General features: G+C 33.6%; 8 protein-coding genes across 10 annotated transcripts in view; 4 read left to right on the top strand and 4 right to left on the bottom strand.

The window, feature by feature from the left end:
• The first annotated feature begins 12,793 nt into the window (after positions 1-12,793).
• Positions 12,794-24,591, top strand: LOC130828791 (uncharacterized). Of its 2 annotated transcripts, XM_057694789.1 has the most exons (7): positions 12,794-13,262; positions 17,299-17,376; positions 17,473-17,615; positions 18,926-18,996; positions 23,413-23,508; positions 23,691-23,783; positions 23,872-24,591. In XM_057694789.1, the coding sequence occupies exons 1-7, from the start codon at positions 12,807-12,809 to the stop codon at positions 23,952-23,954; spliced, it is 1,020 nt and encodes a 339-aa protein (XP_057550772.1). In that variant the 5' UTR covers positions 12,794-12,806; the 3' UTR covers positions 23,955-24,591. The 2 variants fall into 2 exon arrangements, with proteins under 2 accessions (XP_057550772.1, XP_057550773.1); XM_057694790.1 differs by lacking the exon at positions 17,299-17,376.
• On the bottom strand, positions 24,379-26,037 carry LOC130828521 (receptor-like protein 9DC3). Its single transcript, XM_057694488.1, has 4 exons — positions 25,910-26,037; positions 25,527-25,810; positions 25,256-25,440; positions 24,379-25,020 (listed from the first exon to the last, which is right to left on the bottom strand). The coding sequence occupies exons 1-4, from the start codon at positions 26,035-26,037 to the stop codon at positions 24,379-24,381; spliced, it is 1,239 nt and encodes a 412-aa protein (XP_057550471.1).
• Positions 26,038-27,378: 1,341 nt separating this feature from the next.
• Positions 27,379-27,888, bottom strand: LOC130828520 (receptor-like protein 3). The gene has a single exon (XM_057694487.1). It carries the CDS (start codon positions 27,886-27,888, stop codon positions 27,379-27,381), a length of 510 nt encoding a protein of 169 aa, XP_057550470.1.
• Positions 27,889-31,197: 3,309 nt separating this feature from the next.
• On the top strand, positions 31,198-42,081 carry LOC130828790 (F-actin-capping protein subunit alpha). The gene is made up of 10 exons (XM_057694788.1): positions 31,198-31,464; positions 31,611-31,726; positions 32,728-32,817; positions 33,609-33,673; positions 34,312-34,473; positions 36,466-36,544; positions 36,729-36,806; positions 41,002-41,076; positions 41,330-41,365; positions 41,718-42,081. Exons 1-10 carry the CDS (start codon positions 31,350-31,352, stop codon positions 41,823-41,825), a joined length of 924 nt encoding a protein of 307 aa, XP_057550771.1. The 5' UTR covers positions 31,198-31,349; the 3' UTR covers positions 41,826-42,081.
• Positions 42,082-44,690: 2,609 nt separating this feature from the next.
• Positions 44,691-51,536, top strand: LOC130828789 (uncharacterized). The gene is made up of 13 exons (XM_057694787.1): positions 44,691-45,048; positions 46,752-46,889; positions 47,010-47,091; positions 47,507-47,583; positions 47,666-47,781; positions 47,893-48,010; positions 48,630-48,746; positions 49,119-49,210; positions 49,761-49,827; positions 49,926-50,007; positions 50,327-50,418; positions 50,536-50,679; positions 50,807-51,536. Exons 1-13 carry the CDS (start codon positions 44,866-44,868, stop codon positions 50,951-50,953), a joined length of 1,455 nt encoding a protein of 484 aa, XP_057550770.1. The 5' UTR covers positions 44,691-44,865; the 3' UTR covers positions 50,954-51,536.
• A 1,565-nt stretch (positions 51,537-53,101) lies between these two features.
• Positions 53,102-60,997, top strand: LOC130828787 (26S proteasome regulatory subunit 6A homolog). The gene is made up of 10 exons (XM_057694785.1): positions 53,102-53,334; positions 53,469-53,585; positions 54,505-54,612; positions 54,789-54,980; positions 55,065-55,256; positions 59,384-59,502; positions 60,048-60,135; positions 60,296-60,415; positions 60,520-60,660; positions 60,791-60,997. The coding sequence occupies exons 1-10, from the start codon at positions 53,218-53,220 to the stop codon at positions 60,866-60,868; spliced, it is 1,272 nt and encodes a 423-aa protein (XP_057550768.1). The 5' UTR covers positions 53,102-53,217; the 3' UTR covers positions 60,869-60,997.
• A 1,798-nt stretch (positions 60,998-62,795) lies between these two features.
• LOC130828788 (translationally-controlled tumor protein homolog) lies at positions 62,796-65,408 on the bottom strand. The gene is made up of 5 exons (XM_057694786.1): positions 65,208-65,408; positions 64,465-64,538; positions 64,214-64,339; positions 63,974-64,131; positions 62,796-63,195 (listed from the first exon to the last, which is right to left on the bottom strand). The coding sequence occupies exons 1-5, from the start codon at positions 65,233-65,235 to the stop codon at positions 63,078-63,080; spliced, it is 504 nt and encodes a 167-aa protein (XP_057550769.1). The 5' UTR covers positions 65,236-65,408; the 3' UTR covers positions 62,796-63,077.
• Positions 65,409-69,760: 4,352 nt separating this feature from the next.
• The window catches only part of LOC130828786 (E3 ubiquitin-protein ligase IPI1-like), a 22,121-nt gene continuing 20,585 nt past the window's right edge, over positions 69,761-71,296 (bottom strand). For both annotated transcript variants that reach the window (XM_057694782.1, XM_057694784.1), the window contains exon 6: positions 69,761-70,916. In XM_057694782.1, coding sequence (XP_057550765.1) covers positions 70,463-70,916 — 454 coding nt within the window. In that variant the 3' untranslated portion in view covers positions 69,761-70,462. The remainder of the gene's footprint in view (positions 70,917-71,296) is intronic.

Genomic DNA, 71,296 nt, shown 5'->3' with positions numbered 1-71,296 from the left:
GAGATCTGCACTTACACTCTCCCCCTGAGATCGAGGCTGGGTGTAGTAGGTAGAGTGTTCAAAGAAGACACAATCCATGGTAGTGTAAATTTTGTTATGGACAGGATCATAACATCGATAGCCCTTCTGTGTAGTGCCATACCCAAGGAACACACATTTGACTGCCCGAAGTTTAAATTTGGTTTGAACCCGAGATGGAAGATGAACATATACAACACACCCAAATATGCGAGGAGGAAGGGAGTGAGAAGAGGGAACAGGAGTGAAAGTATTGAGGGTGGCAAGTGGAGTCTGGAATTTGAGGATTTTAGCAGGAAGTCGGTTTGTGAGATAGGTGGCAGTAGCAATAGCCTCAGGCCAATAACGCGCAGGTACATGAGTGTCAAACATGAGAGCCCGGGCTACCTCAAGAAGGGTACGGTTTTTACGTTCAGCAACCCCATTTTGTTGCGGAGTGTCAGGACAGGAGGTTTGATGAACAAGGCTATGATCAAGAAAAATTTGTTTCATTGCAATAGAGATATATTCACCACCATTATCAGAGCGAAGGATTTTTGGTTTTGCATGGAACTGAGTGACAATCATGTTATAGTATTTCACAAAGACATCAAAAACCTCATATTTGTGTTTCAAAAAATAAACCCAACACATTCGAGAACAATCATCAATAAATAACACATAATATGAAAAACCATGAAAGTCAATATGGGGAGCTGGGCCCCATACATCAGAATGCACGATATCAAAACGTTTTGGAGCACAGGTATTACTGGGAGAATAAGAATGTTTATGACTTTTAGCTAGTACACAAGTTTCACAATCTAATGATGTAGTACAACTCTTAAGAGAAGGAAAAAGATGTTTGAGATAACCTAAGGATGGATGACCTAAACGACGATGCCAAGTCCTCAATTGGTGAGCAGGAGATCCATGAGCAAGCATTGCACCACTATTTTGAATCACTTCATCGACATAGTATAGTCCACCTCGTTCAGTACCACGCCCAATGATTGTCCCCGTCTGAGCATCCTGCACAATACAATGGTTAGAGTTGAAAAGCACAATACAGTTTAAGTCCTTGGTTAACTGACTAACCGACAATAATTTATGAGACAAACTAGGAATGAACAAGCAATTTTTAAGATGAAGGGAAGGAGAGATATTGACTGGTCCAGCTTGGTCAACTGGTACAAATTCCCCATTGGCAGTTTGGATGTGGGTTCGGTTGGAAGGATGGATGGATAAAAAATCACGGGGGTCAAAGGTCATTGTATCCGTTGCCCCGCAGTCAAATATCCACTGAGAGTTACGTTTATGGCTAAGGAGACTTGTGGGGATTTCGGGCTTTAAATGTGGGTTGAGAGTGGTGTGATTATAAATATTTGTGCTTGGGCTTAAGGGTTTTGCACCATTTTGTGTAATTGTGATATGTGAGTTTCTCTGAGATTTTGACAGAGGTTGGGTTTTCTGTTTGGTTATTTGTTTTGTTAAGTTTTTGAAACATCTGTTCCAACTGTTCCATGGACATTAGGGTATTTTGTGTTTGTTCTTCTGGAAAATCGGCCATTTGTAGGTAAGATACGGTAGATGATGAGACCTTTCCGGATCTAAACCCTAAGGCTCCGATACCATGAAGATTTAAAATTACTGGAATTATTTTCTATGAAAAAATACAGTTTCTGTGTGTTTGTTTGATGGAGCAACTCCTTCTTTATGTACATAGGCATTAATCTATTTTAGAAAATAACAATATCAGTTATTTATTCATGAAGGTAACTGTCTAATATTCTCTATAACTGCATAATAGAAGTTTCATTCCAATACAAAGAGCATGAATAAAGAAAATGAAATGAATAACATGAAAAGAAAACGAAATCAAAATCAGATTAGGGTTGAAGAACAAGAAAAGAAAATAAAAAATGGGAAAGAAAAAAAAAAGAAGTAACAAAAAACTTGGAAGTAATGGAATGACGTGCGAGTGAGCGACCAGCCATAGCAAAAAGCATCAATCAGATTAGGATGGGAAACTGATTCCACATGCAGCTTCAAATTCCTCAGAACAGAGGAAGACCTGGGAGAATTTGCCATTTTTATTGTTGATTCACCCTGAATTTCCTTAACAAAACCCTAATTTTCAAAGATAACTAAGAGAGAAGGAGGAAGAAAGCTTACCCAAATCCAGAACCTTAGAGATTAAACCATGGAAAACACGCGATAAGAAATCTGCAGACTGGGGAAGATGAAACAGATTCTGCATTGTGAACTCGTGAATTCGTTAATGGGATGAAACAGGTTTGAGAATGAAATGCACAGGAGATCTCCAATGGAATTAGGGTTGTGAAGGAAACGGGCGACGCTTTTTTTTTATTTCTGAATTTCTAAATTCGTTTTTTAATTTTTAGAGGGAAATATATCGCTTAATGTTTTGGTAATTCAGACGCTTTTTCTAGCTTTTTTCGACACTTTTAACCGTCAAAAATAAACTGTCGAAAGACTCTATGTTTTATTTAGACAGTTGCTTAAGCGTCTAAATACAAGGGTCTAAAAACTCTTTATTTTGTTGTTGTAACTTTATATAGTAATTACATCATAGTGTAAACTGTTGTATCTCAATAGCGTATTATTGAAGTTAAACTCAAGCATCATTGTGGGCGAAATAACACTATAAGGAAAGCATCTAAATGTGCCTCAATTAGTTATCGAATATCTTAAGACTATAATGTCTAAATGATCTTGATATTATGTTGGTATTACAAGGTTAAGTGTAGATTGTAATTTCATAAGTTTTTTCTTTCATTTATAGACATTGTAATAGTTTATTATATTTGTAAAAATACAATATTATTTGGTGCTTTATATTCTCCCAAGTATTTAAGAAAAAAACAACTACTTCAAACGAGATACTTATATCACACAAACACAAAGATTTAGGGAGTGTTTAGGAAAATAAATTAGAAAAATTTAATATTAATAATCTCAACTTTTACATGTCTGCTTTGAATAATCTAATCTTCTTATATTTTTTTTAAATAATTCCAATTTCACGTGAATTTCCTAGCAACATACTTTGTAACCTGTTAATTTACTATAGCAAGCTACCTTTGCCCTAAAAAGGAAAAAAAAAAAAAGAGTGTTGCTATTTTTCGCCACCCCTTTTCATTTTTTCGCCACCCCCCCAAAATTACTTAATTGCCCCTGGATTTAAAAAAATTACAAAAATGCCATTGGAGTTAAAACATAATTAATAAATGTAAATCACGCTTAATAACACTATTAAGAATTTAATGCGGATGATTTGTCTATATATATCGAATTCTGAGATGCGTTTGAAGTACGAATTCAAACACGGTACTATCTCTCTAAAAAACTGGTACTATCTCTCTAAAAAGTGGTGAAGAAGTTGTAAGGCGTAATTGGTTGAATATGGATAACGAAAGCGACTATGAGTCGGATGCGGTACGTAAAACTGTCGTTCGAAAAAAAAAAAAAAAAAAACAAGTCGCACAAATCTAGGCGACTGAACCATGGTTCAGTCGCACAAATCTGGGCGACTAACCCATGGTCCAGTCGCACAAATCTGGGCGACTGATTCATGGTCCAGTCGCCCAATTTTGTGCGACTGGACCAGGGGTTAGTCGCCTAGATTTGTGCGACTGGTTTATTAATTTTTTTTTTAATTTTAATTTACGTATTAATGTTTTTTTAAATTATTATTATAATTATTGTTAGTACTATTATTATTATTATTATTGTTGTTGTCATTATTATAATTTTTATTGTTGATATTTTTATTTTTTAAATTTTTTAATATTTTAATTTACGTAATTTATTTATTTATTTAATTATTTATTTATTTATTATTGTTATAATTATTATTATTATTTTTGTATTTGTTGTCATTATTATTACTATTATTATTATTGTTATTATTTGTCTTGTCATTATTTATTTATTTTAAATGTTTTTAAATTTTTTTATTAACGTAATGTTTTTATTATTATTAAAATTGTTATTGTTATTGTCATTATTAGTTTGATTTATCGTTATCTATTTATTTATTTATTATTATTATTATTATTATTATTATTATTATTATTATTATTATTCTTATAATTATTATTATTATTATTATTATTATTATTATTATTATTGTTGTTGTTGTTGTTGTTGTTGTTATTATTAATCCAATTATTATTATTGTAGTCATTAATGTACTTAATTTATATCATTTCAAATGTGCAGGAGTTTGAAAACTTTGGAGACAACGTAGACTACTCCGGTCACTTTGTTACGGATAGGGAATTTATCTCCATAGATGAGTTACATAGTTGGGCCGATGCGATAGCAATAACAATTGGTTTTCAATTTACACGTGCTTCTTATAAAAAGAAAGAAGGACGTTCCAGAGTTAGTTGTTATTTAAGATGTCACTGCTATGGTAAACTTAGGGGTGATGTAGATAATGTAGATAATGCTACCCGACCTGGTTCTAAAAGTAGGAGTTGTGGGTGTAAATTTATGATTGTAGGAAGTAGTCGTAAACCAGGAGAAAGACCTTGGACGGTAAGGGTGTGTCCTGGTGAAAAGGGAAAACATAACCACCCGTTCTTGGTATACAGAGATGGTTATGTAAGGGCGAGGATTAATGTAGATATTCGGGAGCACATACGACAGCTTAGTGCAACCGGAATGCAACCGGCCTTTATTATGAATTCTATTAGAGATAATTTTCCTGGTTTTTATGCTAGTATGAATCAGATATATAATATTAGGCAATCAATAAGGAGAGATGAAATGGAGGGCAGGACTCCCCTTCAACACTGTCTTCATATGGCCACAGAACATAATTATGTGGTCTGGACAGAGTTGGATAATGACGGGCACTTGAGCAGACTTTTAATTGCAAATCCTACTTCAATCCAAATGATACGTACGTGGCCGTATGTTGTGCTGATAGATACAACGTACAAAACGAACAAACCAAAGTGGCCACTATGTGAAGTGATCGGAATGACGCCAACAAATCACAACTTCTTGGTTGCGTTTTGTTTGATGCGAGATGAGGCGGCTGTGTCGTACTCGTGGGTGCTGCAGGGATTGAGAGATATTTTCGGCACTGCTCAGACTCCTAGCGTCATTGTAACCGATCGTGACGAAGGTTTATATGCAGCTATTCGTGACGTCTTCCCAGGTAAAAACGCTTTGTGAGTTCATTATTGTGGTTATATCTATTGATAATGTCTTAATTACGTTCACTGTTTTGTTTAATGTAGATGTACGTCATTTGTTATGCACCTGGCATATTGGCAACGATGTTGAGAACATGGTGGACAAGTTGTGCGGCGGCAAGAAAAATCAACAAGGGCAGTTATTCAGGAAAAGTAGATGGAACCCCTTGGTTGAAAGTGCTACAATCCGGGAATATGAAAAGAGATGGGAAGGGATCGTCAGTACGTGGTCGGTTAGGAACCGAAGGGTCGTTCGGTATTTGACTGGAACATGGATTCCACTTAGAGAGAAATTTGTGCGTGCGTGGACGAATGATTGTTTACACTTGCGTAACCATACTACCAGCAGAGTGGAAAGCCAACACTCGTCTTTTAAGTATTACCTTGGTAGCGGTAATAGCTCATTCGATACCCTTTTCAAAAGGGTGCACGCACAGATTACAAATCAACAAGCTAAAATCCGACAATCGCTACAGGAATCCATGACTTCTGTACCAAGAACGTTACGACAGTATTTCTTTAGACCTCTATATCGCCACGTGTCTCTCTATGCCTTGGAGCAGATCCAGAATGAGTTTAACCGCATGTTAGAACTGGGTGATTTTGCATTGAACAAATGCGGTTGTGTACTTCAAAAAACCCATGGATTGCCGTGTGCATGTTATTTACAAATGACCATTGGATCACATGGTGCTTTGTATTTGGATGACATTCATGAATTCTGGAGCACTTTGAGGTACACAGAGGTAGGAGACGAACCCAATGAAGAAGTACGAAACGCGAACGCCAATGACAAAGAGTACTTTGAATCTCTGGTCGATGAAGTCCTTAAATCTGATCCCGCTTTTGTTCGCCGAATGGCTGAGGTACTTGATTATGAATTACACCCAGATGGTGCGGATATACCTGAGCCTTACGCTTGTCCACCGAGAAAGGGAAGACCAAGCACTAGTAAAACCATGAGAAGGAGAAAAAGTTCATTTGAATATAGCCGATCATCTTCTCGTGGTCGAGGGTCTAGATCTTCTTCCCGCGGGAGATCAAGTGGCAGATCTAGTGGCCGAGAGACGCAATCTTCAGTAGGAATTAAGTTCAGTTTCAACTTATCCGGTAATTGACTTAATTTTTAGGTTTTTTCATTAATTATTTGTTATTTACGCATATTAACTTAATTTACATTTATTGTAGATGATCCAGGAGGTCGTGATTTCTCACTGTTTCCATGGCCTGATTACATCCCATTCATGCTTCCTCCTTATTAGTTCGACTGGATTGATGTGTTAGGTGATGGTAACTGTGGATTTAGAGCAATTGCCGTCACAGAGCTGGGAGGCGAGGAAGCATGGCCTCTTTTAAGACGTGCTATGAGTATGGAAATGCAAATGAACAGAGCGCAATACCTAACTTTGTATCTATCTCAGGAGTCACTAGACGAGTCAATATTCAGAGTAGGTTCACACACCGATGGACCTGCTCCTTTCATGCACTGGTTCGATGCACCGATGTCTTTCTACTTTGCAGCAACGTTTCTTAACATTGCCATTGCTTATTATGGTGCTGCTGACGGGAATCCGCAATACAACTGTTTGATTCTTCCGTTAAGAAAAGCACAGGCCGCGAGAAGTGTAAACAAACTAATACATATACTTTGGGTTAATCGAAATCATTTTGTTCAACTTTTTATGAACGACGATTCATCCCCTCTGCCGCCGATCCACCCAGGTTGGAAACAAGCAGCTGACAATTTCGCGAAAGATCTTGACACAAATTTCACTACGAGGATTATGCTGTGGAATAATCTACGCGGGTCACACCCACCAACAAATAACACCGCTGACGATGCTGTAAATTTAGATACTCCATAGAATTTATACACGACATTCATTAAAAGTTGAATATAATCCATAATTATACTACATTGTGTGGTGTTAACAATTTATTTATTTCTTTGATTAATAAGAGGAATTTATAATGTTGGTAGACATATATACATGTATATGTGTGATGTGGGTTAGTGTGTATATTTATGTAAAATAAATGCAATCATTGACGAAAATAAATGCAATAAATAATGTAAAATAGTTTCAGTACAGACTATTCAGGGCCTTGCCCTTGATCAATTTGCCATTCATCAAATAAATCTCTACAATCATTAAGGTATATTTCTAAAGCATGTCGTTGACGGGAGTTCAAATCCGCAATCCGCGTAGGTAGTCTTGCCACTGGAGCGAATCGACTGGCCCATTCTTTTGCGAACTGAAAACACAAAAAGACAATGTGCGTTATTAATTCATTAAAAAAAAGAACCTGGAAAAAAAATTGATAATAAAACTCACGTAATCAGATCTGCTCTGACCAGGGCCAGGACCGGAAGCCAGCAATTCGTCTCGGGATATGTACGGGTGCGAGCACACTCTAAACCATTCAACGTAATTAGGTTCAGTCTCTGAAGGAACAGTAGCCCGTCGAAGTCCCTGCTCTACAAGGCGGGCACTGTAGGGGAACCTACTCCACGCCTCCACAAATGCAGCAGTAGAAGAAGGAAAGGTCACGGAGTAGGTTCCGTGTGCCGGTCGAAGAGCCTTGGCTGGTCTAATAGGAGCTGGAGGAATAGACTGCACGAACCCAATCTGTCGCAATGCCCGCTCCGGCAAATACACCTCCACAACATCAAAGCAGGTGATACCCCCGATGACTGTGGTGCGTGGGTGCTCATTCAGCAACGCAGCAGCAGAAAAATTGTAGGGAGTCCATTCAACCTGCATACAGGCCAAGTTAAAAAAAAATTTCCTACAAATAAAAAATAACATGCATGACAAAATGTAATGTAAAATACCTGAGTCTCTGTCATTGAGTCCAGAACCTTGCGGAACTCCATCAACCTGTCTAGCTCGCGACCTACTTTCTTCGGCGTCCACATCTCCGCCCTAGTCATGTTTGGCACATCATCTCGGCGAGGATGAGGGCGGAAAGCGGGGAAGTACTCATAGATCCATGTCTGGAGCAATGTGAGGCATCCAGCAATGGTCTTGCAACCAGCCCTAGATGCCATTCCGAGCTGCCTGTACAAGAACGCCAAGGTCACCGCACCCCAGGCCACGTCCTGTTCATCGTCGTTGACGACAACTATCGGGTGAGGTCGCATGCCAGTCCTGGTCTTATCCGCCAACAAGGTAGAGCCGATGACAGCCATGTAGTACGCTGTGGTCTGGGTATCCAAGGCCTGCGACCTATGACACAGTCGCATCAGTTCAGCAACGCTTATGCATCCGCTGGTGAATGAACCTTTACGTCGAAGCTCAGACAGAGGCTCGCCGACCAGATTGGTGATACCAACCTCCCACTCCGCCTCCGAAGGCTCAGCCGGCAGAGAACCATCAATAGAAATGCCCAATATGCGTTGCACGTCGTGCAACATAATCGTCATCTCTCCCCAGGGCATGTGAAAGGTGTTCGTATCCGGCTGCCACCTCTCGACGAACGCCGATATCAAAGCAGAGTCGATGTGCTGGTGCATAATGACCGGTAGTCGACCGAGGGAAGTGGAAGGTAGAAAATCGACTAGCTCATCGGACATATCCCTCAGTTCGATGATGGACTCCACCGGTCTCTTCCTAAAACGACACTCCAGAATCGGAGGCGTACGCTCGGAGCCGTCATAAATAAGTTTAGCTATGTGCCCGCCATAGCTAGGGATCAGTCGCGTATCTGTCGGCCCCCCGGGCTGGGGTGATGTCACTAACCAGTCCGTGTTAGTGGACTGTGAGGGCCTGCCCCGTGGCGGCTCATTATCGACAAAACTTCCTCCTGCACGCTCAGATGCGGCGGAAGAACTCGGGCCGCCAAGGGCAAATCTGCCGTCGGGGCCACGAACTATAGTCCAGTCCAATGGGGCAGGCTCAGGAGCTTGGAACTGAACATCATCAGCATCATTATCATCATCACTATAAACCCCCCAACTACTCTGGAGGCTATCAGCCTGGTCATCAAAATGAGTACGCACTTGGTTCAGCGTACTCGACCTTTGGGCCTCACTGTGTCTGGCCGCCTCTTCCTGCCTAGCCCTCCTAGCAGAACCCGTGACCCCCCTCTCATGCGGGTCCCCTCTGAGTAAGGTAGGCCTAGAACTATTACCTCTCAACAATTGCCTAAAAAAACCCTTTCCTTTTCCTTGATTACCAGCCATTTTCTACAATTTTTTACGGTTTCATTCAATATTATAAATAATAATATTTCTAAAAACATAATAATCATAAATAAAATATCGAAAAAAATAACATAAAAAACAAAATAATTAATTAATAATACAAACATAAACAATTATATAACAACAAAAAATTAAATTATTATTAACTATCACAATAACAGTAATAACATAAAAAAAATTATATTTATAATAATAATCACCTTTTTTTAAAAAAAATCAAAAAAATTATTAATAATAATCACCTTTTTTTTTTTCCAAAATTAAGTACAATATTAACATTTTATTAAAAAAAATATATAAAATTATTAATAATAATCATGTTTTTTTTTTTATATTTCAAAATTTAAAATTATTATTCCTAAATAAACGGAAAAAAAAAGCAAATTTAAAATAAATAAATAAATAAATTATTTACAATATTAACATTTTATTAAAAAAAATATATAAATTTATTAATAAAAATCAGGTTTTTTTTTTAAATTTCAAACTTTAAATATATTTTTCCTAAATATAAGGAAAAAATAAAATATATATATATATATATATATATATATATATATATATATATATATATATATATATATATATATATATATAATAATCAGTTTTTTTTTTTAAATTTCAATTTTTAAATTTATTACTCCAAAATATACAAAAAATTAAAAAAAAAAAAAAAAAAAAGAAAATGAGTCGCCCAGATCCGGGCGGCTGGACCCCGGTTCAGCCGCCTAAAATTAGGCGACTGAACCGGGGTTCAGCCGCCTAAAATTAGGCGACTGAACCGGGGTTCAGCCGCCCAGATCTGGGCAACTCATTTTCTTTTTTTTTTTTTTTTTTCGTAAAATATAAATAACATATATATACACTTACTAAAAAGAAAATAAATAAACATTACAACATACAAATTTAAACTAATAATTTATAAAACAAAACATAAACATATATTTAATAATAAATAAAAATAACAATAACAATAATAATAATAAAATTAATGATAACAACATTAACATATATTTAATAATACAAAATTAACAATCACAATAATAATAATAAAATTAATAATAATAACATTAACATATATTTAATATTAACAAAAATAACAATACAATAATAATAATAATTAAATTAATAATAATAAAATTAACAAAATACATACGGAAAAAATAAAAAAAAATAAAAAAAAAATTGGAGTCGCCCAGATCTGGGCGACTGGACCCCCGGTTCTATTTTTTTTTTCTGATGATTAAATTTAATTAAAAATAACTTACCTCGATTGATAAATCCCGGATTGAACTTAATTTTTGCTCCCAAATTTTGCATTTGTATGTTGGTTTTTAGTTGTAGTGAGAGAATTTTTAGTGTGAGTGTGGTTTATATAGAAAATTTTAGGTTTAATGGCATAAATGTAATTTTTTCAAAAACCAAGGGCAATATGATAATTTACTAGGGGGTAGCGAAAAAATAAAAAGGGTGACGAATTATAAGAATTGGGAAAAAAAAATGATTTTGTCCCTCTTCACTTCAACTAACAAGCCCACCACCCTTACCTCATCATGCGTGAAACACTACCCTCTCCTCTAATTTAAAAACATAAAATTTAAAAACAGTAGGCACTTAGAACATCTAAAGTTACCCATCAATTTAAAAACATAAAATATAGAAAAAATTACTTAGAATAATTCAATTTTTTTAATGATTTTTCTATAATAATTCTACTTATTGATTAATCATGAATAATCCCAACTTTAAAGGATATTTGCCTAAAGTAAATTTGGGTAACCCGATAACCTGCTATAGTAGGTAACTCACCAAAAAAAATTGAAATTAATTTAAAATTAGAGAAATATTTTGAAAATTCACATTAAAATTTCTACATAATAAAAAAATCATAAATTTTTTTGAACAATTTTTTAATATTTTTTTCGATATTTTATTTTAATTTATCTTTTTTTTTAAAAAAGTAAAACATGCTATATCAAGTCATCCGGTCACCGGGTTTACTCTAGGAAAAACCCCCCTTAAAGTTGGTATTATTCATGGTTAATCAATAGGTGAGATTATTGTAGGAAAATCATAAATACGTTGGATTATTCTAGGTAATTTTTTCTAAAATATATTGCTCCAAATTACAAAAATAAACAAACTTAAACATAATGTTTCAAAATAATACTAGGCAAAATCTATATCTTTTGCAGTGTCTTGAAAAACCGCTTAATTTTTCAAGAAATTAATCACAAAATATGAAACTTTCTGAGTGTGTCTAAATGAAAAAAATAAATCACAAAATTTTATTTCCTTTCATTTTTATTTCCTTCTTTTCTTCACTCTTTAAAATCGTTATCGAAACTTACTATTTAAGTCAATGAAGGACTAAAAACTGCCTAAAATTAAAAAAAAAACTCATGGACAAATGATAGCCTATACGATATGGGTTTGAAAAGTAGTTTTGTAGATAAAATTTGTGAACAAAGGAAAGGATTAATTTCATTTCATCTTGTTGAAGTTTGGTGAGTAATATAGCAATACAGTCTATTAGTCTATAAGTATAAGAGAAATGATTAGATGAAAACAAAAGAAAATTAATGAATAAATTAAACAAAATTTTTTTAGAACCTAGCATGGTTTACACATATCAACACACATGAGTAGCTTTTACAAAACTATGTTTTTGCCTTTTGTTTTACCTTCATGAAGGAAAAATTAGAAGATGAAGTTTGGGTGAAGGAATATGAAAATAAAAGTTATTTCAGTGCGTTTTGAAAGTTAATAAAGTAACGGTTTAATAACATCTCGGTAACAGATTGAGTTTCCTAGATTTTATACCAAACAAAGTGTAACGACTTCACTTACTCTTATCCGTTTCCAAAAGCTAAAAGTTTCATACCAAACACCCCCTTATTATTAACAGAAGTGTTTTTAGTATAAAAAATTGAATCCTTCCACCCCTTAGAAACTACAATAATTATAGCATTGTTTTAAAGGTTGGGGTAAAAAAAAAAAGAAGGTTGAGGTACAAATATGAAAGAGTAGAAGAAATATACTAATGAGATGAAAAAAAAATGTCATTTAAAAAATATGGATGATAATCAAAAATAAAACTATTACAATTTGTACAACTACAAGACCTAAAAAAGAAAATTAATGCTAAGGAATTGAGGGATTACTATATTAGTGTATTCATTTATTATGGGAGACGGTCAACTTAAATTATTAAAAAAACAGCTATATTTCATTGTTTCCTTTTTATATTTTTTACTAATTGATTTTTTATATGGATCCGTTTAACGGTGAGACGATCGGTACTGTTGTTAAATTTTATGATTATTAAAACAAATAAAAACTAAAGACGAGTGGGAGATAGAAGTACAACAATGAAGTTCATGACTCTCTCCTCCTCGCTCAAAGTTACACTACTCCTTTCTCTCTCCTTCACTGCAACATCATCTCTCTCTTCTTCCTCTTTATCCTCAAACCCGAAATCATCATCCTTCCCATTTGCTCGATCTTCATCTTCACCGTCCCCCAAAGCAACAGTTTCCGACTTGCTCTCTCTCCTCGGTCCCAAGAATGCAGTCGATCCAATTGAAGCTCGTCACCTCTGGTCCTGCCTCAAATTCCTTGTTCCTTTAAATTCCTCTTATGAAAAACAGGAAATTTCAGTCAAACGAAGGTCAATGGTTAGTGTTGTTGGTCATCGCACTGAGAGTGAAGAGAATGAATTGATTTGGTGGCCGCCGGCTTCGGTTTTGGAACTCGCTCGACTTTCTGTTGATTCTGGTGGTGATCCTTTTGTTATTCATCGTGCCCTAGATCCTACCATTATACATGTGAGTTTTCTTTTCTGAATAGAAAGTTGTAATTTTGAATTCAATTCCATTTTTGTCTTGGTAAATAATTAGTAAATGTGAATCTTGATTGTGCAGCATTTTTTGTGCAAGATTATGTAATACTCCCTCCTTTCCAATTCTAAGTTCTAGTTTGCTCTATCCATTATTAAAAATTATTAAATAATGTATTAAAGTAGAAGTTTGTATGAACAATGTATTAAGGTATTTTGTATGAACAATGTGGTTGTAAGTCTTTCTTTTGGATTTTATGATGAAGTTGGCATCATCAATGTTATTTCAGTGAACAAACGCAAATTCCATTTTTACAGAGTCATGGCTATAACTGATTGTATAACTGATTGTTCATGGTGTTGGAATGAGAAGCATAATGCTCCTTCTGTCTTAGAGAATGTATAACTTAAGGAACATTGAATGTTGGAATGAGAAGCAGTGACAAAAGAAGTTTACGCCAAAACTAGTAATAAATATATATTGTGGGTCTTTTGCTTGAAGGATAGACTGATATCTTCCTGTAGGACTAGTGCTGTGAAAATTGTGGCTAAGAAGATTTCATCAATAAGCTTTCAAGAACAACTAGCTATTTCAAGAACAGTACACAAATATCATTACATAGCTTTAACAAAGCGTTCATTAAAATTCAACTAAGCAGCTAGCTATTTCAGTACACAAATTCCATTACATCATATTCATAGCAATTCAACTAGCAAAAAAACCAATCACAATCCCATAGCCTAAATACTTCAATCTTCTTTCCAACCTTCCAAATTCCAATGCCCATACCAGTTTTTCTCTCTATTTTCAGCTTTCTTTTTGTCTTCTCAAGCTCTTCGGTGACCCTTTTAATCTCATTTTCTATTCCTTAGAATGCATATTCTTTGCCTCCATACTCAATTTATGTTTTTCATCAATAAGCTTATTTACAACTTCTCTTTGCCAATTAACCACATTTTCATCAATCGATTTGAATTTAAAATTGATTAAGAATAGAATATAAATTAAAATTGATTAATAAATTGTGCTAAAAACCAAATGATAACTTAGTAATGGAAGGGAGGGAGTATGATTTTTGAGCTTTTTTGCGCTTGTCGTGTGAATTTACAAGTGGATTTCTAGGATTCTGATTTTGATAGTAAGGAAGAGTGGTACACTAGTAGACCATGGTCTTTGAACATATGTACTTCTAATTCATAACGGATTAACCTGGTCAACATGGATTTGAGTTAATGGTCTTAAAAGATAAGGATACCACCATATAGGTACCGTTGATATTGTATAGTCCTCCCTCCCGCTCATTTAGCATCATTTGCTATTTTGATTCGTCCAGTTCGTTTTGCATCATTTCTATTTTTGTACAATGGTTCACCACTTCATACATTCCAACTCTCTTTTAATTTGTTTCACCACTTCATACATTCCAACTCTCTTTTAATTTCATTCACACTATTTAATGTTTTTTTTTTCATTTATTGCCAATTATTCACTTTTTTTCTTACACCAAATTTTCTATCTGATGCTAACTCAAAGGAACATCGTAGTATCTTTTATATTGAAATATTTCAATGATTTTGCTACAATTACATTTATGAAAATGTCCTTGTTCTGACAATCTAATTTTTTGTCCTATTCTGTCTGTCCACCTGACCAAATTCATTCTCTGTACTATAGTAGTATCTTACTATTGACAATGCGTCACCCCAAGCTTTGCACATGAGAAACCTTTAGCTGGATCAGAAAACCAAATTCTTCCATCAGGACGAGAAGAAGGTTGAACAAAGTGAAGAATTGATAATAAAAGTGTATAGAATCTACATCTCCTTCGAGGGGACATGACGAAGAAAGAAGGACCACGATGGAGTTTCAGTCATTCCATCCAAGAGTAAAAAGATACTATCGGGGTTAAATGAAGGGAGGATAGACGATATAGTCTAGGAAACAACTCAACCGAAGGTTGAGGGCCCACCCAACAATCCTCCCAAAAGAGAATCTTATTCCCCAATTCAATTTTAAATCTAGTTAACGCCAAGAATTTAGAATGTACAGTTTGGAGTTAAGGGCTGAACCGGAATCCATCTTGGCACACAGGTATGACAACGAGGGAGCACTGGAAGTATTAGTCCAATGGGCTGATCTACCTCAAGTTGAAGCTACTTGGGAGAATGCATCTCTGCTCAATCATCAATTTCCTCAATTTCACCTTGAGGACAAGGTGAAGCTTCTTGCGGGGGGTATTGCCATACCTTTCAATATAATGAGAGGCTGGATCACTTATCAGAGAAGGAAATTAGCAGCTCCAGATCAGAATAGTCTAGCACCATCTTCTGCCGCACCCAAATCTGTTATAACAGAATGATGACATGTGAAGCGAAGTACAATATACAGGCTTTAACAAACTATGGAATATTCTAGGGGGAATGAGTCAGTATTCTGTAAGGGAGGGCAAATCTAAGCTATATATATGTATGTAATTAATGATGATAGCATGAGTGATATTTTGTAAGTTTACCTTTGAGGTAAGGAGTCTCCTGTTGTCTCGAAAAACAGCTCATTGTATTCATCCTTTATCCTTTTTCCTTTAATATACTCTTCCTTGCTCTCTTCTTCTGATATTCTATTTTCTCAAATCGGCTCAGGCCATAGCAACTTCTTCCACCCTAAACTCTTGGGTAAATCTCATGAACAATTTGTTCATAGACTATAAAACCCTCCCAAAGATGCCTGAGTACATGAGATAATCACAAGCAAAAACTCTCACTAATCACACTCATGAAACCCTAGAGATTTCTAGTGTTAAATGTCACTCAAGATGTCTCTTTTGTGGCTCACAATCCTCAATATACAATTGTTCTCCAAACCTTTGAGTAAGCTCTCTTAACGTTGAAATGAAGTTAATGGGTATTGATACTCCCAAGGAATTAGGTGATTTTTTTAAGTTCAATCCGCATATACAGTGCTCGTCCAAGCACTTAAAGCATTTGTCTGCGCACTTAGACATACACAAAGATAATGGCTCTCCAATATATAATGCTTGCTCAAACTTAAGGACTCTTGTCAAAGCAGCTCGTCCAAGCATTTGAAAGGAATGCTCACAGAAGACTACTCGTGCTCCAGCTAAGCCAGCTAGTAGACCCTGCTCTTGTCTAAGTGCTTAGTGAAAGCGCGTAAGTGATATCTCGTGTTATTGCTCACCCATGCCAACAAGTTTCTCTCTCAAGCTCATGCCCTAGCACATGAGAACCTTCTTCCAAGCAACACCATCTTTCCCATGCTGACTACAACACATTCACGCCACTACCACACTTCCATTACAACATACATGGAGTTGATTGTTGATATACACTCAACAATAGCAATGTATTAGAGCTGACTTTGATTGGACCCCATGAAGTGATGGCCTAGGATCGAACTAGCCGTGACCGACATAATTGTGATCAAAGAGTACCTTAGGCATAGTGGGTGTTGAATGTAATGGATTTTAGGCCATAGCAAGGTATGAGACTTGTCACATATTTTGGTTGTATGGACAACTATAAGCTATTATTTATGAAATGGACCTTTTCACTTACTACGCTAGACTCTGTTAAGCTATCTCGGTGATCTATAACACATTCTTGCTATCATTCTCCTCTCAAATTGCTATTAATTTCTACAATACCTTCCATATTAATATACTTCATAATTTTCTTGCTAAATGTAATCTGGCTTGAGCATGCTTAATTTCTCATCTTATCTTGGAAATTTTGGTTAGGTCAATATTTTCTTGAATGAGCATTGTTGGTACTAATCCTATAAGCAGAATGAATCAATAGCACTTCTTAAGTGAAGAAATATTTAAATGTACGCTGCTGAAAATATAGTGAAATGTGTTTTTAATCTGCATATCATGTTTCACTTTTGGTTTTCATGAACTTCTTGATATATTATTTTAATGGTGTAAAAACATTTCATAATCGATGTACGTGGTTGAGACATTGGACAGCCTGCATGTGATATTATAATTCTGATGGCCATGTATTAGGTGCCTGACGTTGAAGGATCAACAGAATGTAATTGTGTGTTAACTAGATATCCCTATAGCTGGCGCTTCATAAATAAGGTTTGTACAAACTGAGATATCAGTTTTTAGCTGCTTTATCACGTCTATGTTCTGCTTTATTTTCACAGATCATCTGAGTTAGAATTCTATCTGCAGGAGTTGAATGCGTACCTTGTTTTCTTATTTGAAATGATTGCAACCCGTGGTCCAAGGGTTGGACTGAATGTTTCATTGAGTCGCTATGACTTTTTTCATGGTCACCTCTTTCTTGCCAAAGACACTGGTAGACTTGGAATATTGTAAGTTAAGAAACTTTATCCAACTTCATTTTTCAATAAATGACAAGGTTTTTAACTTTTTATGGCTGATAAGTGCATTCTTAAGCTGTTAAACTGAACTTCATACGACAACTAAATCTAATTGGATAAATACGTAAGTTTCTAACTGAAGCTTTACACATGACTTAAATATTGGGCTAAAAACTGCATCCCATATTCTCATGAATCATGATAATAGTTATCTTTTGCAAAACAGACATCTTTTGACCCTAGAATCATATCTTAGAGTTATACCTGGGCTTTTCAATATGATAAATTGGTGATCCTATTAATTGTTTTATATTATGGCAGGATGTAGTTGTATGCATTAGAAATGCGTTTATATGGACCTAAATTTGAACCTACAAATCACTCTCAAGTAAAATAGGCTTCTATTAAATTATTATTTTCATTTGCGTGGCTCTTGACATGATTCTGTTCTGTTTATTTTTGTTTTGTTTGACAATATACTCTCCTTTTTGTACTTGTTATTTGGTTGAAAAGTCTGGAAAGTGGTTTTTTTGGATTACATTAACTTGATGGTTTTTGACTTGGGTATCTATTGGGTGAGGCGTGGTTTTGGGGATGATGGACTGTGTAATGCAGCTTTGAGACTAAATTACTCAAGGTGCACGGGCTAGTGGGTGGAGGAGATCTACCTTCTGGTGTAAGACCATTCACTGAATTCTAGAGTGTTTCTAGACCTTTGCTTAACTACTTGGAGTTTAGTACTTTGCTTCACTTTGATGGGGTCCAACTCTACTTTGCTTCAAGAACGAATTGTGAAACTCTTGGAGAATGGAATGTATATGAGGTCTATGACTGAAGTGATCTTTTGGTCTATCCATTTATGAAGTATTTGAAGTAAATGTCAGATAGATGAGGATGAGTTTTTTAGTAGATTTGTTTTTTTATTTGCACATTTTTTGTGTTAACTGACAGGTAAGCTTGGATTAGAACAACTACAACTTTCGAGATCAATTATGATGATAATGCCTTTTGACAAGATTTTTGGGTAGTGGAGCTTGATAAGTTGAGAGGATTTCCTCTATTAGATGAGATGCACTGATGATTTGTAATGGACATTTAGGTGTCTTTATTTACTAGAGGTTCCTCCTGACAAAATTGAAGGTTATTGAGTTTATATTGCTGGAGGTAGGCGAGGAGGGATCCCTTGACTGATAAGAGTGTGATTTCTGTGTTTGTCATTAGGTGCTCTTTTTTTTTTTTTTTTTTTTTTTTTAATTTTTTTTTCTGATTTCTTTAATGGTCTATTCGCCAAATTCTGGCAGGTTTCATGCTAAGGAATACCCAGCCTATGACAAAGAAGTCTTCCCATTTTACATGGGGTACTGTCAAACAGGTCGGTAATTGTAGCAAATATTTCCTGGGAACTTCTTGTTTAATGATTAGAACTTTGATTCTTCAATATATCAAACCGCACCAACATTCTTCTGCTTTTGATAACATATTTCGGGTTCAATAAATTTTAAATTCAAAAGCTAGGCAAAGCTTTGCACACCTTAGAATATCGGGCTTGATAATATCCCCAACAAGCGGAAGGCTTCACCATTAGCAAAGCTTGAGTTTAATACTCAATGAGTCTTGAACAGAGTCATGATCCAAAAGAATAATATGTCTTAAACCATGCTTTCATGGGTCTATTAAGAATTGCGACTAAAATTCTGTAGTAAACTTCAGCACAGTAGTCTTGGAACCAAATTGGATATAAGGTGATGTGGTCGTGCTTTCTAGAAACCAGATGGGAGGATGCCTTATCTGTCCAGGTTTTGTGGATCACTCATATTGTTTCTCAACTCCTAGATTTTCGAAAAGTAGGACCATACCGTAAAAACAAGGCTGCATCGCATCGCTTCGACCGCATTGTAAAGGTTTTCAAAACCTACATGTTGTTATTTTCCACGTTGTAAAGGTGTAAAAAACCGCGTTTTAGGCCATATTAAGGGATATCTTATGATTCAACGATAATCGCATCAGTCCCGTTACTGCATCATATTCCAGTATCGCGATCACGAACGTTACCGCTTTTTTACACTACGAGTAGGACAAAGATTGGTGAAGACTTGAACTAGCTATGATTGTATAAGCCACACATTTAGAGATGGTCATTCGTCGGATCCTGGTTAGGTCCAACACACCCATACCTAAATTCAAACCAAAACCCAAACTGGCAGGTTCAAGGGGTTATGGTTCCTAATTGTGTCTTAATCTTAATTGTTCTTAGTCCACTTTCTTAGAATCAATGGGGCATGCCAGTTTTTTTCTTCATTTTTGGTAAATGAATGAATTTAATTGCCAAAGAACCAAAACCATTTACCGAACCCTTGAGGGAGGGGACGAACCATCTAGAATAAATGTTTATATGCTTCATACCGAGCCTGGCAAATAACACATAAAGGGCAGATATTCTTGTTATTAGCAGTTAATCTATTCCTTGTCATCAATCTTTGCTAGAAAGCCAACGAACAGATAAAACTTAGGCACTTCACATTTGTTCCATACGAAGCTAGCCCGCTCTCTCTCCTGATCACAAGTAATCATTCTGCTATAGTATGCTTGATACTATTTGGAACAGTAGTTATCTGCTCATGCAACCCCAAAAAATCCTTCATTTATCCTTCACCTTACCTAATTTTTAAACATCCAATTAGTTTGAGTAGGAACAGCAAGATCCCACCAAATTGAGTTGGCATGTCAAAGTTTGCTTACATATGTCTCATCTAAATCTGAGAATATGCCATGCATACTTAACAATACCGAGGTGAAATGTAAAATTCTTGCTCATTTGACGCTGCATTTGGATAATATTACGCCACTACTTAACAATACCCATGTTTGGAAAGTGTAGCGCGTCGCCTGGTTTTCAATAGCGCACTTAAGGGAAGCGCCTTAGGTGGGCGCCTTTTTAAGGCTAGGAGAAATGGTTTTTTAAAGCGAGCACCTATGTCAATTGTCTTAGAGTTTAAGGGTGTCTTTTTAAGGCTAGGAGAAATGGTTTTTTAAAGTGATGCGGGCATTTTTCTCTTCTCTTTATTTCTCTCTTTCTTTTTTTCTCCCTGTTTTTTAAGTTTTTGATTAACTTTTTCCCCTGAGTTTAAGGGTGTCTTTCACTCAAACTCTAGTGCCTAGAGTCTAGGTTTTGGGGTCCTTAGCGCCTTACGGAGTCTTGCGCCTTTTCAAACGAAGGCATGTCACCGAGTAGGTGACGCCTCATGTTATTTTGAATTTGTCTCATAACTTGTTTCTACTACTTAATTTATTTTTCATTTCATCTATCAATATCTTTTTCTCTAGAAGTGCGTTCAAGGAAAATCATTTTCTCGATTCCCCATCTCACTCTACTTTGAATAGTTGCTTGCCTTCTTAAAATATGTCTCCTCTCATTTGTTTTAAAGCTATAGTTCACAAATGCCTCTCCAACTGAGTGCCGCAATCTTTTCCTACAAGCACTACAACTAAAACCAACCAAAGATGCTTTGTTATCTCTATGAGGTGTTAATAATCTTTCACTAGAATCCTAGAGAGACTTGACAAAAAGTTAAAGTTCAAGGAGGCACTTATGATTTAACTAAATGAAGCTCAAGAAACATGCAGGTCAGACTATAAAATCTCCTTGCAAAAAATTGTAAGCACAAGGAGGTATTGAACAGAAGGCACCCCTGGAAACAGAAACCCCAGGCTACCAAGATGAACCTATTGCATAAATTTTCTGCTTTTTATAGAACACTTTTGTCCTTACCCACCACAAGATCGACACAAACATGTAATTGAGGATAAGTAAAGAGAGAAGATAGAAAAACTAACAAGGTATGGAAAAGGGAGCCCCTAGACATGATGTAAATAAGGCTACATCCATGCAGGACTGCAGGAGAGAGGTCACGACTTGATCAACAAAATGCAAATTTTGAGACCATAACAGGTAACAAGTAATACATGGAAACACTCTATGAAAATGAGAAAATCTGAACAGAATGAGCAGAAAAAAACTCTTATGTAGTTCGTATGATGATATAGAAAGACACTTAGAAACTCGAGGTTTGCAAAATATAGTGTTTAACAGTTACTTGAGCTATTATTTGTCTTGTTATCTTGGCCAAGAGTTTATGCAATACATGAATCGGAAATAATTCTGGACATTTTTGATTGGATAGGAAAAGGTCATGATGGAAAATGAATCTGAATAATCAATAAGGGTGGTGGAATACCCTAAAAGGGGTTGAATAGAGTATAATAACTTTTCACTGATAACAAGTCAGTTTGGGCCTTGGAACTAAATACAAAAATGTGTTTTGCGGAATATGTTTGAGACTTGTTTGAGCAAATGAAAAACAGAAAGTAAAAGTGCGAGATAAAGAACACAATGATTTATAGAGTTCAGTCCTCTCTTGAGCTTTTCCTTAACTCGCAAGATTTGGGTAAAGGCACTTTTTTCACATTCACCTAGAGTTCTAGATTACAAGTCTTAGAAGAAGGTTATACTTATCTTCTAAACAACTCTCCGTAGTCACAATGCTACCAAACTAGACACTATTCCTGAATGAAAGACACTTTTTTTTCTCTTTTTCTTACAATGAATAAGATAGAATTTTACACAACTTATAATGAAAATTACTCTTAGAAAAATACAAGCAAACCCAAAGAAAGTATTCTTGTATGTAGAGCTCGAGAGTTATTCTCTATGAAGGATTCTTCGAAGGCTTGAAAGACATGCGATTGAGAGCTTTTTGATAGAGTTGTGTTGTTGTTGTGTGTCTTTCATTGAGCTTCATCTTCAATTTAAATAGCTTTTGAAGCTAGAATTCTCAACGGCTACTTGCCTAAACTGGATCAGTCGAGGCTTTGAAATGAGCAGCCGAAACTTTGCATCCTAGGAAAGTTTCCTACAAAACTTTGTTAGCATAACACATATTATGGCAGTAGGATTAATCAGAATTATTTCCTTAGAATAAATAATCTCTTGCTTAGAATAGATAATGCAATGATTATATGCCAATGTGAATTACCTCTTATCTATGACAAGTATATGAATAAAGTCGGTTTTAAGGATATTTCCATATGTTGTGAGATCTTCTAAAAACAAACATAGAAAGCGTTCTGCTCTGACTTGGTATTTGGGGATAATGATTTACAAAGGGGTAATTAGGAAATTACCATATTAGGAGTAACTAGGAGAATAAGCTAATTTTAAGTGTTAGTTTTCTTATAAATAAGAGGGATGAGAGGCTCATTAGTATCAAGAAAGCAGTAAACACATTGTGGGTGGGTTTTTATACTCATTAGGGATCTCAAGCGTCTCGAGTAGCTTGATCTATCTTTTCTTGTTATGCTTTTAGGGTTATAATCTTTCTTTTATCATTCAATCAATAGTATAATTTCTCTTTTTGTCCTTTTAATCTTTCAATTCCAATTTTACTGTTTTGGTGAATTAATCAGTTCATAGCACGTTGGAAGATAATGAAATTAGGCAAAATACGTTTGCCATCAATGAAGCGAACGGCTATAGCCTATAATATAAGTTATAAACTTATATTTCATGCTACGTAAACATACAAATCACAAGGAATAATAGCATATGAAACTTAACCATTAATCAACAACAAACGTAGGCTTTTGTCTAACTCACTCAAGGGGTCAAGTCAACAAAATCAAAAGGATAATCTGATTTGTTTTGTCCTCCCAACTGTTTGAATGATAATCATATATTAGAGTGATGCTTTGATGTTCTAGTTGTCTAATAAAGTTTAATCAACTTTCGCAGGATCAGATGTCACATATGACAGTACAATGAACCTGCGGAATATTCTTTGGTTGGCTCCAATGCCGAGCACTTCAAGTGAAGTTTGGGATTCACCTGGTACTTCTACATTCACATTCCTGCGTATTCTCAAGCAAACAAGATCCAAACCTGAGCTTTATTTTGACCTTCACTAACATATTAACTTAAACTGTTGTTTTGTATCATTGGAAAACTCGACTACCAATAATCGTTTTCTGCTAGATTTATCACTCGGTCTTGTAATTACCTTTCAATCACAGGTATCTTGGTTGTTTTGGATGCTCGTCCGGATGGGATTATTTACCGAGATCTCATTCCTGATTATGTGAAAATTGCACGGACATTATATGAAGGTATGGCTCTTTTCGATCTTTAAACTAGTGTTCTGTGTTGTTCTTCGTAAGAGATATTTTATGATTTGAAGTTATTCACACCATACAGATGATTTTGGAGAAGTAGCTGTGGATGTCAATTACCTAAATGTTGGACGTTCATCCTCAAATTATCAGATTTTCATTTGTTAATCGTCATTAGGAATTCAAGATTCAACTACACTAGCTAATTACTTCTCTGCGTGTATATTTTATTGTTCTGTTTATCATGCGTAAATTACTTGAGAGTAACTAAATACAACAATACATCTTTCAATTGTTTTTTCTTTTTTTTTCAAAATTATGAAAGGATCTCTCCTAATAATATCAATGATAATTGCTTGTTTACACAATATTGCAACTTTGATTTATTGATCAAGACTTTATCCCTATCACCTGAACAAGAAAAATAAAACTTATTAGTTCTCAACATAATTTATATTTATATTTACTATCAATATCAACAAAAGAACAATTGAATTCATACCTCTCAATTTACTCCCTTACAATTCTTTGCTTTCTTCCACGTCAACCAAAATACTTATCACGAAAATCAGTCAAAGCACATTCTATGGTGTTAGCCAATCTGATAAACCAAAACGGTTTTCCCATCGAGAGCATATAGTAACCCCACCACCACACCACTTGTAAATCCCATTACAATGATTTTCCACATTGACAATACACTTTTACCATCTTCACTGCTTCCGATATTGTTCGGAGATGGCTCATGACTCCCTCCACACTCGGGTAATGGTGTACCGCACAATCTAAGATTACCCTGGTATGAATCGGCTGAGTATGTGTTGAAGTTGTTCCCTTCTGGTATAAGTCCTTCTAGTTTGTTGTCGGATACATTGAAAACTTCAAGGAACGTCAAAGCAACTAGTTCTTGAGGGATGTGTCCAGACAGCAAGTTGGAAGATACGTCCAAACTCTCGAGGTGGGACAACATGGAAATGGATTTAGGGATGCGTTTAGTAAGACGGTTGTGAGAGAGATTTAGGCCGTTAGTTGAAATCAATTCTCCTATACATTCAGGAATCTCCCCCTCGAACGCATTGTTTGATAGATCTAAATATGAGGATGTTGTAATTACCTTCTCAAAGTTAGTCTCATGTGCTTTAAATGCTAACACAATCTTAAGATTGATTGCACTTAACTTTGTGCATTGTGCCAAGGATCGCGGTAGTTGCCCATGTAACTGAGACATCTCTATCTATTGAGACATCTCTCAGCCACATGGGAAATTCTCCTTCAATATTATGTGTTAGATAACATTTATACTTTCAATTTATTAGGCATGGTGGTTGGTGATTCAATTATGATCACAGATAGCCCACTGCTTGATACTGAAATTCCTATGAGATTTGGAAGGCTAGAAAAAATGGTATGAAGGCAAATACATACCACCACTGAAGTTGTTAGAACTAAGGTCAATATTTTCCAATTACTTCAAGTTGAACAACCAATTTGGTATCTCTCCAACGGAATGATTGTTGGCCAAGTCTAGTTGAGTTAAAACTTGAGAGCTTGGCTGTGTTCATTGAAGATTCAGAAATGTTCCACACCCACATTGGAATTCTCCCACTTAGACTACTATTTGATACATCCAATGATCTCAAATGTTTTAATTGGCCTATTAAATGGAGGGAGTTTGAAGAGATTAGGGTGGAACTAAGATCTAATATTTCCAAGGGGCTACTACAATTATTCGGTGACTACCTTCATTCGCTCCAAGATCAAGAATCTTCTGGTGTGATAGATTAAAAATGGAAGGAGGCAACTCTCCTTGTAAATTGCATAGCATCAAATAAAGTTCTGTTAGTAAAGACAAGTTTGTGATTGATTGAAGGAATCGTGAATCAAGCTGAATTTTGTTGAGATACAAAAATCTCAACGTTGTTAGGTTGTGAAATATCGTAATGGAATTTTGAATTTGAAGACAAACATTATATGATAAATCAAGGGAGGTTAATTTAGAGAGTTGGGCTAACTCAAGAGGAACCCTGCCAGAAAAATTTGAATAGGAAAGAGTAAGGAATTTAATAAAACTGAACTGGCCAAATTTAGGTGAAATAGTGGATTCAGAGAAATCATTTCAAGACAAGTTAAGGCTCTGAAGGTGATAAAGTTGAAAAAGGGTACTATTAGATGAAATGATAGCCTTAATTCCATTGTTAAAAAGGTTAACAACAATTACCCGGTGACATCTTATTCCTTCCCATTCTTCCATGATCTTGTTGCATTGTTATAAGGGTATAATTGATCAGGTTGTTCAAAGGTGAAGGACAATGCATTATAGTCATCTTTGTGGCAAGAAGAGAGAATGGAAGATTTATTATAGGGAGAAGATAAAGAAGTGAGTAACAAATTACTTAAATTAAGGCAAATAAACACTATTAGGAAAGGAGTTAACATATTTTTAGTTATGTTTTTTGATATTCTAGTTGAGTTCATAATCTCAATTTATAGATGCAAAGGTACTAAGGTTGTGTCACATTGTCTTATTCTAGACAAAATACATTTTCCTTCGTTCAAAAGAGGGGTTTGTTGAGATGAGTTTTCCTTTTTTGATTACACTAATTTTTAATTGAGATTGTCTTGTGGTGAGATTATCTCTATTAGGCTGATTCAATATACATTTCCTGTCTTAAATTAATGACTTATAATGTTAAAGTGATCACTTATAGTTTTAAAAGTAATCATTTTTTATAGTTTTAGAGTAATTACATATAACCGATCACTTACGATCTTAAAGTAATCAATTAAAGAAATGGGCTAACATATGGGCCCGTCTCATGGTGAGACGGTCTCATACAAGACGAGCTGATTATACATATTGCAATTATTATACGAGAAAAAAATATTCTTGTGGGATCTTTTTTATTCGTCTCTTTGCATATTTATAAAATTCTTAGTTGTGTATAATTTCAGATATAATCAAACCCACGATAGCATTGGATTGCGTAAAAAAGAGTTTGCATGCAAGTAAAAAACGGAGGAAGTATATAACATATTTTAGACTTTAATTATCTGTTTAAGTTTTTAGTTTTATTAGTTTTTTTTATTATGGTATTAGAAAAATATTGGTTATTGTTATGGTAACATTTAAGTTTATTTATTTAATTAATTGTTATTATGATATTACCTTTGTACCCTTTGACTTTTCGTTGACCTTGATTCTTAGTCAAGGAGCTTTTATGACATTTCGTTTATTTTGCTTAACCATCAAGTAAATAACTTCCGTAACCTTAAAAATAAGGCATATTATCAATGGTACCCACGTTAATTCCAATGGTACCCTCAACTATATGCTAATTACAACCGTGACACTATTGTACTTTTTTCCGTTAAATGCCGTTAAATCTCGAATTTGACCTAACCATGGTTAGTTTCTTCTTCTTCCCTTTTCCCTCTCCTCTTCCTTCTCTCCTTCCATGGCTGCTTCCTCTTAGGTGGGATTTCACCATAAAACGAGTTGTTCGAGAGCTTGAGAATGGCAAGATTACTCAATTACCAATCCAAGATGGTATAACTCTACTCAATTTGTTGCTCGACAACGAAATCCAGTTCATCAAACTTGACAAGGATGATGCTGTAGAACTCGGCCGCATAGCCTTGGATTCCCCATATAGCTAGATTCTGTAAAAGTGTCAAACTGATCACCTGTTGGTATCGATCCGTCGAGATTGTTGAAGGATACATTGAACTTCGATAAGAAATTTAGGCTTTGCAACGATGCTGGAATTTCTCCAGTCAACTGATTCCTCGAGAGGTCTAGGATTTCAAGGTTCGTGAGGTTGGAAAATTCTGATGGAATGCTGCCTGTGAATTTGTTTTCGCTGAGATCCAGCACATAAAGATTCTGTAATTGACTAATTTCAACTGGAATCTCACCACTGATGCTGTTACCCTTAAGGTATATAGCGGGTGGCAGGTTCGCAAGCTGGTTATATTGATGTTGGCTCCCGTTGTTTAGGGCATCTCTAGTTTTTCCATTAGGAGGAGGAGAAGCCGAAAAAACAGGGGAAAACAGATAAGGGTAAAGAGAAAAGAGCAACAATATAGCGCAAAGTTGCTTCATTTTATGTGGGTAAAGTTTCATTAAGCTAAATTTACAGTTTTACAAGTGGGTTTCAGTGGGTTAGGGTTTCATAGTCAGCCATTAATGAGAAAGCTCAAAGCTTGATTAATGAAGGAAAAAACAGAGGAAGATAGAGAAAAAAGAAAGTGGTAAAAGATTGGAGTAAGGAAGAAGAGAAGAGTATATATTAAGAGGGGGAATTAAGAAGGAAGACTTAGGGAGGAGTGGAGGAAACAGTTGATACTTTCTGCATATTCGGGTTGATCATTGTCGGGCTTGAGATGAAGCAGCCATGGAAGGAGAGCAGGAAGAGGAAAGGGAAAAGGGAAGAAGAAGAAACTAACCATGGTTAGGTCAAATTCGAGATTTAACAGGCATTTAACGGAAAAAAGTACAATAGTGTCACGGTTGTAATTAGCATATAGTTGGGGGGTACCATTGGAATTAAAGTGGGTACCATTGATAAATTGCTATAATACAGGGGTATCATTGATAATATCTCTTGAAATTATTGTAAACCCTCGCAAAATATTTAGACAGATAATCGATGGCTACTTAGTTTAGATTTTTGAATAGTAGTGTGTTACATAATTTACTATATATCATGTGAATGGAATTTAGCAAATTTAGACAAATTTTAGCCAATTTTAGATGAATTCGTATAACTAATTAATACTACTAATGAATCATATTTATCTTTCATCAACTACAATTTATTTATAATGAGAAAAATTATAATATATATTAAGGCAATATAACTTTTACCTTCAAAAACACATATAACTTAATATTTTACTAAACATATTGATAAAAGTTAAATTTTTCCATCAAAATTAAATAGGGATATTATCAATGGTACCCCTGTACTTTAGCAAAATAACAATGGTACCCCAGTTAATTTCAACCATGGTTAAATGTCCGTTTAAAACCAACCATGGTTAGTTTGTGATTCATTTGCTTTCCCTCTTCCTTTTCCCTCCTAACCCGTACTTGATTACTCTGTCTTCATCATCATCGTCCTGCGTTGATTACACCATTGTTGAAGCTTCATCTTTCTCATTGCTGCTTTTCTTGACGTTGGTAAGTTCCCTAATCTTTCCTCATTTTTTTCTGTACATGCAAGATGTTGGGTTGTTTGAGTTATTACTCTAAATATCAAGTACAATGTCGCATTTTTTTTTTGATTTTTTCGTCCTAAATGTTCCGATCATTAGGGTTTGTTCTTGAATTTTTTGGTTTAAAGGTGTTCTGAGTCATTTTTGTAATGAATAAACCCTAAAATTAGGGCTTTTTTGAATTATCAGAAACTTAAAATGTTCAACATCTACTTCATTTCTTTCCATTCCATCTTCATTCTAAAATTTATGAATCTTTATTATCATGATATCAAAAATCAAAACTAGTATTGAACTAAAAGATTAAGTCTTTATGGGTTATTGGTATAAGTAAGGGTTTGTATTGGAGTTTTGATTTAAGATTGATGGTAATATTCATGAAATTGGGTAAAGAAAAAGTTAGGGTTTATATCAATTCAAGTGTAAAATTTGGGTTTACTGAAGAAACGAGAACTAGGATTCATCTACTAAGATCAAATTTGGAATTTTGTGACTCAAATTAAAGTTCATGATTGAAAGTTGGAGGATTCTCAATGGTGATTGAGGTAACCCACAAACTATTCTATTTAAGTTTTTATTGAATGTTTTAAAGTAGTTTAGTATTGTAGATTCAATTTGGGTCTTTGATTCAAATTTAAGTATCAACTTAAATTTAAGATGTGAATTCAATTAGTAATTGGGTTGTTTTTAGTGTTGATTAGTATTGGTTGATTGGGTTATTTGGTTTTTAGTATAAAATTTAGTATTTTGGATATTGAAATTTCTGTTTAGAAACTGAGTGTTCTGTTTTGGCCATTTTCGGGTCAGTTGTGATTGTTTTTGAGTTCTAGTGTCTTCATAAGAATTGTAGCCGAATCACGGTCGGGTGGGCACTTGAATCGCCCCAAAATCAGTTTGTATGAGGGAGTTATGTCCAAAATACTAGTAGGTTGTCATGAAAATCGACAATGAGGTTTCTGTTTTGTTCTGTTCGAATCTGTTTGGCTATTTTTGAGATAGTTAGAGTCATTTCTGGGTTTTAGTGTCTGCATAAGAATTGTAGAGCTCTGAGTCAGGGTCACGTAGCCACTTGAATCTCCCCAAAATGAGTTCTTATGAGAGAGTTATGTCCAAAATACTAATAGACTATCATAAAAATCACGAATAACCAATCATGAGATTAATTGTTGAAATTGGGATCAATTTACGGTTATTATTCTTTCTTTATTGATTGGTATTGTTGAGTTATGATCCTTAATTGATTATTATGGGTGTTGGTACAAGTATCAAATTTGGGAATATAAGTATCAATTGGGTATTTGATTAGTTGATATTATTTGGATAGGATATAAGTTGGATATTGGGATTTAAGATTGGTGTAAAATTAGTTAAACTCCATTGATAGTAACTCAAGTTCTTATATGTTGATGGTTGATGATGAATTGATTTATATTTTAAGTAATGATTGTTGATTTCAAAAGAAAATTTAGTGAATTATTGTTTTGTTTTATATTGAAATCGACATTATAAAAATGTCCGTTTTTGGGAATTGGCAACGGATATTTATATCCGGATTATTGTGAAATCCTATAGCTTGATAATAGGTAATGGTTATTCGGATCGGTCTCGAGCCCCCGATCCCGTTTCGTTCTTGCAAGAACCGTATTTTCGGTGATGACGATCACCCGTGTTCTCAAGATTTAGATCAAGCTTACTTCCTGATGGTCCATATATTCCCACGTTTTAAACTGTTGTTACATTATTGTTTTTAATGAGTTTTGAATAAATATGTTTGGTATATAAAGTTTTATTTGTTTCGCAATGAAAGCATATGTTTCATTTGCCGTATTATTTTGCTATTAACTTGTAAAGTTATAGCCGTATTTTGATTCGTTATGAACTAAAGGTTCATAGCCGTATTTATGTCGATACCAAACGGTTTTTTAAAAGAGTTTGGATTTGGATAAAATAATGTTTATAAATAGTTACCAATTGAACAAGGAATTTAATTGGAGATGTTTGTTAATGACTTGTATATAAATAAAATAGTTTGTTGGATTACTCAACAATTCGACAGTCTTTCATAAAAGGACGAAATTTTAAAATATCTTTAGAGAAAATAAAAAAAAAAATGCAAAAACGCTATAGGCCAAAGGAAGTCCCATCCAAGTTGACACAATAATTAAAAAGTTAGCCGAAGGAGTCGGGAGCGTAATGCTAATTCTACGCTGAATCATTTCGAACCACGTTCCTTCTCTCTTGAGAGTTGAGACTCACACTCTCTGCCTCCTCTTTAACTTCAAACCAACGACATCCCCTGGTCCCATTCCCATTCCTAGAGAGAGAATTTCACAAAGCGTAACTGCCATGGCAGACGAAGACTCTTCTGAAGCAGACCAACTCTCCGATAAGCAAAAGATTGAAATTGCCAAATGGTTTCTCTTGAACGCTCCTGCTGGAGAAATTCAATACGTTTCCAAAGGTCTTATTTCACAATTCCTCGCGTATTTGTCTCTAATTTTACATTGTTCTTCTTCTTTATTGTTGTTCTGTGTGGTTGATTGAGATTTGTTTTTTAACTGGTTTTTATTTTTTCCGATTTTTTTCTGCGTTTTTGTTGTTGAACAGATTTGAGGACGATTTTGAAGGATGATAATTTGCATAAATTGGGTACTTTGGAGGCGTTTCCTTTGTACAATAAATCTCACATGATTTCTCTCGAGCTTCCTGATAGAACTGGTGATGTAAGTGTTTTCTAGACGATTTGCGCTGTTTATTATTTTGGTGTATTTTTTTTTTGTTTGATTGCAGTGAAATGATACTTCTTTTTTAGATGAAGAAAGTTAGGTGTTATTTAGGGTTTTAAGATTAATAATAATGCTGTGATCATCCTTGCCATTGCGCCAAAAATTGGTATTGACAGGGGAGAGTTTCTACAAAAGAATTTTAGCAGAAATCTGGATTAAATTGACTTTTGATAGCTGAGCTATTTCTGGTGTGATGAGTGTGAAAACTTGTGCTGTGTAACTTTCAGTGAGTCTAATTTAATTTTGCTACTATAATAACACTCCATGAGAAAATGGGATGTTTTTAAAGAAAAATGTGGTTTTTTTTCATTGCTTTTAGCTCCCTCCTAGGGTGGGGTTTGAGTTAGAATGTATACAACTCACCCTTGTTATACTTAGTGATAATTAAAAGGTTGTTTTCAATTGAGTCATTTTAATTATTTAATAGGTTATTTTACTATAGTTCATTATAATCTATAGTCAAAGAATTATAATCTTTGGCTCTATCGAAATAAGGGACATTAAGGAAAATGTGGATATTTGATAATAAATGAAGAGAGACCGAATTGTATGGATGAAATTATAAAAGAGTTAAAATGTATAAATGAGATTAAATAAAAGTTGTGAGTCCATTTCCAAATAAGGAAATGATGTGATTTGAGAGGGACTGAGTTTCTTTTTGATGCCTCTTTGGATAATGCTTCAATATTACACTTCTAACCTAATTCTCTAGTCCCTTGTGAATTGCTAATTGTAAGTTGCTAATTCTGGTCTAATTTACCAAAGGGTTGGTAGCGAATTGTGAATTCATTTCAAAGAGCAAATTAGGTAACAATACTTGTCCTCTGTACTCCAAGTTAGTACTAGTAATAGAATGCACGTAGTAAACACTTGATGTTGATCATAAGACATTAGAAGGTATGATGTGTATGAATAATGACCTCCTGGTGTTAATTCAGGTGATAATATCGTCCTTCAGTGAAGTTTCTGAGAACGAGTATCTTGATCCTAAGACTGCACAAGTTGCTATAGTAGATCATGTCAAACAAGTGAGTTCTCTTCCTGTTATTCTATCCTGTACGTGTTTGAGTTTAAGCTATATGGGGCTTGATTTAGTTTGTTTTATTTAATTCTATATTTTTAATCCTATAGTGAAGGTTTAAAAAAGCAAATAAATATTCCAAGCAGAACTGTCTTGGACATCATTGGTGTTATCAAGCGTCAACCTGTTTTTGTGAATTTAGGATTTTGGACATACCAGGCAAAAACTTTTGAATTCCATTTCAAGTATTTACTCTGTATTTATTTACAGTACTCTGTTCTTTTTGTAACTCTCGTTTGTTCTGTGAGTAGTTGGGTACTTGGGTTGCTAAAAGGAACATGCAAAATCATAAATAACTTTTACTTTGTATCTCCGTTATGCATTTTTCATTCCATGTGGAACTCACATGTCACATGAAGTATTGTTCTATAAACCTATAATTGATTGAAAAAACTAAGCTTGTTCAATTTTTTTAACAAGCCATTCATTTGTTGATTTAATGAACTAATCATAAATAACTATTACTTTGTGATTGCTTATGAAGGTGCCCCCCCTCCCCCCCCCCACCCACCCCTTCTTTCTCCCTCTCCCTTTGTGTGTGTATCTGTGTGTTTAAGGAATGGAGGCTTGTGGTCAGGTTCAGGAGTATTAGGTAGTTAACTAGTTATTATTAAAGAACCGGATGAAAGCTTGTTAAAGTTTTTCCAAATTGATTTCTGCATAACATCCTTGTACTTAGTTTAAAACTTTTAAAAATTATATTTGAAATTTTTATTATTATATGACGAACCGATTCAGGTGTGTACAGACTTGAGACCTGCTAGTAATGAGGAACTTCCTTCTCCTTACATTGAGGAATTCAGGTGTGTAAAATTATTTTCAAGATTTTATCATTCTATGAATTCTGTGGTAGACAAGAATGGAGATAAGCTCTGAAGTGTAGAGTGTTACGTTAAACCAGTAGTTTGAAAGGTGTTGTTGATCAATAAGAATAAATTGTTTAATTAGTCTTATTAATATGTTAACTTTTTGATTGACAATGTTACTTACCACCTCCTAAATTTCGTTTATAGTTATTTCTGCTGAATAACTTGTTGTCTGAAAAGTGTTGCCGACCAAATCGCTTGACTGTTAATTGGTTTATATGTTCATTTTGGGATGATGATGTCACTTACCACCCCCTTAAAGGTTAAAACTTCTACTATGGTTAAGTCTGATGAATGACTGAAGTTGAATTTTTTGATAGTTTTCTCATTTGCAATGACATGTGCAGTTAAATTGATTTGGAAGGACTAGACAAAACTCAAATACACCTAGAGCCTCATTTTTTGGTTTTTCAATCTTGATTCGTGTTTGATTAGCACATTATATTTGGCACGGGGACTGTGTTTCATACTTTTTACCCACAGATGCTTTCTAATCCCCATGTGTTTGAGAATTAGGATTACGACTTTGGCATTGATGTATGGTCACACTTTGATATTAATTTCTCTTATTGCAGATGTGCTCTGGATGCAGAAATCACAAAATATGTTAATGAAGCTTATCCAAAAGGTGTCTGTGCAGTTTATTGTGTAAAGGGAAAGGACGTCGAAGAACCAGGATCTGATTTTGAGTTTGCTGTGGTGATTTCTGCTGCCAGGCTCAGTCCCCAAAATTTTTGGTGAGCTCCCCATCACTTCATCCTCACATATTTGTCTTAAGCTCTACTATCTCCGTGCTTTTTGAATTTTATTTTTAACTCTTATAGCATTATTACAAGTGTACATTGAGTAAACAAGACCGCATCATCGTATCGTGACTATATCATTAAGGTTTTTGGAGTATACCACGACCAAAATATAGGCCGCAATTGACTGTGACTACATCATGATTTATGTAGAATTGATTGGTGTGTCTTGTAGTAGCTTGTGTTTTTTTTTTGGGCTCTCTCATCTCTATTGTTGTAACTCTTTTTGTTCTTTTAATATAATTTTTCTTATCAATTTTTTTATATATTTTGCTTTTCTTAGTTTTGGAACATTACTTATTTAAATATTAAAAAATCTTTCAATTTATATCAAATTTTGTTTCCTACGTTTTTGAAACCCTAAATTACCGTTTTTCGTTTTCGTTCTGTTTCTTTTCTTGGTTTGATTTTCTCTTCATGTAACATTGCGTGAAATTTCTTTTGCGACTATCATCGCGACAATTAGAGAAATCGTATTTTTGCACTATGCTACCTTGTTGGAGATGTTGAAAATTAGAGTTTCGTTCAAGCTCAATTGGCTTGACTACTGAATTATCTATGCTTTGTTTTTTCATCAATACTTGGATATGTATCCAAGTAATTAAGTTAATAACAATATTTTGGAGGATGCATTATGTATCTTCTATCTACAATTCTTTGTGAATGATTTACTTCAATTAATTATCATAAACATAACTTCTTTCTGAAAAAGAAAAACACTGCCTTTTTTTTGGCAAAACAGTGCTTACATCTTCTTGAATGTTTGCAATAATATTGCAACTTTGCTTTTACACTTCATTTTAATGTCTTTTCTTTTCTTTCATTCTGGTGTTTGGTATCACCTGTACAAGCAACATCTCTTGGTAATTACTAAGTTGCTGAATCCGATATCATATTTATTTTCTCAAGAAGCAAATAAGCCAACTGAAAGGAGCAAATGTCTAGTATTTTTGGATTTTAATTGGCATTATGAGTTGACTAGGAAAACAAGGCTTCACATGATTTATAGTCTTTTGTTGTTTACAGGTCAAAGTTGGTTTAGATTTGTTGTAAGTATTCAATATTATCTTGGTTAAAATTGATCATTTTGTCAATAGCTCAAGTGGGAATGTTTTAGAAAATGAGCTTCCTTTGTACTACTGTTGGCTAGTGATGATGTCTATTAATGGCCATTGGTTAGGTGATCTAGTACAAAGCCTGTGGAATATGGTGAAGGATTCACTAAGCCAACACTTGCTTTTCACTTAGTCTTAACTGGTTTTTTTTTTTTTTTTTTTTTTTTTTTTTTTTTTTTTTGAAATATTGAAACATGGTAGAGGAGAAAGGAACATAACATTTTTTTTTTGCTACACAAGAAGGTTGTACTATAAGTTTGTTATTGCTCATCCAAACAACTAGTAAAGTAACTTTAATTTGTTTTTAAAAACTTAATTTTTAGGATTTATGAATTTATGAGTTTTGGATCATTATTTTCAACAAGATCCTTCACATGGATGTGAATCAAAAAGTCTATGTGGCATAAAAATTTGGTTAGCTCCCTCCATTACAGTTTTATAGTTGCATATGGTTTATCCTCCTTTATTCTTTAAAAATTTGGTGGTTAGGGTTAAGAAATATAGGGTTGGACGGTGTGAAAGCCATTATTTAGTGGTTATTTAAATTGAATGGATTGTGAGAGTGCATCTATGGAGTGAAGTGAGTTGGATCATAGGGTTGATGATTGAAAATTTGCCATATGAAGATTTTTAGCTATTAAATTGGGATGACTTTGAAAGCAACGTTTAACAATTGATATGGGATGGAGCATGAAAAGGTAGTTGTAAGCCTTGTGGGAAAGAAGATGAAACTAACCAAATTAAGAAGCTCATCTTTGAGTTATTTATCTTCATACTGATGAGCGTTTAAATATCTTTTGTGTATTGGCAGCAACGGAAGTTGGAGATCAATATGGAATATGGAGTTCAATGATGAGGATCAAATGGTGGAAATAAAAGGAAGGTTCCAGGTTTGTTGCATATCTAAAACTTAGGGAAACTTTTGGAGGAAGATTGAAGAAGGGGGGATGTGGGCGTGGAGGGTGGGGGGCTCTATTGACTAGAGCAAGTTGAGAATTTAATCTTGAAGATTATTCTCTTTCATGACTCGTTAGTTAACTGATCTCTTTTTCATTCCTTATTTAACTTGTCCAGGTAGGGGCTCATTATTTTGAGGAGGGAAATGTGCAGTTAGATGCTAATCATAAATGCAGAGATTCAACTCTACTTCAGGTGCTGTTATTTCTTTTTCGATTTAAATTATATTGGTACTTTGCAGAATGCAATAATCTTGTTAGGGCGTTGGTGGTTTTGGACTTTTAGACCAAGCTCTGAGCATCTTGGATGTATTTTCTAAAGAATATGTTTTTGACTAATTATAATGCATGGCAAGAGGAATTTGAGGAACTCGAGTCAATGTCTTTGTAAGTTAAATGTCGGCCTGTGATGATGAGAATAGAGTTTGAGGTCTATCAATTCATGTTTATGCTTGGGAGACAATGGCTTTACTAAAACAAATTGGTGAGCTCAACATACATGAAAAAGTAAAGATAGTTACTAATATTGAAAATCTAATGGTAAATAGAGATTCCAAGGTCAAAATAATAAAGAGACAAGTGCTTCTAGGACAACAAATATGCCACCTAAGAATGTGGCTATGCCCAAGCCTTCTCAATATACGTTAGTACCTGCGTCATGAACAACTTACTAAGTTTGGTTAATGTATACAAGAAAAACAATTATTACAACTGTTATTGGACATATTACCCTTATGTTAGATAATTCACAAGTTCTCATATGAGACGATCTCATAGTGAGACTATCTCTATTGGGTTGGCCGAATGTAGTTACCGTCATAAAGTGATCACTTACATTTTTAAAGTGATCACTTTTAATAGTTTTAGAATGATCACTTATAACCTTAAAGTGATCAATTAGAAAAATAAGTTAATTATATGGGCTCGTCTCATGGTAAGACGATCTTATACAAGACTTGCTCTAAATAATGTATCAGTTTAGTTAGGTAGTTTTTGTAAATTGTGATAAGTAATTTGTCGGTGTTGCTCATAAAGTCATAGTGGAATTTGGCCAAACCAAATTGGGAATAGAAACGAAAATGTGGAACACATTTTGTATTTTTGTAAAGCTTTGGTAGGAAAATAATAATACATGCTCCCGTCCTATTCAAATGCAACTTCAGGATTTTTACACACCCTAATACAATAGTTTAATTATTAATATCTCTAATTACATATATTTAAAATCTAAAGTTATGAAAATTTGATATTCAAAAACAACATTTTTGCCAAATCTGACAAGATCACACTTTACTATTGTATTGGAAAAATGTAAAGTGCAAGCATTGCATTTAAATAAACCAAAGGAAATAAGATTTTGTTTTGATAATTATGAAATATGAAATTAGAAATATTATAAAAATAAAGTATGATGAACTAAAAAATTATAAAAGTAGGTTGAATTAGGTCTAGTTAATCAAGTTACTTTAGTCAGAGAAACATAAATGCAAAATTCTAAATGGTAACCTTAATTATTAACTTTTTTACATGGTTAATAAAGGGTCACATGATAGTCTTTCACTTAATTGAATTAAAAACAATTGTCCATCGAAAGCGCAGGAGTCACTAGAATACCCCTTCATCTTCTTCCTTTCACCATCGTTTTCGATCTTCAATTTCAATCTATTGTTCTTCCTCCTTTAATTGTTCACTTTCCTCCATTTTATGGTTGCACTTTGTTAGTAATATGATGCAATAATAAATTGAATTAGTATTACGATGCAACATCATCCATTGTTCTTCCTTCAATAACTCTTACTATTTCATTTGTACTCTCCTGTGTTTGAGGGGTTGACTTAGGATTTTTTATATTGGCCACAAAGTTTTAGGTTTATTTGAAATTGTTGTGTTTTTGGTTTTCTATATTATTGAATACCTATAAGTTCTCATATATAAATTTATGAATGAAATAAAAACAAATCACACTTCCAATCTAAAGAAAACGCACAACTTAAATAGTAGGAAGAATGTTGTTTTTTTTCACATGGGGCCATGAATCAATTTAGTGTGAAATTTACCGTTTCACCCCACCATCACCCACAATCCATTTTAGAAGTCTTCATGAATATTTCCTTTCACATGAATGTCTAAACAATAATGAAGAAACACATTTTGATGGTATCGTATATTTCCTCAAATGTAGATGGTAAGTTCAATGTCATTGATTGGAAAACCAATCCATGGTCAACAGACAACAAACACAACAATTGAATAAAACCCCAACTTTTCCAATTAATACAATTAAATCTTACAGGAGTATACAAGAAGTTATGATGAGAAACAGTATTGGAGGTTTTAGATGGATCAAAGATTATCGCGTGAGGAAATAAATGAAGGGAGACCATGAGGGTATATTAGTAAATCTCTCCCTTTAAACGACAATCAACTTTTTCACTAAGAAAAAGTCTTGTCTATGAAACACAAAGTGTATCAAAAAAACTTCACCTACCATGTAGAAATGACAATAGTTGAGGGTTATAATGGTAGAATTTTCCAATACAAAAATAGCTTACAAATACCATGTAGAATTACCTAACAAAAAAATTGTTCGAAAAGAATTTATCGGGGAGGTGAAAAGAACGGAAAGTTTTTACTTGGAATGTGAAAAGAAAAAACGAGTTCATCGGGGAAGGTTAAGAGAAGATAAAAGGGCAAGAGATTCTACATTGGGGATATATATTGTCTCTCCTCTTTTATTTTATTTTCACTTTGTCAAAGCATTGTCATTCATGAGTAAAATGATCATGAAATGGAGAAAAAAATGGTATTATATTTGTGATTATAAAAAATCATTGAAAGATCATTTTTGAAAATAATGGGATGATTATATAATGTCTCAATTCATATGCTAATCAATCCATTGTGTTACTCCCACATAATTTCTTGGGAAGTATCAATTTAAACTTTTTTATCTTAAATATGCCAATATTTTAAAAAAATTTCCTCTCCAAATTAATATTAATATTGTGGTATGAGTACTCATAATATTTTTTTTTTATCATGAGTGGGATAAATATGGTTTTTAAATCATAAATGATTATACAATCATGAAAATCTAATTTAGATGAGGACCAAAACTATGGATGATATTACTATAAGTATATTTTTCTATCTCCGTTTTGTTTTCTCCTCTCCTTTATTTTGCTCCATTAAACAATAGAACAACGCTTTGGTAATTCTTTGTTGCTTTCATTTTTCCTTTCTCCTCACCGTCTCATCTATTTTTGGTTGTTCGCATCCCGGGTCGTTCCAGATCCTAAGATCGCTAACTACCGAGAATGCCCCATATAGCCGCACATCGAGTTCACCACATTAATGGGTTCTCCATGATGAAAATTTTGGTTATTGATGGAAGATATATGTTGCAATGTGATTTATACATTATCTATATATTTTGTGAATTCCATTCGTGGTACATAACTAGTGTGAATTTCTATTGCACGACTTCATGTTACCTCAAATATCCGTGTTAGATTTTCAACATTTTCAACACTAAAAAATGGGTAGGAGTAGGAGTGTAGGAAACTTCATTTTGGACCAAATCATGGAATATTTTCATAAAGTAGATTAGTTGGACACACATCTTCACATTCTGTACGAGTACTTGAGTTTGAGTAAAATGTAAAATAGACCTTGTCTAAACTTAGTTGTCAGACTTGTCTTGTTTTCCACATGGCTTTCCATTGGTGGGGTATGTCGCATAGATGTTGGGTTGTGTGCAGGAGGTAGCAAGAAGAGACTAGAAATTGCGTGTGTAACTTGCGGCAAGTTTGGAAGGCAAGTAGCATCGAGCTAGCAGACACTAGCCTTTACTTTAACAAGCACCTAGTGGGCGCTAGTGTGATGCATGAAGGATAATTTGTTTCATTCTAGGACTTTGTTGGTTACCAAATTACTTTATTAGAAATCATGGTATCATAGGACATCTACAATAGAATGTTATCAGATTGACTGATGCTTTTATCCATGTGAGAGCTGTTTTAAAGAGAGATATGTGAGATTGAGATTTTTTATACGCGACTCTTGGAGAAAAAAGAGTAATCTTGAGAAGCTCTAATTTATCACATAATAATTGTAATTCCTAGTACATTGCTGGTTATATTTTCTGTACTAGTTGTTGATGTTTTTTTTTTTTTTTTTTTTTTTTGATGTTATATCTATGCTCTTTATTGTTTCTTGAATTCTGCTCTATTGTGTATGTGTTGCCTCCTTTGCATTTTTCACCCCTAGATGAAAGAACAATTCTTTTTTGAGATAATATGCAACCTAGTAATTTTTATTCCGTCTGTCCCTTCTTTTCAACTCTTTCATTAAACTGTTTGTCTTTTGTGTTATTATCGTTTATGTTTCAGAACCCAGATGATTCAGCCTTAGCCATTACCAACATCATTCGACAACAGGAAACAGAATACTTGGCATCTCTTGAGGTACTGGTTAAGTATAAGAATTGAGCATAATTACCTAAGAGTATAAAAAGAAACAAATGTATAAGCAGATGATATTACGGATGAATGGTTCTCGTTTCTTCAGACATCTTAAATTCAAAAAAGGTTTAACTATTTTGCTCCTCAGCTGTCGAAATTGGAATCCCACTTGTCCATTTCACAGAATATTTTTCCGAATTATAGTAATAATTATCATTTTATCATTTCTGTGTTGGTATTTTTTTTTCATTTGCAGGGTTCCTATTTAAAGCTTCCAGACACCACTTTCAAGGTACACTTTCTTTACAAATCCCTTGCTGTAAATGTTTTTGTTAATTTTGGACTCTTGGCGACGTCTGAAACTTTTCACCAGCTTCAATGGTGTGATCTTTTCAACAAGAAAACCCTTTTAGCGCAGAAAATAAGCTCATGACAAAAAAGATGGAAAATGATCTGAAAACATACTGTTAAATAGCATTTCAAAAGTTAAAAAAAGTATGTATGATATAGGAACAGAACTGTAAAATTTTGAAGTACTGAAAATGCACTGCAATTAGTTTTTGGGTGGATATTAGTTTAGCCTCAAAATTTTCTCCCGTTTCCCTATGAATACTTCTAAATTGGGCATTATAATGGTGATGCAGGATCTTCGGAGAAAGCTACCAGTTACTCGTACTTTGTTTCCATGGCACAGCACTATGCAGTTTAGCCTAACAAGAGATATTGCAAAGGAACTTGCCATTCGGAAGTGAGAAATGTTGATGCTGCGTTAGTATATAATTTCTCGATGATTGTGAATGAATTGAGTTTTTAGTAGGAGTTCTAGATTTCGTTCTTCCTGTAACCCAGAATATCATTTTTAAAGGTTGTTTAATTGTTTTGATGATACTTAAATCACTCGTTTCATTTTATACTTTGATGTTATTGTGTATATTTGATGATCATGTGAAATATGGTGAAAGAATGTAAGACACTGACATTTTATTAGAACGCCGATGATGTGATGCATTCCTCGATTGGTATACATTTTTCACTTTTGTCTGTCTAAATGAATTTATCTTATTTCTCTTAGGAAAAATTGACATTAATAATTTAATTTTTTACCCATCCGCCGTAAATAATCTCACATTTTGATTATTTTCTAATAATTTAACCGTTTTCATATATTTGCTCACAACATACCAAATTACTAATAATACGTAATAATAGGGTATGTTGCCAGCGAACTAAAACAAAGGTTGGATTATTCATAGCGTACTAAGGGCAACTGTTGGATTATTACAAAATAATTTAAAGGTAGAATTATTCACAGCGGATGAGCAAAAGGTTAGATTATTAATGCCAATTTTTCCTTTCTATTATTAGATATGTAACTCTATCACTTTGACTATATATCTTTTCTCATATTTTTAAATACTCTAACACTTTATCTCATTATTTTCAATTTTTTAATCTCTATGCCAAAAGCAAACCGGACAAAAATGGATGGATAGAGGAGTACATTGTAGTTGATTTGTACTAGAAATCATCTTGTCAATTAAAATGATGAAGTATTATGTCTTTTTATGAGATTTGACTACGATTTGATGTAAGACTATATAATTGGATTTGTAATTTTTTTTTCAAAAATTCAAATCAAATTAATTTTCTCGAATTAAGTCGGAATAAGTCATTCAAATTTAGGCATTTAGATATGTTTGAAGTATAAAGCAATTAGCAAAGTTCATAGATTGAATTCCTAAATTGAACCTAAATGCATTGGGTCCCCATGGAGTTGTGACCTGAAAATTAAGTTTGCATCTTAGGTTGAACTCAAGTTTTAAGGGGCCACACTTAGACAAATTTAAGTAGGAACATAACATCCACATCCCTCTTAAGTTGCTTTGCTTTCATGGCCAACACTACAAATAGCAATAAATTTGCATCCACAAAAGAGACTTAGTGAACATATTTTATTCGAAAGAATTAAATAATAACGGAAATTAAACTAATTAAAGCGAAAATAATTCCACTTGTTCTATTCAAAGTCTATTTTTTCTTTTGGCTTATTTACATAATGTCTCAATTTCTTGTGAAATTCATTTATGCTCTTGTTAAGTCTAATTTTTTTATACAATTATCATTAAATTATCATTTTATGTTTTACTAACTTCTCTCATACTAACTTCGTTTCACAATACTCGTTACATTTTTATAGTAATATGATTTATCTCTAATCTTATTTCGGCAAATCCGACTCATCCATAAAAAATAATATAGTTATATAGGATTTTGTTTTATTCTTCTTAAAATCTAGTTTTTTTTAATGTAATTTTCATAATTTCTCATTTAGTCAAAATAAAAATATTTAATATCAAAATATACATTGAATTACATGTAAAAGTAATTTAGCAAATACTAGATAACATAGCAAATATGATTTCATGCTCCTTTTTCTGATTCTTAAAATTGGTGTAATGGGACATTTAATTTAAATAAAACCACTTTTCGTGTTAGATGCAAAAATTTTTTTTAAAAAGATAAAAAATCAAATTAAAATAAAAAATACACAAATTCTTACTTGAGACCATCTTTATAAATGACACGTCTTAAATGAGCCGACCTATTATTACTTTAAAAAAACAACTACCAAAAAAAACGCGCGCTGTGTGACCTATTTGGGGTTGGTGTTATAACCTATTAAAGTTTGTATTATAACCTATTAGAGTTGGTTTTATAACCTATTAAAGTTGGTATTTAGAGTTGGTGTTATAACCTATTAAAGTTGGTATTTCGAGTTCGTATTATACCTATTTGGAATTGGTGTTATAACCTATTGAAATTGGTATTATAACTTGTTAGACTTGATATTATAACCTATTAAAATTGGTATTTGAGTTGACATTTTGACCTATTAAATTGTTTTACCTTAAGTTGTTAACCTACTGAAGTTGGTATTATAACTAATAAAGTTGGCATTTTAACCTAATGAAGTTGGTGTTTTAACTTGTTGAAGTTGGTATGTTAACCTGTTGAAGTTGATTTAAAAAAAGGCGTTTTAACCAACTACAACAGGTTAAAACATAGTTAAAACACCAACTTCAATAGGTTAAAATACCAACTGTAATAGATTATAATACCAACTTCAATATGTTAACAACTTAAGATTAAAACAACAATTTAATAGGTTATAACGCAAACTACAAATCCCAACTTCAATTGGTTAAAATATTAACTCTAATAGGTTATAATATCAATTTTAATAGGTTATAACATCAACTCTAAATAGGTTATAACAACAACTCTAAATAGGTTATAATACCAACTCCAAATACCAACTTTAATGGGTTATAACACCAACAACAAATACCAATTTTAATAGGTTATAAAACCAACTCTAATAGGCTATAATACCAACTTTAATAGGTTATAATACTAACTCCATATAGGATTAAATGCGCGCGTAAGTTTTTTATTTTTGTTTTAATTGGATGGGTCTGAGAGAACCATCTCTTATGAAAACGATCTCTTAAAATAATTAAAAAAAAATAATATTAAATAAGTAAAACGAAAAAGATTATCTTTGGATTTTTCTACTTTAAGAGCGAAAATAATTTTACTTGACAAAAGAAAAAAGCATAATGTACAGTATCAGTATAATAGTGTATGCGTCTGCGTGCTATCATTTTGCATTTCCTGTTCGGAACAGTTTTCAAATTGCGATAACTGATTATTCCTACTAAATTAGAAGCGGAGAGATTGAGGAAATCCGAAACCAACCAAACAAAAGTTCCAGTGGATTTACCCACAAATATGACTCAATTATTGCGGCGGGCAGAAGAACGAAATCAGCAAACTTTAATCACTATTCATGATGAAGAACAGGAATCCAAAGCATCACCATTTGGAAATGATGATGATCAACCTCAAAATCCCAACCAGAATCACAGGAAACGTGTTGCTTCTCTGGACATTTTTAGGGGTTTCACCGTTGCTGTAATTTTCTCTTACCTCTTCACTCTTTTTGTCCTTTTATTTGGGTCATATTCAGCTTTTAAGTTGCTAATTTCACTTGATTCAAAGTTTAAATCTTTATGCTGATTTTGGTATGCTTATTAGTAACTTTTAGAAAATTCTATAATCAACTGATATATTTGGACTGCTTTACAATTTATCTAATGTTTTATCAGATAGGAGTTGAGTTTGGTTTAATCAATTAGACAAAAAATAAAATTCCCACTAATCTTAAGTTGTAATTGAAGTTTAATTACCTTGATTTCAGCTTCCTTAAGCTATTTATACACTTTGGCAAACATGACACATGTATATATAATACCTCTTTTGCACTGTTCATGCTAGTATATAGAGAAAAAACATAGTCTTCTAAGATGTTGTGGTATTCATCTCGTGGCATATTTTCATAATACCAAATCTTTGTAATTTTTAGTATATCACTCTAGATACAAATGATCCGACAAATATATTGGATTACGTTAAAAGGTCTTTGGGTTTAAGTAAAATACGGAGGAAGTATATTGCAAAAAAAGTTTGGGGGCATTCCCGCCCTACCTATGTTTCGCCCCTATCTTTGCTTGTATTCTTGTTTGGTAATCATTTAAGTTCTTTAAAGTTCTGAACTCGGTCATGATTCTTGTTGGATTTGAATGAATATTTTAAGCTGGTATACTCGAACAGCTATGTTGGTGCTCATCCGAGCAAATAACACAGAAGTAGGCAGAAAAAAGAGCTTTATGCTCATTTGACCACAAGGATGCTCAGATTAAGTTGCTTCGAGTACGTGCTAGCTTCAGATTTTAATTTTCCAGCTTCAGATTTTAATTTTCCTCTTGGTATTGAAAATTATGGCCTTCTTTATACCCTCCTAATTAAGCCGTAGTTATTAATTAGGAGGGTTTGCTGACCATAAACATTGTTTTGAATTAGTATTGAAGTTGTTGGTTACATGAGTGAGAATCTTTTGATGATCCGTTTTAATTACAGCATAATTAGGTGCTTAATGGTAATTTTCTAGTTCTTAGAAATGGCTTATAAAAGGGTCATTTTAGCTGCAAATTTTCACATCAAAAAAATTGAGCATACTACTTTTCTTATTTCCAACCCATGTAGAGTGTGGTGTTAAGTTCACACCTTTACAAAGCGTGTACACGCTAGTGTGAAGGTGAGTGTGTTAAACATGGAAAGTGTTGGTGCTATTTTGTACCTTTTGATACACCTGAAATCTCTTTTTGAATGCAGCAGTTTTTCCTCGTGACACGCTAATCAAAATTAGAAGCACAAAGCCATTGTGATTGAAAGATTATGCACTAACTTTTTTTATGATTGCTAAAACAGTTTTATTTGGTGGGGATGATTTTGTATCTTTCAGAAATCTGAAAGAAATTTTGCAAATTCATTTTTTTAAATTCTGAATCTGAAAGCTCAACAATATATGAAATATTGATCATATTCTATACGTAGACATTTTACTTCATCTATGCTATTTTTCTCATGTACAAGTTCAGAGGTTTTGTTTTGTATTGATTCATGCAGTTGACACCCTCGTGATGGGATTTAGGCTTTGATAATGTTGTTGGGGTAATCATGTTCTTGTGGGTGATGTAGATTACATGGGTTAGAAAGAGAGTTTCTTTAACATTTTCGTTAACACTGTGTTAAAATCGAAGTGTTATTGTTTGTAGCTGATGATTTTGGTAGATGATGCTGGAGGAGAATGGCCAATGATTACACATGCACCATGGAATGGCTGCAATTTAGCTGATTTTGTCATGCCTTTCTTCTTATTCATCGTTGGCATGGCAATTCCATTAGCTCTCAAGGTTAGCATCTTATGAAACACACTGATTTCATCCAATTCATATGTGTTTTGAGTAGGTGTTATAAAAGTAAAAACAATTACACATAATTTACTCTATTCTGTATGTTTTTGTCATTATTAGAGGATACCCGACAGTGTCATAGCAGGCAGAAAAGTAATCTTCAGGACCCTCAAACTTCTATTTTGGGGCATACTTTTGCAAGGTTTGTTTGTTCTTCATTTCATATTGAGAATAAGCAATGATTGTTAATGGTAATGGATTTGTATATTCGAAGTATATTGCAAGAAAATTGCATGTCAATGCCCATGGTTATACTTACTCGTATTTTTAGCTCTTATTGTTCATTGATATCGATTACCTAGTCTGAAACTTAGACCTGGTAATGAAAATAGACTATAGATAAGAAAAAGTAAAAAAAAAATAGGGATGTAATCATATTACCATAGATGTTGACATGGTACTTTTTGTACAAAGTTACATATATTAATTCATAACCGTTGCCGCCATCTAAGAGCAGTATGCTATAAACATGTGCATAGTCTTTTATTTTTAATTTTAATTTCTGAATCATTAAGAAAAAAAATATATCAAAATTTTAGAATTCCTATGACATGTAGGAGGGTACTTTCATGCTCCCGATAAACTTACATATGGAGTTGACATGAAAAGAATGCGATGGTGTGGAATTCTTCAGGTGATCTAAGTCACATTTCAACATGAAATTGTAGTTCTGAAAGGGATTTGTATTTGATGAACTAAACCTGGTCACTTTCCAGAGAATCGCTCTTTCGTATCTGGTTGTTGCCTTTTTGGAGATTGCCACGAAATCATCTCAAGTCATGAGTCAATTACCTGGCCGATTCTTCATTTTTAAGTTATACTGCAGACAATGGTATGCATAATGCATTGTTCATAAGATACGTTATTATTACCCGTTTTTATTTCGTCAACTCTTGGCTTGAAAATATGAATTTTCTTTTTGTAAATGTTCTCTGATTGGTAGGGTTGCTGGAGCATGTGTTCTTATTATTTACTGGTCTCTACTCTATGGATTATATGTCCCAGATTGGCAATTCACCATTCAGAATGTGGATAGCCCTGATAATGGAAGGCATTTCACGGTTAGCCATACATACTTAGAATTTTCCTAGCTTAAACTATATATTTTGTGTAAAAGATTCATATATTAGTACTTAGGGACTACTGAATGTCAAACTGATACTTTTGTTTCAACCGTTAATTATTCTTCTTTCAGCGTGTCTTGTATGAAACCGTCTCACCATGAGATGGGTCCATACAAGCATCTTAATTAATGTCTTTTTAAAAAAATTAAATAATCAAGTAAATGAAAAACTGTTTTTTTTTTCAGTTTTTTAAAAACTAAATATTTGGCAAGCCCATATTAAGCCGTCTCATGATGAGATGGTCTTAATAAAAAATATGTCTTGTTCTTTAGTCCCTCGCCCTTTCCTGAAATTCATTTGAGTTTTAAGTAAACAGCCTCTACTGTAGACCTTTCTAGATCCTGTATAAAGTACGATAAAAATTTAGTTGTGTAAATGTAGGATTCAAGTACAGGTAACACATGAGCTAATTCATTCCACTTACTGTCATTTAATGATGGATGAAAACTAAGTCAAATTATTTAGCTATAGTCCTTGTTGTTACATTTGCGTACTTTTCAGATTCCTATCGAACTACACTGGTTAGAATAGCTCGGTAACAGTTATTTTGTTTCAGGTGATGTGCGGGGTGAGAGGGAAACTAAATCCTCCTTGTAATGCTGTTGGTTATGTTGATAGGAAACTGCTAGGTATTTATCATTTGTATAATCATCCAGCGTGGAGGAGATCTAAGGTGAGTGATGACTGAACCTATGCTTGTTTTTGGGGTTGAAAAAGAAAGAATTGATAGTTAAAAACTTGAAGTGTTGTCAAATATCAGTCTGATAATCAAAGCATAAGGGTAGTTCATTACCCTACAGTCGAAACACATGCTCCAGGATCAACTCTCGTGCATTGTTGAGAACGGGGTAGGCCTTATGGGCAGCTGCTACATGGGCCGGTTTTGCCTGAGATAAGTGGGCCATGCCCAGATGGCAAGTTCCTCTTTAACTGACCAAAAAATATAGTGTCGTTTTTTTTTTGTCTGGAATAGTATCATATACTTGTAGTTTCATCAATATTGTTAAAGAGAGGTATATTTCTTCTGGGCTTATTGGAAATGTAGGCTTGCACAGCAAACTCTCCTTACGAGGGGCCTCTTTTGGAAAATGCTCCATCCTGGTGTCATGCACCATTCGAGCCTGAAGGAATTTTGAGGTTTGTTTAAATGTATCTATTAATGGTTAAGTTGGTAGGAGCTTTGCTATTTAACAGCATTGACCCGAGTATGATTTAACTGATGTAACTGTTTTTCCAACCCTATTTTTGATGTAATTTGTTTGAAAATTCATCATAATGATGACATTATACACCGCTTCAGAATTTGAAAACTCGACGTGGACAATTACATTAATTTAAAAGTTGGTCATATCTTTCAGTGGCAATACTAATTGCTAGGCGATGTATTATTTTCTTTAAATTACCCTTTTCCTTTTCGGTTGTGTATCAGATCTTCTGTCCTTCTAAACATGTTTTAGAAAATGATGCACGTTGACTCAGTTCTGCATAACTGTTAACACTCGGTGGGAGTACATTACAAACGAAGTATAATTTTATTTAGTTTTATTAGACAAATGGCTTATATTGAGATGCCGTGGCATGAGGAATATTTTTTTTTGTTTGGGTTTCTCTGTGTGGTTATTCACCATACGAAATTATACTGATTGGCTGTTGAAAATTTAAACCATACATGTTCATGAAAATGCAGCTCCATCTCTGCCATACTTTCAACGATCGTTGGAGTTCATTTTGTCCATGTACTTATTCATGTAGAGGTTGGTCTTAAATTAACATAATGCTTATTTGAGATGGATGAATGATGATGCTTTTCTACATTCAAATGAAATCTGATTTTCCCCCTTCATAACTACAGAATCATACTGGCAGGCTGAAGCATTGGGTTTCGATGGGCATTTCTCTCCTTATCTTGGGATTCTTGCTTCATTTTACCAATGGTAACACCGAAACAACTTTCTTTTCTTTTTGGTGTGTCTGTGTCTATGTTACTCGGACTCTTCATTTTGCTTCACGTACCCGTGTCCGATCCTTGATCCTCGGACATTGGTATGGCACTTAGACACTTCATTTTAGGCGTAAAATTGAATATTTGGATGTATTCGACACTTGGGCACGTACCAGTATCCAACATCAGTACTCGAGTCCAAGTAACATAGGTGTGTGTGTGGGTGGGGGTGAGGAGGGGGAGCTCAGTTTCTCTGTAGACAATTTATCTCTTGAAAGTTTTCTTATCTTTTTCGCGTCTGAAAAACGCAGCAATCCCTTTGAACAAGCAGCTATATACATTCAGCTATGTTTGCGTAACATCCGGTGCAGCAGCCTTAGTATTCTCGGCCTTCTATGTTCTGGTACATACTTTAGTAAACATTCAGCAACTGTATCAAACCCGCATGATTTCTTGTCAAGTCTGTACAAGCCCATACTTTTCAACCTCGATTCTAACATGTGAAGGAATTTCGTGGCAGGTTGACATTTTAGAGGTTAAATACTTGTTTCTTCCATTTAAGTGGATTGGCATGAATGCTATGCTTGTGTTTGTTCTGGCTGCTGAGGGCATTTTTGCTGGATTTATCAATGGGTGGTATTATGATGATCCTCATACTACACTGGTACGTTTGGTGTGCAATTCATGCTTATTTCTGCGTACTATGTCGTTCTGTTTTCGTGATTGCTGAAATCTCTGCATGTATATTGAGGCATATCGTGCAAAACCGGTTTGATGTGTATATGTTGCAGATATATTGGATTCAAGAGCATATTTTCATCGGCGTATGGCATTCGAAAAAGGTCGGAATCTTGTTGTATGTGATTTTTGCCGAAATCCTATTTTGGGCTGCTCTTGCTGGCATTTTCCACCGGCTTAAGATATATTGGAAGCTGTAGCGCTGTTTTTCTTACAGTGTGTTTGGATAGAAGTAATTTTTCTTACACTGTGTTTGGATAGAAGTAAAGAGACGGAAGGGAAGAAATTTCGAGAGAGGAAGGATTTCTTGTTTGGATATAAAAAAGGAAGAGATGGATAAGTTTTGTTAAGGTATTGTTTAATGGAGGAAAGATTTGGTGGGAACTTTTCCCTTCCCTTCTCCTGAACAAATAATGAAGGTTTACCTTTCAGTTTTATTTCCTTCCTTCCCCTTTCCTATTCTTCCTTTCTTTTTTCTTCAAAATTTTTATCCAAACATAGCGTTAAACTTTGTATAGTCTTGCATTACGTTGGTGTATACAGTCAAGAAGATTGATGACATCTGTGTGAAAGGGTTATTGATGTAGCTTGTAATGTTCAAAAACTAGATAATACGTGCGTGGTTCACGGCTTTTTTGACATATTTGTATAAATTAAAAAGAAATTAAGAAATAAATTGTATATTGTAGTTATGTTTCGTTCCACTCTACTAAGTTGTATGCAATTCTACATTATGTACATTGTAGTTATGTTTCATTTCATTATATAAAGTTATCTACATTGTATTATATTTTCCGATGAGTACCTTACACCGTTTTTCGATGGGTAAAACTAGCGTTATGAATTTCTTTTGGAAAAACGAACGTTGAGATCATTCTTGTGGGTACACCGAGTTTGAAAATTTTGATCAAAATGAGTGCTCAAATGCCGATTTATCGACACCCAAACTAAGAAGATATATTTAACCCGGTTTTTATCGGCTCTATCATTTTTTTCGATACACAAACATCGCGATCATCTTTGTGGGCCACCTTTTTTGAGAAACCGGTATAATGAGTACTCATATGCCAATTTTTCCGTCATGCAAACGAAGAAGATAATTTAGGATGATTTTACCGTCTATAACTACTTTTTAAAAATAGATAATTTAGAATATAATGTTAAAATAAAAAAAGTATAATAATTCAAAATAAATAGAAATAACATGAATATTAAGATAAAAGGTTTGGGAGGGAAAATGATATTTTTTGTATAATAAACTTTAGTGAAAAATTATTACAAAATAATTGGCAAAAAATCGGTTGGACAAAAACTTGACTCAAAGTACATCCCCAAACACAATAATTAACGATTACTCGATAATATATATATATATATATATGGGAGCGTTCCATCGAGAAGGGGTTGAAAATGAGAAAGGTAAGAAGGACTCTACACCCTTGATTTCACTAAAATAAAAAAATCTATGGTCACCATTGAGCCAAAAACTCATAATTGTAAAAATCTATAGTTACCTTGATTACACAGAAAGGTAACTATGAAAAAAAATGTTCTTAATTTATACTCCCTATCCTTTTTGTTTTTCCACTTTACTTTTTGCACGCATTTCAAAGCAAATTTTGAGCTTCGATATCTCTTAGTGCGCATTATAAAAATTGTAAAAAATTATATATTAAAATTCTTTGAATCAAGACGAATCCCACATGAATATATTTTATCTTCAATATAAACTTCAAAAATAAAATTTAAATTTCTCTCTCCTAATAAAGTGGAAAAACAAAAAGGAACGGAGGGAGTAACATAGTATCCTTTTTTGCATATATAGTAACCAAACAAAATCAAATAAAAATTCTTCTTACCCTTCTCATTTTAAAATCCTTCTTATTTAATCCTATATATATATATATATATATATATATATATATATATATATATATATATATATATATATATATATATATATATATATATATATATATATATATATATATATATATATATATATATATATATATATATATATATATATATATATATATATATATATATATATATATATATATATATATATATATATATATATATATATATATATATATATATATATATATATATATATATATAAAAGTTGACTTTGGCCTGCAATATACTCCCTTGGTTCTATTAATTGTTTATATTTATCATTTTTAATTGTTTTATTTATCGCTCCCATAAATAATATTTTAGATAAAATTAACATTATTTATCGCTCCCATAAATAATATTTTAGATAAAATTAACATTATTTATTTTCATTCTAATTTAATATTTTAAAAGATTATATTTTTGTTAATTTTCGTATAAAACTTTGTTTTCGTCTACTGTTATTACTCGCCTGAATACCAAATTACCGATCTTCGGTTCGTTTCTTGCGCAACACAGTCTCTACTCATCTCTGCTCTCCGTCTATCTTCTCTTTGTTTCAATGGCGTCGGCGATGGTGGAAGATTCTAACTTGGAGGAAGATCAGCTCGCTCATTTGACCACGGAAGATATTGTTAGGGCTTCTCGCATTCTCGACAATGAGATTCGCATTCTTAAGGTATTCTTCCGCTCTTCGTTTCTATTGGTGTTCTTTGTTCGGAAAGGCTGAATTTCGATTTAGGGTTTCAATTTTGCAAAAAATTATATACTCCATTGTTTGCCATTTGATTTTTGGGGTTTATTGTTGATTAGGAGGATGTACATAGGACAAGTTTAGAGTTGGATGCGTTTAAAGAGAAGATAAAGGAGAATCAAGAAAAAATCAAGCTTAATAAGCAACTTCCTTACCTCGTCGGTAATATTGTTGAGGTACTATTATTTTTCAATTATCTGTTTGATAAAGTTGCGCTTTTACTTGTGTGAGTAGTTTCAGTATAATTAGGTTTTGTGAAAATGAGAACAGCAATCGTGATTGATAGATTTGGATTTTGATGTGATTGTGTATGGAATCGAGTTACATGTAGTAGAGTATTTTTTGAAGCAGGATGAGTTATTGAGTTATTGATATTTGTCCTGCCAGAAACACCTTTTTGATGGTGTATAGCTGTACATTATGAAAATACTAATTGTGTGTTATAGAATCATGAATCGAAGTTAGCTTTTTATAAGGTGTGTTTTTTGGATTTTGGATATCATATGCAATGGTTAGTAGTAATTGTTGCATGATCCAATCTTAATGCAAGAAAAGAATATGTAGTCATTTTGGATGTTGTGTATGTTTCATTTCGAATAATCATAGCATCCCTAGTGTACATCTTGAACAGTACCATGATACTTGTCCATCTGTTACATTGATTCAAATGCTAAATTGCTAACATTGGACTTAGGTTCAAGTGCAGATTTTCAGTTTATGCGAGTCTCTGACTTCTGCAATGATTGTATGTTTTAGGCTCGGGAATTAAATCATAGTTCCAAATAATTATTTGTCTTGAATGATTCTGTTTGTTGAATTGAAGAGTTTAACATATTTTCCTTACATTAAGAAACAAGAAGCAATTTGAGTTTTTGTCATCGCCTGACTTTCTGTGGGATTAATTTGTGTACAAATTTTTTGTTGGTACCAATGATGATGATGATGATGGTGAATCGGCTCCTATTTTTAGATTTTCCTTTTTAGATGGCATGGAATGTGAATAATATTTATTGAGAGATTGGAGTGTGTTTTGTGCACTATAGTGGTTAACTAGGCAAATTTCTTTCTTACTTCCTGCTCTTTCATTTAAAACAGATATTGGAAATGAACCCTGAAGATGAAGCTGAAGAAGACGGTGCCAATGTTGATCTTGACTCCCAAAGAAAAGGGAAGTGTGTTGTGCTTAAAACATCGACCAGACAGGTGTACTATCTTATTTAATCCGTTTTCTTCTTGTGTGACTTAGAAAACGCGGATGTGAGTATTTGTTATTCAATGGCCCTTGTGCAGGATACACTTGTTATGTGTAATGCCAATATTTTATCATGTTCAGATTTTATTTTTACAAAATTTTGGAATGATTTTCTGTTTGTATGCAGACAATATTTCTTCCTGTTGTTGGACTGGTTGATCCTGATACGCTGAAGCCTGGTGATTTAGTAGGAGTCAACAAAGATAGTTATCTTATTCTGGATACGTTGCCGTCAGAATATGATTCTCGAGTAAAGGCAATGGAGGTTGACGAGAAACCAACTGAGGATTACAGTGATATTGGAGGCCTTGAGAAACAGGCAATTATGTTTTCACTTGTACTCTACCTTCGGCGAAAGCCTTTTATTTTCTGTACTTATGAAATAATGTTTTGATTTCTACAGATCCAGGAGCTTGTTGAAGCTATAGTTTTGCCAATGACTCACAAGGAGCGTTTTCAGACAATAGGAATCCGTCCACCCAAAGGAGTGCTTTTGTATGGTCCTCCTGGAACAGGAAAAACTCTCATGGCACGAGCATGTGCTGCTCAAACAAATGCCACTTTTCTCAAGTTAGCTGGCCCTCAACTTGTCCAGGTTTGTTTGGAGCGTCTATCTTGCTTTTGTATGTTAAAATTCTGCCGATTGGGACCTTTAAGTGTTTTAAAGTTCTATTTGTTTTGTGACACTGCAATCATCCGCATTGACAACAAAATTTGTTTTGTGACCATACCGCAACCGCGACAAAATTCATATTGTTTTGAAGATTATGATATATTGTTAGTTCAGCTAGTCTCTTGAGAGATCGTCTCTTTGAAAGATGTATCTCAAGCCCAATCCATTAAAGATTAATGCCTACTTACCGTAATCTTAATGCCTACTTATATTATCCTTAATGCTTACTTACCGTATCCTTAATGCCTACTTTCAATATTTAAAATGTCTACTTATATCATTCTTAATGCCTACTTACAATATTTTAAAAAATATATAATTGGCTGGCCCAATTAGAGATGGTCTCTCAAAGAGACCGTCTTTCACAAGAATTTGTGTTGTTAGTTTCTAATTTCTGTTTTAGAAAGGTTTCTAGTGGCCAGAATCCAGATTTTAAAGATCAGGAACTCAAACCTTTTACAATAGTTCTTTTTGATTGTTGTGTTATGTACCTATTGTACCATGCTTTAAGAGACTAAGTCAAGATAATGTGTGTACAGCAATGGGAATAACTATCGAGATTATTGTCATTTGTAGATTTGGTAGTGGACACGTTTTTTGAACTTTAAGCTTATGTTAGCTGATTTAGCTCTACATTGGCATTTTGTTGAACAAAGTATCTAAACTATGTTGTTTTGCTTGTCTATTATAAGCAGTGCTTTCTTTGTTGCTGTACTATTAAAAACAAGTACATAGATATTAGGATTTAAACAAATAATTATCTTATGGTGGCTCTGGGTTTTGGAGTCAGATGTGTATTCAATTATCTATGTTATAAACGGATGAAGGATCAAATTTTTGGAGTGTTCAAGGAATAGTATGGAGAATGCTTTCAATGGCTCACTGGTTTCAAAGAACTAATGTAGGGATTCTACCTATTCTTGGAGATTTATCCCAATTCCATTCCCCCAATTTCTAGCTAGGTGTTGTTTGTTTCTGAGAGTGAAAGGCAGAGTAACCAAGAAAGTTTAAAGTGATAGGAATCAAGAAAGGGAACTCCTTTATTTGGTACTTTGGTTATAGGGAGGAGTGCTATTGATTTTTCTTATGAAGTTGCTGGTAGGAAATTTTTATTTTAACCAGAAGCGCATGCTGTACGTGTAGCTATACGGGTCGAACTCAGGGATACCAAACAAGCAATATGAATTTAGTTTATCTAATACTACTATGACAAATAATTAAAATGATGCAAATAAAACAAATAAATAAAGTAAGAACAATAATTCGATATTCGATATGAAGATAGCAATAATAAAGCAAGTCTAGGATATCGGAAATCACCTAATTCTAGCATGGAAATCAGTTATTCTCATAATTATATGAAACTGAATCATTAACATGATTAAAAGTGATCTAAATTAATCTCAAGTTTCCGCTCGATTGATCAACATCTTTTTAAGACCTTACTAATATTAATTCTCAAACTTCCGTTTGGCTAACTAGTATGAATTTAACTTATATATACTTCAATTCTAAATTAATCGTAATCTCAAACTTTCGTTTTATTGAAAGGTTAATAAAGATATTTAAACTAAGGTTCATTAAACATAGATTCAATCATTGATACAAATTTCATACAATTAATCAAATAAAATCATACCATATATCAAAATAGGGTCAATCCCTCAATCCTAGAAAGAAAATCTACTCACAAGACATAGAAACTAACATGAAATCAACAATAACTAAAACCCTAATTATAATACTAAACATGATGTTAATAAAGTAATTAAAGACAATCAAAAAAGTAATTGAAGAGTAAAATAAAGATACTTGCGAATTGGAATGTACATAAACATGAATTGCATGAAAATAAATGGAAGTGACAATGGAAAACATAAAAACCGAGTTTCTAAAACTAAGAAGTCAAAACTAAGAAATTAGGGCATAAAAACATAAATTAAGCATTAGTCAAATCTGAAATTAAACTACCCTATTTATACTAATTGCTATTTTTAGGGACAAATTCACAAAAAGTAATTGCATATTTTATAATAACATAAAAATAAAATAAATCAAATTATCAAAGTGAGGGAGGAAATTGCTGTCACGTTCAGATCAGGGCAAAACGCCGACTCGGTGGTAGGAACCCGAGTCTGCTTCAGGCGCCGACAAAACCCACTTTTTCTAGGACTTACCGCCGACTCGGCGACGTCTTCAAGGGTCAGAAAGCCGAGTCGGCTTTGTAGTCTGCCAAAAATGCCGAACTTCCAGAATGTAACGGCGACTCGGCGTAAGCTTTGATGGATTGAAAGCCGAGTCGGCTTTGAACACTGCCAAAAACATTGATTTTCCAGAGACTAACGCCGACTTGGCGTGGCTTATACACTTGATGAAGTTGAGTCCGCTTTTCTTCATTGCACAAATACGCTAGCCAACAGCTTTTGCCGACTCAGCTTTGGGTCATTACTTCCCAAAAGCCGAGTATAGTTTGTACTTTTGTGACCTCTTCCCATTCTTCAACTCATGAACACCACTTTCTTCTTCTCATAGTGCCTTGCAATTGTATTAGCCACAAATCTTGCACAAATATACTCAATGATCACCAAAATTAACCCAATTACTCAAACATAATCAAATCAACAGAAATTAGAGTAAATGATTCAAATATAGTCTTACCGCCTCTAAACTTCATGAAAGGAGTATAAAAATAGGCACAATAAGTGCAAATTATTGCACTTATCAGTTGCTTATCCTCTCTTCGGGTAAAGTTGGTGTGTAATTCTCTTTGATCCTATCGTCTTTCAAATGCCATAGTTCAATAGCAGCCCCTGGCACATTGTCGGTGCACTTATCCTGTCCATCTCTACCACCACAAGCGCTGCTGCTCTGCCTTTTTTATCTCTAAGCTGCTTTGGGAATAGCTGAAATGGATATCAATTGTTTGTATTTGAGGTCCATTAAATACTATATTTTGTGTTTGAATGCTTGGATTAAACCATTTTTGAGGCTCTTGAACTTGGCGACTTCTATCTTGTTCGTTGTTGGTATAAAACGAGCCTCGAAGTTTCTTTTGATCTTTGCTTTCTTCCTCTTTCAATTCCCCGCCTTGAATTTTTTGAGACAAATATTTGAAAAAAGGATATACGAGAATTGGGATTGGCAAAAATTAAGGATAAGATGATAGGTTATTTATTATGTTGGTCTTGATATGTGCAACAGTGCTCATTAGAGGGGTAGAACTTGGTTTTGAAAGGAAAGATGCAGCTGACCCCATCTGGTTGAGATTTAAGGCTATTTCAAAGTTGTTTCTGGAGGCCAAAACGGTTGTGGAATTGGTCATTTTCACTTGGGCTATGGTCCTTCAGATAGACAAGAAATCATTATTGAGTTTCTCTTTTGTTATTGTATTGTCGATGCGTTTTTTTTTTCTAGGAGTTGGTGGCTGTTGTTTGTGTAGGGAAGGGTGTACAACTGGCAGGCTAGCAGCAGTATAGAGCAATGCGGCAATTGTGTGGCCATTTGTTGCCTTTTCTTTCCTGTAACTTTGAGTCCTTGACGCAACAGCTCCCTTATGTGTTAACTTCTGCTGTACCATCTGTGATGGATCCTGCTCAACCTAGTCTCAAATGCATAGAGAGAAAAACCCAATTGAGTTGCAAAAAACATGCATAAAGCATCACCTCCTAGAATCTTACAAAAATATTTATTTTGCCATTACAGGTGATTCTTGTCTAAAGCTTAGAAATTTCATTTACAATGGATTTCATTCTGTACCATTTTGTTTCTCTCTCTTATCTTTTGGCCTCAAGGCCTTGCATTGTTGGTGCTGTTGCCTGGTACTCTAGTTTATGTGGCAGCTGTGAGAATCTTAGTTGTGTTTTCGTACTCTTTTTGGTACTCAAAATTTGTTGTGTGCTAAACATATTTCGTGATTTTTGCCTTTGTTTGTTGTAGCAAAAAGTTGAAAATCTTTATTAAACCGGTTACGCATAAGCATTTTTTAGGTTAGCAGATTATTTTGCAGTAGTATAATCTAGGTGTTGTCTGTTTTCCTCTTTTATGTTTAGATGTTCATTGGTGATGGTGCAAAGCTTGTACGTGATGCATTTGAGCTTGCAAAAGAGAAGGCTCCTTGCATCATATTCATTGATGAAATTGATGCTATTGGTACCAAACGATTTGACAGGTGAGCATCTGTATAACCATTACATTATCTATTGCACTCGGTTAGTCTACTTGGTGAAATCGATTCAAGCAATCAAAAGCCGGAATAAGCTATTTGTTGAGTTTAAGACATTCTCTGTCTTCAATATCGATTCAATTAAAAGCATGCTTTGATTGAGTGTAAATATTTAAGAGGTAAAAAAAGTCAAAGTAAGAAAACAAAGTTGATAAATGAGAAATTAGTGAAATTTGATTATTGTAGAGGTGGAAGAATGGTTGCAAAGTAATGAAAAATAAAAGGAGCTCTCAATTGTTGGGGTAAATATTTACCCTAGGGGAGGGGGAGGGAAAGTATTACCTCCAAAGTAGGGGAAATCATCTTTTTTTTCTTCATTTTTTTTTATTTCATGCTCATTTTACCTTCTTTACAACTATCTCAACTACTTCAAATGCATTTCTATTTGTTTTTATTTTATAAGTTTGACTTTATTTCCCCTTTAAATATTTACCTTCAATCCAAGCATGCCTTAAGGTGTGCTAATTAACTATGTACTTTTTGTACTGCAGTGAAGTGAGTGGTGACAGAGAAGTGCAACGAACTATGTTGGAGTTATTGAATCAGCTTGACGGCTTTAGTAGTGATGAAAGGATTAAGGTAATTGGGTAGTTCATTAAATCTTCCTATGCTTTGAACAAAGTAAAAGAAAAAAGAAGACTCGGGTAGTCAGGTTGCATATATCTTCTATACCAGGAATTCCTTTTTTTCTCTTTCTTAATATGATGTTGGATTATAATTTTCAATCTATCTGTTGCAGGTCATTGCCGCCACAAACAGGGCAGATATTCTGGATCCTGCACTCATGCGTTCTGGTCGACTTGACCGTAAGATTGAATTCCCCCATCCTACAGAGGAGGCTAGGGCCCGGATTTTACAGGTATTTGTGTCCAACAATCGCTAAAAATATTAGGGCATCTTCGATAGCTTTTGGGAAAATGTCAAAAACATTCAATTATTGTTTTCTTTTAATCTCTCTTGCAGATCCATTCAAGAAAGATGAATGTCAATCCTGATGTGAACTTTGAGGAATTGGCTCGCTCAACAGATGACTTCAATGGTGCTCAGTTGAAGGCCGTCTGTGTCGAGGCAGGCATGTTAGCCCTTCGACGGGATGCCACAGAGGTTTGTTTCCTTTCATTTTATCCTCCTCTCTTTTATTGTTTATTCTAATTTTGTCTTGATTTTCTCATCGTTTTCTCTTTGAGATGTGTTGTAATGATCCTATTTATATATAAAAAAATATTGTTTTCAGGTCAACCATGAGGACTTCAATGAAGGGATCATTCAAGTACAAGCAAAGAAGAAAGCAAGCTTGAATTACTATGCTTAGGAATTGACACTTAGTTTGGAACTCTACTTCTGCAAATAGACGGACAATGTACTTACGTTGATAGCGTTGCGTATGTTGATTTCTTCTACTTGTTCTGTATTGATTGAACTATATTCTCAATGTCAGTTATATCTAATTCTTTACAAAATTAAGGGTTTTTTCGGGGCCGGGATATGAAAAAAAAAAACAATTTTAATAATAAAGTAAAATAATTAAGCATGGGGCAAAATTAATTCTCAAAATAAACGTGTTTATATCCGAGTCTAAAGTTAGTGCTTGTTCGTTGTTACTAACCGCGTCATCACTGCCATCAACTGCATCTCCCCTGCTGAAGCATTAACCTTAACATTATTATCTTCGATAACCATGCGATCGAACGCATTATCATGATCATCATTGTTCAACGTCTTGGTTCACAATCGTGTTCAACAGTATGCATCTATTTCATCAGCATCAGTAGCTGCTCACCTTCATTATCTTCTTGATTCTTGATCATCACGAATTTCTACCTTTACCGGCTACATCATAGTATTCAATTGCGAATCAGGGCATTGCAACTCATTCTTCTTGATATGGGAGCCACCTTTCTTTAGATTTTATTGATTAAGCTTAAGATATCCCAGTGGTGAGTTCATTGTTAGAATTAAAATTATCTAAATCTGTTTTGGATTATGAGATTTGGGTAAGTGGATATATATAAGTGTTGATCCTGAGGTATTGATCTATCAAGTAAAATTTGATTCATGATTCTTAATACTAATAATAATTATCGGATTTTTTCATTACAGGCGTTTCATTTTCTCTAAAATTGCTATTATAAATATTCAAAAACCTGCTTTTCAACAGAATTGAGAGCAAATAAAACCGAGTAAATTGATTTTAAACAAATTATCACTTGTCGCTGTTAGTGATATAATTTTTTCAAAAGAAGTCATAACCTTATCTTTTGTTCGCTGTATTAATAAATAACAGTCTCATATTCTTATTAGCTGTTTTTTCTTTTTGAACTCATTCACTTAATTCAATTTAATTCACTAAATCGATTCCTCTCATTTGTTATCAAATCAACCTTTTTCTTAAAAATAACTCTAGAGGAACGAACTAGGATTTACGACGATCGACAATGAATCAATTACACATACTAAGAGCATCAAATCAAAAATTTCCTAATTGCAAATGTAGTCAATGTCCTATAATTTTTAACCAATTATGAAATTTAACCCTTATCTTTTACTTGATACCAAGTAGCCTTATGACACCGCAAAAACAACTATCGCCAAAAATTCAATCTCTATGCAAGAATATCACAATGAACTCTTCCTAACACAAACATAGAAGCAAAATGAAATGTTAAAAATGACAATGTAGATTGGAAATTCGATCAGAAAATATGGATTGAAACCCTAAAAATGACTTTTATGGAATAATACATCAAAGATTAAGAACATTTCCCAGCTCCCCAATAATTTACAAAATAATTCAATCATTCCTGACCAAATCATGATAACACTTTAATTGAAAACAAAATTGAATTGAGAATAAAGTATTTTAATCGCAAATAACACCTTAAGAATAATAAAATGCAAGTATAATCTCAAAAACTATATTTGTTTGATTCACTCGGGCCATCTATGTGCTAAGCGTGGCTTTGTTGTAGTTAAGGATCTCATCTGTTACCTTCATTTTCTTCATCCATTGTTCCTCGAAGCAGAAGTCAGCTTAGTATCACTTTGCAAACACACCGCTTTACAAGTTTTCATCTCTTACTCTTTCAGTAAATTTTACTGCATTTTTATTCTTGCACAAGCATAACAATACATCTTTTGTACATAAACTGCAATCGAACTCATCCTCATTATATATCATAATAATAAAGTGGGGCTGTAAAATTCTCCATATGCATTCCAGGGAGAAAAATATACGCATATTCAAGAGTATAATAATGATAACTATAAATATGGCAATGAAACAGAGACGCCCAATAGTTGGGAGTCAATTCAAGACCAGAAGTAATATTTAATATATCCAAAACTCTCAACAAAAAACAGTAAAAAAACACGAGAAGTTTACATCCTCAGAACATAAGCATTCTCGGAATATTTCAAGTTCCAACACTGAAATTACCAAAAATACTGCAAAGGATAAAATTTTAACCAAAACAATTTAGTTAAAAGGCTAAGATTGGGAAAACACCACTTCATCTTCCACCTTAGCACTTGACTTCCTTCAATCCATGGGCAAAGTACAAGAAAGTTGGGTTAGTAGCACCGTCCTTGTAGTATGCAAAGACCATGGAAGCGTCATCAGCCATGCTCTCACCGACAAAGCTACACAAGCAAAAACTCAACGTTAGCATATTTGACAAAAGGCAGCTGCAAAACCTACAATATGCAAATCCAAATGCAACTTGATAGATAGTATAGCCCGGCAGATCCAACCACAGATACTTCTAAGAAAAAGAACCAATATGCAAATTAAAAACAACCACATCCAATGCAGAAATCCACCAAGAAACTTCACACTAGTATCTCTTAACATAAATTCAGCAGAAAGATCCAAATAAAGATTCATTATCAGATCCGGATTGATAAAATTAATGCCTATGCTATGTTGAGTTTGAGTAGGGATCAGATACGTTCAAACTTAAACCAAAAGTAAAAAAGAAAACGGCACATCTAATTTGACACTGAACAAACAAGCAGACAAATCATATTTCAACATATAACTAAGATCAACCTTAAAAAAGATCAATTCAAAGTAATAAAGAGGAAAACGGCCAATCAAATTTTGACACTTCGACACTGAACAAACAGGCAACAAGTCATGATGAGATTGAGTAGGGATTAAATCCGCTCTAAACTTAATTTAGAAGAGAAAAAGCCAATCTTATTTGACACTGAACAAACAGGCATACATGTCATATTACAACAGCATATAACTGAAACTCAACCTCAGGAAAAAAAATCTCAAAAAACACTAAATAAGATTCTACATTTAATATGCATGGTATATTATATCCTATCTCTTGCACGATGGGATACATGATCAATGGAAAAATATGTCAAATTGTCACAAATAAAATGATCAATGGACAAGAACACATACAATTGAAGGTCTTTGAGCTTTGACAAAAGGAACTTGGTTGCTGGTTCAACATTTTTCTTGAAGACCTCAGCTGCCTCTGGCTCCAGCTTGGGAGTCAAATTCTTAATATATTTCTTTACCCATCCAAGAAATAGTTTTTTGTCAAAAGGAGGTTGCTCCTGAATATTTGAAGAAAAACAATCAGCAATACAGAACATAAACTAATTGGACTTAATGACCACATAACTAACAAACTGTTACCTGAAGCCTAAAAGTGTCGACGATGTCAACGACCTTGACAGCCTGGTCATCCACTCCTTCCTCTTCACCACCTTCAGCAGATGGGTTGGCTCCAATATCGACATCAACGGGCCCTTGTTGAACCCACTACAACGTAAGATATCACATTAATCCACATCAACTTTATATCAAGTTTCAACCCAAACAAACAGCAAAATAACACAATTATTTATGTATGAACATCAACAACACTAAGTACATAAAAGTCTTACTTTTCCTTCTACTTCCCAAAGGCATCCGTCAAAGAGTTCTTCATACCGAAATGAGTCGGAAAGAAGCTCATCACCTAGATTTGTCAATAACACAATTATTGCATTGGAGATGAATCAACAAATCACAAAAACAAAGCAAAACACATACACCATCTATTACAACTCAAAGCTGGTAAGCATCGTAATCTAAAAACCGAGATTAATACAACTACGCTAAGATTTTATAGATCAAATTATTTTGTTGCAGCGAGTAGAGTAACACGAACAGCAGGTAAGGGAACAGAATAAAGCAAACCTGAAATTCTAAGAGGAGTGTGATCCAATATTAAATTGAGGTACCCAGTACCATCCCAATATGAAATTACGGTATTAAATAAACACCTCACAAAACAATTAGCAGCACTTAGTTCTCCGTTATCATCTATACAAAAATTTTAATTCGAATATTATCGAACTAAACAAGCATAAAAATTCTGACTTTAGCCATAAAAAAAAAAATCAGAAAAGAGCAATCAGCCCCTATCAGATCTGCTCAACAAAATTAATCAAGCAGATGCATAATCATATTAACTAACAAATAAAATTTTCAAAACCCTACCCTAAAACTCAACCTGTAAAACGAATCAAATCTCAAAGATCTTATCTTCAACGATAAACAATCGAAATCACAAACTTCATCACATAATCAAACAAAGACAAACTAACAGAAATTGAGATCTTAGGAGTGAGAGGAGGAAGGTTACCGCTAAGAAGATCCTGGTAAACGAGCATGGTTACAGACTTTTTCTCTCTCTTGGAAGTTGGATTGAAATTGCTGAATACTTACGCTGAAGCGCAAACCAAAGAGAGGAAAAAATGCTGTGAAGAAGGGAGGGCGTAAAAGGGGTTGCTCTTTGCTATTTATATAAATGAAGACTTCTAGGGTTTTCAGAATTAAGGAATGTATTTTCCAATGGTTTTTGGAATATCGGAATATCTCGTCTTTCCTTTAAATTAGGGCCCGTTCGGTTCGGTTCGGTTTGGTTGTTTTTAACATAAAAACAAACATAAATTGCTGTGAGAGATGGTTTCATTGACACATTATATTTCATTTTGCAACTATAAATTATATTTTAACTTTTCATTTTTCAATTCAAATTTAAACAAAAATTTTACTAAATCAAAGCAAATTAAATAAAATTAAATCTCAAATAAATTATCAAATGTCCAATACACCAAATATTTCCAAATTAAAAATATCCAAATTAAACTATTATTACCTTTAAAATAAAATATTAGAAGTTTCCATGAACTATTTATTTATATAATATAAAGCTTAAATATTTTTCTTTTCTTTTGACACATGTTTTTAACTAGAGATGTTCAATCGGGTTATCGAGTTGATTTAAAATCAGCAGTTTCAAATCGGTTTTATCGGGTTTTAGTCCGTGTAGTTTTTTATTTATATTTGTTCATTCATTTTGAAAGTTGAATCGAATTAGATTCTATTACAAAGATAGATTTATATCATGTTGTGGATTTGTTTTGAGCCATCTCTATTCTTAATCCATAAGCACTATAAAATTCATTTTAATTGAATTCAGTTTGGTTTTTTGGTTTTCTTATTGAAACCAAATACAAACTCAAAAACAATGTTAATTTTTTACCAAGAAACAAAAACACATCAAACCAAAGTTTGACCTCGTCTCATACGCAGCCACATTAATATTAGCACGCCGCATATGAGATAACTCACGATAACAACATATTGCTTGAAAGCGCTCATATGTAGCTAAATATATGTCACATGTAGCTTAAAATTGAATACATACGGCTAACAGATAAAAATTGATCACATACATCATAAAACGAGTCATATATAGCTTAAAACGGATCACATACATCATAAATTAATTACATACACCTTGAAAACAATCATAAATAGCTTAAAACCAATCACATAACGCTTAAAATTGACCGCATAGTGCAAACTATTAACCTCTTCCATACTTCTTTAATTAAATGAGAATAATAATCTATTAGTGGAAAAATAATATAGTAATAACGATCACTTATACTTTAATAATGATCACCTTAATAATATACACATAAATCATGAAATAAAATATATAGTATAAACTTACATTACTTATAAAACCAATCGCATATAACTTAAAACGAGTCAAAAATATATTAAAACTAGTTATATATAACTAGGCTCTCTTGTTGAACTCGTCCTGTCCTAAACAAGAATTTGTAAAGTTTAAAATATGTTTTGTTTTTCGGTTTTCACCCAATAACTTTACACCCTTAGTCCAAATGAATGAGTTTGACTAATAATCAATGTATGTATCCACATATAAGTATTTCATCTTATGCCCAAATGATATATTTTCATAATTAAACAAAAATAATTGTTTAGTTAAAATACATAAAGTGTAATCCAAATAATTTTAATGCATAATTTTTGAATGTAGTCCAAGTAACAATGAAAATATTATTTTAACAATAATTTTTCATTTGTTTCAATAATATTTTATGATAATATATGAATGATAAGTCAATAATTATAACTATTAAAGTAAATAATTAATGTGTTATCTATTAATTATTCAGTAATAATTAAGTATATTGCATATCTTAATTATTGTATGATTTAGAAAGTTGTGTGTATAATGTATAATTTTAAAAATCATTAAAATCAATTATATCAATGAAATCTTTAAAAGATCTTACATTATTTACAAATAATCATTTGTGTAATTAAAGAAAAAGAGCAGTGAAAATATTTATTTATGACATGCGTATGTTCTAATGGTCTCTTCTTTAGTATATTGTAGGATAGTAATAATGTATAGGATAGAATAATGTTTAATAATTTATCTTAGACTAGTATAGAAACTCGTGTTATACACGAAATTTTTAGTATATATCTGTAAAAATATGATTTCCAAAACAACACAGTTAAGGCTGAACAAAGTTTGATCTAAACCGTAAATCAATCCGTAATTTTAGTATTTGGTCTGGTCCACAGTCTAAACTGTTTGGTCTGTTTTTTTCCAAAAAAAATTACGGTTTACGGTTTGGTCTCGATTTTTTATTTTTAGACCACACCAAACCGTAAACCGTATTATGATCGAAAACCATAATTTTTTAAAAATTTAAGTTGCTACCTAGATGTTTTGAGATGTATAGTTATTTTTATATAGTAATATATACTTGAATGATGTTGATGCAATCAACTAATTACAAATTATTATATTTGGTGATTGTAGCTGTGAAATATTTACATAATAATTACATATATTAAGTTGGAAAAAAATTTTAAAAAAAAGCTGTAGATATAATAATACTCCATTATACTAATGCACAGTCCAGTCCGGTCCGATCTAAAAATTTTTAGAACCAGAAATTTTTAGTTTAGTGTGATTGTAGTCCCAGACCAGACCAAACCGGACCATGTGCACCCTAATGCACAGTAAGCATTTATAAATGTGATTGAGTTCAAATTTTTCCATCAAAATGTAATAGTGGATATAATAATATTATACTAATTTGTTATTAGACAATTGAATGTGACAAATAATTCAAGTTATATATTATATGAAAAATTAAAATAAACCAAAAATAAATATATTAAATATGTTAATAGTAAAATTATAATATCAAAAAAAGCTTTTTGAAACACCACTTTGTACACAACATTGTCAACTCTGATGACATACTTTATCATTCTTATCACATATGTGAATTTTCAAAATTTTTCTATTACTCATTCTAGAAAAAGTGACATTGACTAAAAACAAACTTAGTCAGAAAAAATCAACATGGGATAGTAATTGTCATTACCTTTAATTAATCATCATCGCAAAGCACAAAGACATAGGAAACTCTCTTCTCTTAAGTGAACTAGAATTTCATAATCCTTGGAATGAAGACCTTATATCATTGTTAGATCCGAATTTAACAGTTGCTTGTATAATTCAATAATCAATCACCAAAAGGATCAACTAAAAAATGTGTGCCATTGCCGACTAATCTATATTTTTAAGCATTTTTTTAGCGCACCAACTTCAACACAAAATTATAGTTTGAAATTTCAGATGCACATATTGAGTTGAGAAATTCAATTTTAAATGCATTGTCGATGCTACCATAGTTACCATCAAATTTATTGATTGAATTTGAAATCAAGCACGTCTACTCTTCTCGCGAAAAAGGGACAATAGATGTTCATTGACCTTATCAATAATCTTGTTTATTGGTAGTTTGGTACTAGTATTGCCCTCTTGTGAAAGTATGAGCTATTAGTTGGACCCTCACGAATTCTAGAATATGTGCAATCAACACTTACAATTGTTAGATCATATGTTTCCTTTATTAATAGATCTTGAGGTATATCGATGATAGCGTGTTCAGCGTTAGGTCCTTCAAGTTTTTCATCCCCAATTTTGTGAATTCCATCTGTAAATTCTTGTAGTTCATCAGCATTGGCTAAATTTGATCGTAGCCTCATGTTCTTCGTAACTGGTAACACATTGCAATCATTCTAATTCTTTGAAAAGTTGAGTGTAGCAAAGACAATATCTTGTCTTGTACCCTTTGGTTTTATAAGCAAAACTTACTTAAAATCACCACCGTAGACAACAACATTGCCACCAAAGCGTAATTCTGATGGTTTTCCTTCTAGAAAACAAATGTCATCGTGTAAACTCTTTTCTAGAGCTTAAAAGAGATACTTGTGAGTCATTGGAGCTTCATCCTAAATGCTAAACTAAGGAGGTCTACAATGAATTGTTAAATTCTATGCCTCTGCACATTGAATCTTCGGTAACCTTAAAGGTAACAAATCATGAATGTGTCGTTCTCCCCTTAGGAAGTACATAGGTGCAATGCCACTGAACAATAGGTTGGCAAATTTCACCATTTGATCTTAGACTTTTACATAAAACATTCCATATAAATGTCTTTCTTATCCCACCCTGTGCATATATTAAAAATACACCTCCATCTTTTCTTTCAATAGTTGTACTAATTTCATTGTATATCAAAGTTAGCTCTTCAAACATCAGAATATTGAAGCTCCAAATGACAACAATTCACATTTACTATAAAATGTAGCAAGTCACATTTTTACCTGTAATAACAACTTTTCGTGAAGGCAAAAACCTTAAAGATTCTTGTCCTTTTTATAGAGAAATGATATAGGACATATAGGAAGATCAAACTCCAACCATGTTAAGATAACCTAATTGTTGTATTAACAAAATCATTTTGAATGTCGTACAATTATATTTTGATTTGTAAAAATACTCAATTTGACAAAACTCTAAATGTTCTATAGACTTATTATATTGTATTATTATTGTCAGAAAAAATTGACATTAATAAAACAAATATTTGTCCATAGTCTTAAAACTAATCCTTACTATTGGTTAACTTTGAACAATTCATACTGTTAGGCTCATCTTATCCTTATAAATTATATAAATTACAATGCATACTTTTTTATCTCAAAATAAAATTATTTTAGTTAAAAGTATAGTTAGATTAATAAAAAAGATTACTATTACAATATAATTTGTTTTATGTTAGCCAATAGTTAGGACTAATATGAGATGATGGACAAAATATGAATTATTAATATCAAATTATCTTATCATTATCATTACATTATCAATGTCTCATAAGTAAGCAAAGAAGTAGCAAATGATACCAATAAAATGAGCAAGAAAGAATGAGCGTCCAAAACTGAAGGTTTTTTTTACAAAACAGCACAAATATAGGGAATCAAAGTTTTAAGCAACAAAACTCAGTTCCCCCTTCCAGCAAACTTCCAGGCATTCTAGCACGGCAATTTCAGTCCACGATTCAACGACTTATTTGTTTTACCTTTATGGCAGGCAAGCTTTTCGATCAACCAAATAGCCAAAAAAGACCATGTTTCCGTATTTGCAATATTCGACAAATTTTTCCCACTTTCACATAAAAACGAAAAAAGGGATACGTAGGATGGTCTTTATGAGCGATTTTGTGATTGGGTCCGTTCAGATCCATGACGTTGGCGGAAACTGCTGGAGCCACCAACAATCTGGTGGGAAAGCCAAATGGAATCTCTATCACCCTGAGCTAATGGAAAAGAAGCCAAATTGTCCCTTTCCCAACCTTGATTTCTGCTGGATAATTGATTCTCTGCTTGTGGGTAGCTCCGTGTGGATAGACCTGATGGGTAGACGAAGAAGCTACTACTTGTCTGATCGGATGATGAGGGAAGTGAGGGCCCTTGGGACAATCTCAGATGACCACTGGATCTTCTTGTATTGGGTATAACTGGTGCACGCATAGGCAGGGGACTGCTAGGTTGATGAAAATATGCCTGAAGAGCTTGTGCACGATCACGAGCCCGAGCTGCGCTGCTTGGATAAGGTGGAACCAAAGACGAAGCAATTGAGCTTCCGACCCTACCGCTAGAACTGTGATAATAACATGTAGAGTAAATGCCAATACATGAAATCAAGTCGAGAATAAATAAAATATTCCCATCATTTGTTTTGAGAGATTCTCCACTACTTAAGCATTTGAAACTTTGTAAGATGGCAATCCTCATAGGCCATAACGTGCCCAATCTTCAATTGAAAACTGTGCCTTACTCCAAAAAGGAGTAAAATAAATGTCTATCATATAATCACGAACTCGCATAAGATACATTTGAAGTCAATGATCATCATCTTTGATCCTTTATCTTTAAAGCCAAATTCTCAAACTTGCTTTCTATATTCAAAAACAATAGTAAAGAAAGGATCATAATACTCGTAAATGCCATGAGTTCCGATTATGCTCCCTCTTCTTTAAC

The sequence above is a fragment of the Amaranthus tricolor genome, chromosome 12 (assembly GCF_026212465.1).
Source record: "Amaranthus tricolor cultivar Red isolate AtriRed21 chromosome 12, ASM2621246v1, whole genome shotgun sequence".
NCBI lineage: Eukaryota > Viridiplantae > Streptophyta > Magnoliopsida > Caryophyllales > Amaranthaceae > Amaranthus > Amaranthus tricolor.
Note: the sequence above shows the minus strand (reverse complement) of the source record. Positions and strands in the feature narration are given on the sequence as shown.

Coding starts and splice junctions, on each gene's coding strand:
- LOC130828791 (XM_057694789.1), top strand. CDS start 12,807: ATGAAGTTCATGACTCTCTCCTCCTCGCTCAAAGTTACACTACTCCTT. Junction 23,509..23,690: donor TGAAGTTTGGGATTCACCTG/GTACTTCTACAT, acceptor TTTCAATCACAG/GTATCTTGGTTGTTTTGGAT. Junction 23,784..23,871: donor TGCACGGACATTATATGAAG/GTATGGCTCTTT, acceptor CACACCATACAG/ATGATTTTGGAGAAGTAGCT.
- LOC130828521 (XM_057694488.1), bottom strand. CDS start 26,037: ATGGAAGAATGGGAAGGAATAAGATGTCACCGGGTAATTGTTGTTAAC. Junction 25,811..25,909: donor CACCTTCAGAGCCTTAACTT/GTCTTGAAATGA, acceptor TTTTTCTGGCAG/GGTTCCTCTTGAGTTAGCCC. Junction 25,441..25,526: donor TGATCTTGGAGCGAATGAAG/GTAGTCACCGAA, acceptor TCCATTTAATAG/GCCAATTAAAACATTTGAGA.
- LOC130828520 (XM_057694487.1), bottom strand. CDS start 27,888: ATGAAGCAACTTTGCGCTATATTGTTGCTCTTTTCTCTTTACCCTTAT.
- LOC130828790 (XM_057694788.1), top strand. CDS start 31,350: ATGGCAGACGAAGACTCTTCTGAAGCAGACCAACTCTCCGATAAGCAA. Junction 36,545..36,728: donor AAATAAAAGGAAGGTTCCAG/GTTTGTTGCATA, acceptor TAACTTGTCCAG/GTAGGGGCTCATTATTTTGA. Junction 41,366..41,717: donor TTCCAGACACCACTTTCAAG/GTACACTTTCTT, acceptor ATGGTGATGCAG/GATCTTCGGAGAAAGCTACC.
- LOC130828789 (XM_057694787.1), top strand. CDS start 44,866: ATGACTCAATTATTGCGGCGGGCAGAAGAACGAAATCAGCAAACTTTA. Junction 47,782..47,892: donor AAGTTATACTGCAGACAATG/GTATGCATAATG, acceptor TCTGATTGGTAG/GGTTGCTGGAGCATGTGTTC. Junction 50,419..50,535: donor TCTCGGCCTTCTATGTTCTG/GTACATACTTTA, acceptor ATTTCGTGGCAG/GTTGACATTTTAGAGGTTAA.
- LOC130828787 (XM_057694785.1), top strand. CDS start 53,218: ATGGCGTCGGCGATGGTGGAAGATTCTAACTTGGAGGAAGATCAGCTC. Junction 54,981..55,064: donor TTGGAGGCCTTGAGAAACAG/GCAATTATGTTT, acceptor TGATTTCTACAG/ATCCAGGAGCTTGTTGAAGC. Junction 60,416..60,519: donor CTAGGGCCCGGATTTTACAG/GTATTTGTGTCC, acceptor TCTCTCTTGCAG/ATCCATTCAAGAAAGATGAA.
- LOC130828788 (XM_057694786.1), bottom strand. CDS start 65,235: ATGCTCGTTTACCAGGATCTTCTTAGCG. Junction 64,539..65,207: donor TTACCAGGATCTTCTTAGCG/GTAACCTTCCTC, acceptor TGACAAATCTAG/GTGATGAGCTTCTTTCCGAC. Junction 64,340..64,464: donor TTTGGGAAGTAGAAGGAAAA/GTAAGACTTTTA, acceptor CTTACGTTGTAG/TGGGTTCAACAAGGGCCCGT.